General features: G+C 38.4%; 2 protein-coding genes across 3 annotated transcripts; both read left to right on the top strand.

Annotated features, from left to right (window-relative positions):
• Positions 1-10,909: 10,909 nt before the first annotated feature.
• Positions 10,910-13,276, top strand: evx2 (even-skipped homeobox 2). The gene is made up of 3 exons (XM_016535220.1): positions 10,910-11,318; positions 11,871-12,103; positions 12,668-13,276. Exons 1-3 carry the CDS (start codon positions 10,910-10,912, stop codon positions 13,274-13,276), a joined length of 1,251 nt encoding a protein of 416 aa, XP_016390706.1.
• Positions 13,277-20,815: 7,539 nt separating this feature from the next.
• On the top strand, positions 20,816-31,312 carry LOC107725829 (protein lunapark-A-like). 2 transcript variants are annotated; one of them, XM_016535228.1, is made up of 13 exons: positions 20,816-20,949; positions 22,089-22,186; positions 23,123-23,164; positions 24,166-24,353; positions 24,512-24,570; positions 24,730-24,770; positions 25,828-25,911; positions 25,994-26,045; positions 26,633-26,818; positions 28,159-28,264; positions 29,309-29,379; positions 29,610-29,765; positions 30,969-31,312. In XM_016535228.1, exons 2-13 carry the CDS (start codon positions 22,160-22,162, stop codon positions 31,130-31,132), a joined length of 1,176 nt encoding a protein of 391 aa, XP_016390714.1. In that variant the 5' UTR covers positions 20,816-20,949; positions 22,089-22,159; the 3' UTR covers positions 31,133-31,312. The 2 variants fall into 2 exon arrangements, with proteins under 2 accessions (XP_016390714.1, XP_016390715.1); XM_016535229.1 differs by lacking the exon at positions 20,816-20,949 and adding an exon at positions 21,609-21,668.
• The last annotated feature ends 33,421 nt before the right edge of the window (positions 31,313-64,733 follow it).

Below are 64,733 nucleotides of genomic sequence, written 5' to 3'. Positions count from 1 at the left end.
TAATGCATCTAATTTGTGCATAAATGGCTATGTTAAATAAAGTTTACTAGCCACAGCAAATCAAGTACCTGCACGCCGTTGTTGTTGTCTCGTCTCCCCTCAGACACGCTGCAATGGCGATCCTTGCATGCAATTCTCAAAACACCCACAAGATGGCGGCGTTTATCAGTGAATCTGATATTACAAAACCGATATCCGATTATGGTAAAATGCTTAAATATCGGGAAAAATATTGGTAAATCGATATATCGGTCGATCTCTACTGCTGATGTTTCAAGAATCTTCGGGGGAAGTAGGATACAGGGTGTTCAACACCATGAGCATCCTCCTGGATCAGAACAGCTCAAGCACCAGAAGTGCAGGCATCCACTTCTATCTTAAATGGGAGTTCAAAATTAGGTGCATCCAGCACAGGAGCGTTACACAGAAGATTTTTTGCTGTTTCAAAAGCTTTGTCACATTCACAGCTCCACTTGTTCTGAGTAAATCTGTGGGGGCTTCAACTAATTGATGAATAGTTCTTGCAGAAGCCCCGGTGGTAACCCAACATACCCAGGAACCGTCGAAGTTCACGTTTATTGTAGGGCTTTGGAAAGTTCAGAATGGCTTCTACCTTAGCTTATGCTGGCTTTACAAAACCATGGTCCACCTTTTTTCCCAGGTAGGTCACTGTGCCCTTTCCTACCTCACACACAAGGTTCAAGGTTAGTAAAGCACATGCTAGTCTGTCAAAAACCATCTCTAGTGTTTTAACGTGGTCTTCCCACGACTTAGTATATACAACAATATCATTGAGGTATTCATCACAGTTAGCTACATCTCCAAACACAATATGCATCAGCCTTTGAAAGGTGGCTGGTGCATTTCGCATCCCAAAGGTGAGAACAGAATATTGTAGGAAGTAGTCTGCTGTGGCAAATGCAGATATTTCTGAGGCACGGGCAGTCAATGCCACTTGCCAGTAGCCTTTCAGTAAGTCCAGTTTTGTGACAAACATTGCTGATCCTACTCTATCCACACAATCCTCCATATGGGGAGTGGAAAAGAGTCCGATTTCGTTACCAAATTGACTTTTGCGGAAATCTGTGCAGAAACGAAAAGTGCCATCTGCCTTTGGGACTAGCAAACGGGGAAATCCAAGGACATTGACTGTGTTGAGCCAGGCCATGCTGTAGCACAGGGATAGGCAATGTCGGTCCTGGAGTGCCAATGACCTGCAGAGTTTAGTTCCAACTCTAATCAAGCACACCTAAACAAGCTAATCAAGGTCTTCAGAATTACTAGGGCTACAGGCAGGTGCGTTTTTTTTTTTCAGGGTTGGAACTAAACTCTGCAGGACATCGGCACTCCATCACCGACATTGCCTATCCCTGCTGTAGCATATACTCAACTTCAGTTTTCTTTAAATTACGCTTAGTTGGATTAACAGTGTGTCCAAATACGAGATCCGCAGGACTAAAACCAAGGGACTCCTGCTCCGTTTGCTCTGGCAAACATTAAAAATGGCAAAGCTTCAGCCCAGTCTTTCCCACTAGAGCAGGGGTGGCGAACGTCGGTCCTGGAGAGCCTCAGCCCTGCAGAGTTTTGCTTCAACCCTAATCAAACACACCTGAACAAGCTAATCAAGGCCTGAAGGGTTACTAGAAAGCTACAGGCAGGTGAGTTTTAATTAGGGTTGGAGCTGTACTCTGCAGGGCTGCAGTTCTCCAGGACCGGAGTTCGCCACCGCTGCACTAGAGAGACAGTAGGTATACAACATCGTTTTAAGCATTTGGTGGAATCTTTCCACAGCGCCCTGCGATTATGGGTGATATGCACTTGAGAGTACATGCTTAATTCCAAGGTGAGCTAATGTCTGAGTGAACAGTCTCGATTTGAAGTTTGTGCCCTGATCAGTTTGCAAGACTCTAGGCAAGCCATAGGTGGTACAGAACTTAATCAGCTCTCGGATAATTACCAGAGCCTTAATAGAGCGCAAGAAGATAGCTTCAGGGAAGCATGTGGCTGTACACATAATGGTTAAGATGTACTCGTGTCCTGATTTTGACTTGGGTAGCGAACCTACGCAGTCGATCAACAAACACTCAAATGGTTCTCGCATAACAGGTATGGGCTGTAAAGGAACAACAGGAACTTCTGGTTTGGTTTACCAACTAACTGGCAAGCAGCACACAAGCGGCAGAATTTAGATACATCTGATTTCAACCCAGGCCAGAAAAAGTAACAAGACATACATCGGAATGTCTTTGTGACTCCCAAATGGCCGGAGAGCGCATGTTCATGAGTAATTTTCAATACCTGCTCTCTATACGATTGAGGCAGAACAATCTAACCTCGTTAAGGACAGTATGGGCTTTTGGCCTCCACCTCCGCATTAAAACTTGATTATCCCAGAAATACACTACTTTATCATTAGATTGTCTCTTGAGACCCACAGTAGACTCAATGCACCTGGCTAACGAGGGGTCTGTTTTCTGAGCAGCCGCTAATTGTTCTCTGCCTACTCCTAAAACAGAATTTTGTTTCGGTGCTGTCTTTACCTTACCATTTTCCTTTACATCAGCCTTTTCTGACATTAAGTCTCAATCACTTGAATTGTCCAGAAAGGTTTCAGAGAGTTCAACTACATCTCTGAATTTTCTCGTCTGGAAACTGCGCACTCAGGAAAGACAGTAGGGAAGCATTGTGCAAGTCTCGAACAATTACTTGCGTTCAGTTCACTAATTACCACTGGTTGTGGGAGAACATCTCCACCAGCGAGATTGTTTCCCAGGATAACATCTACCCCTTCGACAGATAAATGCAAACAAACCCCAAATCTTACAGGACCTGTAACCAAAACTCACTTTAAATACAGGTCGTGTAGGAGGAGGCTGAGGTATTGCATACCGATACCTCGTATCAAAACATCGACACCCGTGTAATTAGACAGCGAAGGCAACAGTTCTTCCCGAATAAGTGACTGGACTGATCCAGAGTCTCTCAGAATCTTTACTGATTTCCTTCAGAGTCAGATGAAAGAGACACTTTGCCATCCAGTGAAAATGGCTGATACCCACGAGTAGCAGTAGTGGCATTATCAACGTCATGTAACATGTTAACCAAAGCTACACTTTTGGGTCATGATGCAGCAACTTTTTGTTTCCAAACCTTACAATCAGAAATGAGGTGGTTTGGGTCGAGACAGAAGAAGCAAACTCGCTTATCATTACTTTTCTTGATTTAGATGGGGTTTCGGTGAGTTAGATGGGGTTCCGGTCTTAGCACGAGAAAAGACACATGTATTTTCTCGAGCTGAGCTCTCATCAGTTAAAGGCAATACATTACGCCTCACACCAGTGAACACATTCCTATGAATTAGCGCAAATTCGTCAGCTAACATGGCCACATCCATAAATGTCACTTTTTGGTCATTTAAATGCATCACAACACTTTCGGGAACACAATTCTTGAACTCTTCAAGCAAAATTAACTCATGAAGATGCTCAAGAGTTAAGCATCTTAATGAGTAACGTTTCATGCTCTTCTTGCTTGATCCAGAGATCTAGCTCTTTCATTTTAATTACTAGATTAAATTGGTATAAGATGGATTGAGAAGACTCCATCACAGCTACAGTAGGAAGGCCCTCGACTGACACAGCTCCCAATGCCATGTCAGGCTAAACCTCCTCCTCCATGACAGAGAATTCTGGTAAAATCCCAGTTTCCACAAGCCTATCACACAACACTTTCTTAATAGTTTTCTTTTTGCCTCCCTAGGGACATTAATATTTAAAAAGTCAGATATCAACAATAAATAAACTTTTCTACAACATTCAAAAACGTATGTGGTAAAATGGAGAGTGAATGCAATCAAATCCAACTCCATCTACCACAGTTTCCTCACCCACCCAAAAAAAAAAACTGCCAAACAGCACAAAATAAGGAGACTTACCTCGAATTCAATTAAATTCAAGTCAAGTTTATTCGTATAGCGCTTTTCACGATACAAATCGTTGCAAAGCAACTTTACAGCAAATTAAGTTTCTACAATATTTAGTGGTAGCTTATTAAATAGGTGCATTACCGCCACCTTCTGCTCCGGAGTGTGGAACAGAGTTTTATATTCTATTTATCATTCCCGTCTCTCTAATAAAATTAAAAAATACTTTACTATTTATTTAACTTGACCATTTTATTAAAACCTTAAAATGTAATTCTTGAATTCCATTTGTCCTTATTTCTTCTATAATTTCTCCTCTTTCTTGTTCGTAGTTTCTACATTCAAGAAATACATGAGCTATTGTTTCATCAACATAACATTGTTCACATAACACATTTTGATGTTTCCCTATTATTTTAAGTGTGCTATTTAAATTTGAGTGCCCTAACAATATTCTGTTATAGATAACCTCTTCTTTCCTTGACTTACCTATACACTTTATATTTTGATTTACTTTGTTTATTAAACTGCACAGAAATCTACCCTTTTCCCCATTATTCCACTTAATTTGCCATTCTTCAATCACTTTACTCCAGATTAAAACCTTAATCTCTGATTTACTTAATGGAACTTGTATCTCTATCGTTTCTCTCTGTAAAGCTTGCTTTGCTAATTTATCCACTTCTTCATTTCCCCTTATTCCTATGTGTGCTGGGACCCATATAAAACTGATTGATGTATCATTTTGAACAATTCTTGAATGTATTTGTAGGATACTAAAGAGAATATCCTGGTGATTAGATTTAAAAGATCTCAAACTCTTTAATACCTAAACTGAGTCAGAACAAATTAAAACATTCTCAGGTTTGTGTTCCTCAACCCACTGCAAAGCCAAGAGTATTCCTATCATTTCTACAGTATAAACTGCCAAATGATTTGAAGTTCGCTTTATCCCACTGATTTCCACTGTCTTGAGGTAAAAAAGCAGCCCCAATTGTCTGATGTTCTGGATCCTTTGAGCCATCTGTGTATACTTGTATATGCCAAGGATTTTGGACTCTGATATATATTAAAAATGCAGATGACAAGTCAACTCCTCTTTCTGTTTTTTTAACCTCCAACATATGCAAATCTACTTGAGGTGATACATAAACCCATGGTTCATATTCCTGAATAACAACTGTTGAGCTCATCTTGATGTTATTTCCTTGCATTTCTTCTGCATATATTTTACTACTCCAGACAATCAGCTTTGTGAAGGTGCAAGCTTATATGGGGTGCAGATAATGAACGTTACAGGTGTGGCTGATTAGAACTCAGGTGTAAATTATGGGATCATTTTCATTTTTGGGTGAACAATTACTTTAAATTCTGTTGATTTTATATGAAAATAAATATGATGTACAACACACCCAAAGTTCCAGTTATTTAATTTCTCCCAACTATGCGTTTTCTATCCATTTTTAGTTTGATAACGTTTTTTGGATCTACGCACCGCCAAGTGTAGGCCCTATGTATCTTTTTTTAAATTGGACTTGTGTCTGGCACTACGCTTTTTCAGTTTCTTCTTAGTTTGATAAAGACACATATATTATATATTTAGAAATATAACAATAATCACATATCCAACACAGAGATCTTACTGTCAGTGTTTGGGAATATTCATGCATAATTTAAACACATGATCACATGATATCAGATATAAAAAATAAAACATTTTAAAAGAGAAGGCTACATCACGGTTGTTTAAACCAATGAGCTGTGTTGTCAGCAAGTCGTTTCCCATCGGGCTTTTGGTCAGCGCAGTCGGTGGAGAGCAACTGCGCCCAACTGCACAATCCGACACAGCCGCCTCACCATCGCGAGAGTTTTTTTGCACACGTCAGCGTGACATCAGAGCAAGTCGGACGTAACTCGGACACTTTTTTAACCGGCATGCATCTCGCGGTGATCGGTTCTGCGCAGATTTTGCTAATCTCAAACAAGCCTAAGGCTACTGTCCCTAGGGATTTTTGGCATACATCAGCATGACATCAGAGCAAGTCGTACCAGCATGCATTTCATGGTGATCGGTTCTGCGCAAATTTTGCTCATCTCAAACGAGCGCAGCTCAGGAAAAGATGGACGCATTTTGAGGCTGCACTTTTGGGACAGAATTCGCGCCACTGTGACGCACTCGGTCTTCAAAAGCATGCCTTCAAAGGATGCAGCCTCTGAATTTAGACATATCTGAATAGTTTCTTTATTTATTTCCAACGACAGAACTTGCGACCATAGTCTGCTAACGATGCTTTTGGGAAAGGAGCTTAGGATTTTTCGTAATTTTGTTTATTTATTTTATTATTGTTGTTGTTGTTTTTGTTTTTATGGGCATTTTTGCAAGCCAGCTTCAAGTACTACTTAAGAGTTGCATTCTGAAGTGCTGAAATGTCAATCACTCCGCCTATAGCTTTTGCATAACGGTATAAATATTTGTTTTATTTGTTTATAGGGAGAGTCTTTTATTTGATATCTAATAATAATCAATCTAATTCACTAGCTATATAAATATATTTTTGTTATTATTTTGTGCTTTGTTCATCTAGGCCTAATTGCAGTTTCCAATGTTTCATTTTCTGTGATTCATCTGTGGATGGAGGCACAAGCTTCTAGAATCATTGAAGACGTGGAGTTTGTGATCTGACAATGAAAAGCATAATAAGTAGGCCTAAAAAGATTCATAATTATAGCTACGGAGCTCGCATTAAAGAAGTGAATGCTGACGTTTAAGCGGTGATCTGCTCTTTACGCCTCAAAAGAAATGGCATTATCCATGGGTCTCTGGCATCCATGGCTTGAGCATGGGTCTCAGAGGAAGTGCTGTTGATCAGGAGGAAGACGTCACGGGAAGACGTTTTGGCAAGCCAAGATATGTTTAATACATGTGCAGTTTCTTGTGTAGCAGCTAGTCATTGATATGTTTCCCCCTATTTCTATCAGCCTGTAAATTCCCTCTGAATTATATTCTATAAAATTGTTAATGCCAGACTATGTCAACACAAATCTATACACGTGAATATTATTAATCAGTGTACTTAAAACTATAGAACAATAAATGAATAAGTATTTATTTATGCACTGATAAAACATTAATAAAATAAAAGTAAATATAGTATTTATAAATGTTGATTAGCTGATTGGCATGTCACCATATTCTAATTTGTTGAGATAGTGTATTGGTGGGTTTTTGTTAAATGTGAGCCAAAATCATCACAATTAAAAGAACCAAAGACTTAAACTACTTCAGTCTGTGTGCATTGAATTTATTTAATACACGAGTTTCACAATTTGAGTTGAATTACTGAAATAAATGAACTTTTCCACGACATTCTAATTTATTGAGATGCACCTGTATTACAATGATAACTGTATTAAATGTAGGTGTAATTTTGCAGTTGTCCCGCAGGTGGCTGCACGTGTCTGTCTGTGTCCTTACAAGCGCACTCTAGGATCATTCCATGAGCACTCATCTACGACGATTTTCAAGTTTCTACGATCTACTTAGGCTTAAAATTCTTTTGTGAAATGCAGCCCTGATTTTGCCCAAGAGCGTGGCCTGTTTAAGTCAGGGGTTCTCAAACCTCTCCATGAAGTAGCCCCAGCACTGCACGTTTTGTATGTCTCCCTATATCTGACACACCCACTTCAGGTCTTGCAGTCTCCACTAATGAGCTGATGAGTTGAATCAGGTGTGATAGATGAGGGAGACATACAAAATGTGCAGGGCAGGGGGTACTCCAGGACAGGTTTGAGAACCACTGGTTTAAGTCAATGTCATGCTAATAGAACACTAAGGTCGAGAGTTGTAGTTCCCGCCACACAAGATTGCGATGCTGTTTGCTGTTTCCGACTATATGGTTTTTGGGAAACACTGAATTGTTGAACAATGTTGGTAACAAATAAACTTGCAACTGGCATGTAGCATAAAGATTTGACCATAGTCGCATTAAGATTTGTCTTCAGTAGCCTAGAGGATTCTGTGCTTCCAACTTTGTTGCAGCAGCAGCTTCAGGGGAGGCATTTTCTATTCCAAAATGACAGTATGACATGTATTCTACAAAGCAAAGTCCACTATTTACAGAGTCAGGTGTGGAGGACAGATTTGTAATTTCATAAGCGTACAGCCTACTGTAAAATGGTAAACAGATTCATGATCATTTCTATATGGACCCCGAGAGCAGAGGCCTTGTGTTGGAACGTACTCATCATTTTACAATTTCGATAAGTAACTTTTAAGTTTTACACATATACTATGAATGAATTACATAATCTGATTTTACCTAATATGACTTGCATATGTGACTACATAGCATCAAAGCTATTTTCTCAAGACAGAGGAGAAATAATTGTAATTAAACTGCTGGGGACTTTTTGAGACATTAGTAGGCTACTCTAGTCTAAATGTTGTTGTTGTTTTTACCTGAAAGGTTACTTTGAAACGATGTATATTGTGAAAAGTGGATAAATAAATCAAATGGACTTGGCTTGAAAACTGTTGCAACAGAATTGAAAGCATGCACGTAAATGTCATGTATTCCAATGTATCCCATGTCATTCCAAAGCTGTATTATGCAACACAAAATATATTTTGAAGAGTCAGTGAGGTCCAGTGTTGTTTTGAATCACACTGACTTTTATTATATAGGCCTATTACAATATATATCTTATTTCGTATTCCACAGACGAACGAAATGCATATGTATGAAAGATGTGTTGACACAATTAGTCATTTTTAGGTGAACAATCTATTGAAGAGTCCTCACAGACATGACGGGATTAGTCAGTCCCGTTAATCATAAAGAGGCGATCAAATATTCTGGCCTTTATTTAGTTGCAATTCATTATGCTTAGCAGGCCAATATATAAAATTTGAAATTCTTGTCTGTCATGTAAATTCAGGCCGCAACTTGCGAAGCCTACAAGTATAGTTTTAACAAAAACAAAAACTTCTTTGTTTTCTAAAATAGTTTACAGTAGCTTTAAAATAGCAATAAACAAAATACATAAATATCGTTTATGTTTCCTTAACTGCTAGAGCAAACGGAGAGATGCCTTCCAGTTATTGTAGTCCAATGCTGCTGTTTATTTGCAAAGTACACATTGGCGCTTTGGGGAAACTTGTAGAAGAAAATACGAAAACTAAGGCTTATATGCACTGGCGATTTAGTTTCTACCAAACACTTTTCAATTTTTGTAGACTTAATGTTTTACAGTAGTACAATATAGTTTATTTTGTGTCCTTTTTGCTGATTTAATTTGTCTGTCATTGGATTGCACCGATATCACAATTAATAAATGATCAATACAATAAATGAACACATGGGTTGATGTGAAAGAACAGCGGTTAATAAACTATTTGAACTATGGGAAGGTGTCGGTTGAGTTGAACAGTCACAGAATTCAAGTTGTGTTATCTGCGGAAAAACTGGCGAGGGCGCCAAAGAACGCAAAACAGTTTAGTGCGCGTCTCGGTCTCTCTCTCTCTCTCTCCTTGAAGTGGGTAACTTAACCTAGCCTTAAAGAGCCCCCACGTTAACACCTGATTTGAGAACGCAGATTATAGGCTCAGCATCAAATATTAAAACATATTTTTGATTACCTATTTTACAGCGTTTGAGAAATGCACTAAAATGTCTATAGTCGACATATTGTGAGAGACGGTATTGAGTGAAATATTTATTCTCGTCCTTTTGCATATTAGATTTCTTTGGCGTAGGCTATGTGTGATCAACGATCTAGTTTGGCACTGATCTTAACTGCAATCCCTATACAGTAATCAAATCTGCATGCTATAATTACGTAGCAATAAACAGTAAAGATGACATCAGTTCATATCCAAATGTGAATAGCCAGAGAAACGAATTAAAAGGTTATTTTCTCGCCTTATTACATACTTTTGGTTCAGTCTTTTATACCATGATTTTTAAATATAAATTTAATAAACGAAATTTGTCATTGACCGTCATTAGTAAGTTTAACTATTGGCTATGTGATGAAATGAGGATGCCATCAGTTGACGAAAATAACGCATTTCGTGATTTCAGCTGTAGGTTAAGATACATAAATCAAGAAAGGTGTTAGAAGACGCCTGCAAGAAAATAGTAAACAATTCTACCAAAGAATAATTCAAAAATATCTAATAATATAGATGAGCTTTTGCAAACGTCTGAAGTCATAGGCTTTATATCTCCAGCAAATTTAAGAAAACCGCGGCGTTTAAAAAAAAAGTCACTAAATTTAATATCCATGTCGTTATTTTGTTACGAACAACCATATTCGCAACTGGGTCTTCTAATTGGATGCAAAAATCTTTAACTAATGCCTCTCATTCGAAAACGTCTGTGTGAAATAATCGACGGAGAAAGAAAAAAGAATCAGCTCAGAGAGAGGGAGTGGGAGAGCCAGAACAGAAGGAAGGAACAATAGAGAATCAAAGCATAATGATATTCCTAAATGACGAGGGAAATGTTGCCGCGCTCATTTTATTAATCAGACTGTCAATTTCACCCCAGAGGCCAACCCCAGGAGCCATCTAAAACAGACTCGGATCAGAAGCTGCTCTCCTCACTTCTCCTCTCTCTCTCCACCTGGATATACGCGTCTGGCCGATCAAGGGCCGACTCTATCAACCGATGACAGTCTCTCTCCTATTTATTTGCTTATAAACCTGTTACAATAAATGATCATTCGAACCGCGTCACGCGCACCTTTAACGACGAAGGCGCAAACCACTTTTTGATGAATGACTTTCTGGACCAGAGAGGATGCGCGGGTCATTTTGAGCAGTCATTCGTTGCCCGCACTGGCATTCCTCTGTTTTTTTGCTTCCAGCTCATAAAGGTGTTATATTATTTAGAGGCGGTAGCTGAGCTGAATGCGGATTAGATCCGCCACCAGTCATCGGAGCACCAGCCCTGGGACTTTGGATTTTTTCTGCACGACTTCGTGATGGAGAGGATAAGAAAAGAAATGATTCTGATGGAAAGGGGACTACACAGTCCAGTGGCAGGAAAGAGGCTCTCCAACCTCTCTGACTCGGCCGGTAACGCGGTGCTTGAGGCCCTGGAAAATTCTCAGCACGCAGGTCGCCTCAGCCCGAGAATAACTTCCGCCTCGCTGCATGGCAGTCTCGGGGATATTCCCACCAAAGGCAAGTTCGAAATCGACAGCTTATTCGGAAACCACCACAGCGACAATACCTCCTCCACAGAGGTATCGTCCTCCGAAAGCAGGAAGAAAATAAACCTGTATCCTGAAGTTTCTCCTGACTCCGATATGAACAGCGATGTGGAAGTGGGTTGCCCGTCTCATCGCTCACCGGGCAGCATCAGCCAACAGAAGGAAAACAATAGCAGAGGTAAACAAATTACATGGAAACTCTGATCGAGTCGTCAAACGCTAATTTGAGTGGGCATCACAAAGTTTTAAATTTAGCCCTAAATGGCACTTGATTTACTATTATTTTTGTCATTTACATTTTTTATGTTATGTTATATATTTTAAGGTAGCATTTTTTCTCAAGTCTCTCAGAGTGCTGGCACGTCTTTTACCGTTGCCTTTAACGAATTAAATGATCTGAGGTTGCATTATGTGTGCTGCATACATTTTTCAGTGTTAAAATTATGGAATCGGTGGATACCTTTGTCTTTAATTGTTGATACTCTGTGGCTTTCATTTTTGGTTTAAAATCATTTCGCACTGCATCTAGATTTTCTGACAAATAAAGTTAAATATAAACCTAACAAGTTTCACTTGAATTGTATTTATGCATTTATAAATGCAATCACAGATATTATTTTATGTGCTTGTATATTTTATTTTATTGTACAAATTAACGTGATAAACGACAAATACCCATGTTTAAAATATTTATACATTTGTCTTTTATTTCTTTCATTATCCGATTTAGGTTTTTCGGACAGTAATTCAGGAACCTCCAATACAAGTTCATTGTCGAATATGAACGGTTCCTTCAGTAACTCCAACAGTTCGAGCGCGGACCAGGTGAGGAGATACCGGACTGCGTTTACCCGAGAACAAATTGGAAGATTGGAGAAAGAATTTTACAGGGAAAACTACGTCTCAAGACCCAGGAGGTGTGAACTGGCCGCTTCATTAAACTTACCCGAAACAACAATAAAGGTATTGGTCTGATTTGGTTTACCTTTTTTTCCAGAGAAGGCAGAATATGTTTCTTATAATTTATAATGTTCATAAAATGTTTAGCTAATATTACCCTTTTACAGCCACCAGCACAGTATAGATTACACAAACACGCAATTTTATATGCCCCCAAAAATAATGCATTCTCTTAAATACTGTTTACAGATAACATGTAGTCTGTACACACGAATGTGGGTTGTATTAAACATACGTAATGTGTAAAAAAACAAAAAAAAAACAATCTATTATTTTATTTTGTCTGATGCAAAAACCTGCCTATTTCCATCTGTGCTCACGTAACATATTAACCATAGAAACCTTTCCAAGGGGGTCCATTTAGAAAATTATCGGTCGATTCGAAAATGACACAAATACTCCTCTGATCATAAAGTTTTACCTAATCGCTCAGCAAAAATAAATGCACAGGTCTTGAGGTTGTTTGGCCAGTTAAACTGTAGTGTTTAATTGTTTTGTTCTCGCTTCTCGCCACTGTTCACCTGATCCTTAATTGTTACCTGTGTATATTTCTGTGGATGCGTGTAGGTGTGGTTTCAGAATCGACGAATGAAGGACAAGCGGCAGCGGCTTGCCATGTCCTGGCCACATCCCGCCGATCCCAGCTTCTACACCTATATGATGACGCACGCGGCCGCCACCGGAAGTCTGCCTTACCCTTTTCATTCCCACATGCCACTTCACTATTACCCCCATGTCGGTGTCACGGCAGCAGCTGCTGCGGCAGCCGCCTCTGGAGCCGCTTCTTCACCATTTGCTACCTCTATACGTCCCCTTGATACTTTCCGTGCGCTTTCTCATCCATATTCGCGCCCAGAGCTGTTGTGTAGTTTCCGGCATCCAGGACTATACCAGTCACCGGCAGGTTTGAACAGCTCCGCGGCTGCAGCAGCGGCGGCGGCGGCGGCCGCTGCAGCAGTCAGTGCGCCTTCAGTTACCGGGCCGTGCTCATGTCTCAGCTGCCACAGCAGTCAGGCCGCCAGCGCACTGGGCTCCAGGAGCACCAGCTCTGATTTCACCTGCACAGCGACAGGGCAGAGGTCCGAGAGCGGATTTTTGCCATACTCGGCAGCAGTTCTCAGTAAAACTGCGGTGTCCTCACCGGACCATAGAGAAGAAAGCGCGCTCAATAGATAGTACTGCATACACTCTTTCATTTGAAGCACATGTAATTATTATTATTATTATTATTATTTCTAATTTAAGGGACATCATTTCCATTCCAGTAAGGCCTATAACGCCCAGAATTATATATAAAAATATATTTAAAATACACTGTTATGGACATCGAAGGCCTTTTAAACATGTTACAACACAGTATTAAAACGATATAGAATGAGCAAAACGGTAATTGATTTTTAAATACGAGTAGTTTATTATTATTATTATTATTATAGTAATTATTTAATTTAGTCTTATTATCATTTATTAAAAAATGTATGCAAATATTATTTTCGATTAGATTGGACCACATCGTGCAGTAAAGAGAATATACACTGGTTGTGCCACTTAAGCATTGGTTAAGGGACCAAAGCGTAAGATGATGCTATTCTGAAAGTGCTGCTCGAGGGACTCTCCCTGATCTGACCCCAAACTTCAGACAAATTGCTCATGCATTTCTGTCTGCATACATATTTTTTGTCACTGGGCGGAATTCTGCCTTGCATAAAACCACATTTTTAAAAAAGCAAAATAGCACTTGTACAGATCAAATAGTGAGATATTTTGTCATAACACGCATAGTCACGTTTAAAATGTATTAAACCATTTTTTTTTTACTTTCATTTGAAATTATTGAACGGCACAAATAGCCTACCCCTTCTTACATTTTTTGTTATTATTATTTATTTTTATTATTCTTATTTATTTATGTGACTGGCTGGATGTTTATTTAATGTTAGGATTACACAATTGTTTTAGGTACTCAATTAATCTGACATTAGTTCACCAGACCAGAACAATTTAAAAGCGAAGGAATATCAGGCCTCAAATCATGTAGCAAGCCAAAATGATCACTCATTGTATATAAAGCATATTGCATTTGCTGTTTACCGTTTCAAATGAAAGAAGATGTTTCTGAGTTGTTGCGCGGGGCTGGTTGCCGTCTGTTCAATAAATGACAATACTAAAATCCCAGTGTTTTGCTCCTCTCCCAAGGGTTGCCGTGAAACACAACTCTGTACATTACGTCTCTGTATTTTACATATTGCCGACTGTATGAATTTTCATATTTTCACTTGAGAAAAATGTGCAATATAAAAATGTATATTATGTTATTTATTGATGGTGTTGTTCTTGGAAAATAAATATTTAAAAAGCAATTTTTAATATCGTTATCATTGTGCACGTTGCAAATAGCTAATTATTAACTGAAAGCAAGTTCAAATCAAATATAATATGTGGCCTATAACGTTTTTGTCCACTGTTTTACCATCTTTTTATTACTTAAATTTCTGAATTAGTTTTTTTTTTTTGTTCAGTCTAATTCTAAACAATAATAAACACACGTAGGCTAAATTAAATGTATTGTAAGTAGCCTACATTTTAAAAATGTGATTTTAAATCAACGGAGGTCTTTTCATCTTCTTTTTAAAGATCAATATTTCAATGAAAAAAAGGCAATAGTGTGTGAAGCGTTCCTGCTCTGTTAACACATTTTTTTCTCCTTGGTGAGAAAGTGAGTCTGGCATTAATTAAAACGACACTAAAACTATAGGGAATATGGAGTCTGCGATCACGGGTCATTCCGGCCCTATAATTTACCATTATTTTTACATTACCTCTAAATGATACAAGCTGATACTGTCGTTAATTGCAGCCTGGTTAAATATATACCGGAATATTCCCGGGGGACTTTGAGATAAGTTGCTTTCTTTTTGAACGTCCCCATTAAAGAAATGCGATTAGAGGCGCAGCAAGAGTGTGATGTATCGCCTTGTTTCGTTATGCTCTTTACCAAGGCGAGGGTTACAACCCATACAACAAAGGCATTGAGATAGATGGAGAGGCAAACTGGAGAAGACAGAGGGCAGAAAAACACTGGCCACAATAACGCCATCAGTTTTGTATCCAATGTGCAAAGACTGAAAAAAGAATTCATCATAAAATGCAGCAAACTGTCTGTCACCTTAGCCGAATTGCTTTTGACAAGAAAATAAATCTGCGGCTTGTTTAATATATTTTATTTTTTCTTTATTTCGGTGCTAATAGAAAAACCAAATTAAATGTCCACCACCAAGATAGAAATGCAAAGATCGATGATCCCCCCGCTACTGTCCAATCACGCCCATTTAATTGACTGTATTTTCTGGGTAATTGAACTGCTTGTTGTAAATTGAAGATTTTATAGAAACGACATAAAAACTACATCTACTGACATTCACCGCATCTTTGACATTGATTATCTGATCAGCGCGTGGCATGCTAACCTCCAATTCTTCATTACACACTGTTTATGAGCTGTTGCAGAACAACTCGCTTGTTCCACTGTGATTGATTGCCTTATTAACGCGTGTTCTTGTAAGTGTGACCGAACTGATTACGATGCATATGTTTAGAATAATGTTTCATTTAGCTGACTGCGAGTAATGCGAGGTGACAGCTGCTGCGGGGAGGACAAAATCCGAACTACAGGGAGCACGTGGGGGCAAAAGACTGTTGTTTTAAGGTGGAACTTCACAAACACGTCTGGCGAGAAGAAAACGGTGCACTCAACGGAACACCTGCACTAAAATTTCAGTGAAATGATACCATAGCTATATTAATAGGTCCACGCAAGAATTATGCTATAAAGACAGGTTTTAGTTTTTAATCAGATAAACAGAAGACTTTGGTAAATGTCTACAGATTTCATTATTCTCGGGGAAGTCTAAGCAGGGTGATCCCGAACCCATGCAGTTGTTGCAGAGATGGAACTAAAACCCTCACAGTTCGACGTGCTAACGACTACACCGCCCTATAAATTAGATTTGGATGATACTGCGTTATAGATCGCCATATATGCTGCCATAATTTGGTTTTGGGTAAATGGACTGCGTAAAAAAAAAAATGGTGAACGTGATTGAAACCGGAAAATACACCAAACAATGGCGTGCATTGAGTTCATTACACTGAGTCAATGGCCGTCTTTTAAACAGCTAGGCAACAAAGCTTTATTATTTGCTTTGTTTTTTGTTGACAGCATTAAAGAATACCGAGGGAACAGAAGGGAAAAGGTTAGTGGTAACAGAAGCACCGGCTGTGATGAGGAGATTTATGCATCAAATGAAACTACCCTTGTTTGTCTCAAATGAACGCTTCTGTTCAAATGTTGCTTTCATATATTATGTGACATTAATTTAACTATAGCTCATTAAGGCAGAATGAAATGGTTAAATTAACTTATCAACCCATAATGATGATGAATGGGGTAGTAATTCAGATACAAGCATGGGCAATTTGCAAGTCTGCACATTTTGATAGTTCTCAAATAACATTTGGAATAGCAGGTCATCCCCTCAATCAATTGCATAAGCACGTTAAGTCGGAGCGACTCTCCCTCAAAAAAGAAAATGTTTTTCATGCATATGTATTAAAACATGTTCGCAATTATCCTTGAAAATTGCCTTCACTTGCTTTAATGGCTGAGCTGTCTGTTTGCTATAAGCTGCCAATGAGAAGGTCTGGTTTGCAGGAGAAAATGGGGGTCAAAACATGATACTAAAATAACACGTTAATTATATCACATTTTGCCAATGTATATTTTCAGAATGCTCACTTTGAGTGTGAAACATGTCAACACCAGTACTCGTTCTGTCGAACAAGAACAACGTGCATTTATGGCAAGTAGCTGCACCTATACCTCATATGGTTAATGTCACCTGGCACATTCTGGGACATATCTGAATGCATCTGATGTGCAGAAAAAGCTCACGCCAATTGCCTTCCGTTTCCCGTTAAAATCTGACAGCAGTGCAAGTAGGAAACACTTGCAATTTACAGTCAGCGCATAATAGTGGAAACCCATTCATTCCGTATTACTTGAATTAATTTACCATAAATTATAACCCTTTGTCCGACTGACGATAATTTCCAGAGAAGTAGTGAATGAGTTTCATTTTAACAGCATAGCCTATGATACACTGCGCACCATTTCACCGCCAAACAGACCTATACTGACGACCATCATTACAACAACGTGATGAGTTCAACGTCCAGGCGCCATAAAGATAACCACATTTCTGTCGCAATAATAACGGAGGATTGTTTTTAATCAGATTCAGTGAAATTAACTGCGAGTTGTGGAAAGTTCTTGCGGGCGACTTGATCATGCAACTGCTGTCGGGGTCAGGTTAAACAGTAGCGTGCAAATCTGGCAGAGGCGCGCGGCACGAGGTTCGAATGGCTACTTGCGAATCATTTATCCTACCTAAAATGTCATCACAATTTTTCAAATGTATCGATTTCTAAGAAATATTATAATTATTGTACACTGGCACGTCATTATATTAAACATGTAGTGATTTTGTTGCACTGTAATGTTCCTGACAGCTGTTACTCTGTGAGAAGTGCAGCAGCTTTGCGCGCTAATTCGTGAGCAGTCTGTCAGTCTCGCCGTTAGTTTCCATATTACTGAAACAGAGAGTGCAGTCTCTTGCTTTAAATGAGTCCCATTGACAGTGGTCAATGATATGTATACTCACATAGCACACGAATAATTACAATTTATGAAAATTTTTGAAGATTTCCAGAGGATATTTTTGTTTCAAAGTAAAATGACCAAATTCTTTATATTACACAATTTTAATCAATACTCAAACTGAAAACAAACAGACCCCGTATAAGAACAAATATTGATATTGAATCTGAGATGTCTAGATCAGCTCTAATTAGTCACAGCAAATAAAGAAGGCATTACAAAGTGTATGGGTTGAGTAAAACTACAAAGCAAACTGTATGTTTGAACTCAGTAATAAGCAATAGAAAACAGAGTCCCATTGCCTATACAATGCAATACAATACAATATACTTCTGAATGCATGCAGTGTGCATCTTTCAAGACAAACTGTGTGTGTGTGTGTGTGTGTGTGTGTTTAATCTGCTATCAGTGTGTTTAATTTGCTAAACTATTTAATTATATTGAATGAAGAGGATCTCTTAATGAAGATGCTGCAGCTCATTTACAATGACATTATTTAGTATTAAATACCATTCAGCAATGATTTTAGAAACAAATGGACATAAGAAAAGTGTCATAATAAAAAGATAATGCATGCTCTCAGTCTGCCTTTAATGTGTCTTTTATAGATTTTATGTTATGTGGGGACAAATGGCGGGCAACACAACAACCCCACAACCTATGCATGTACAAATACACAAGCCAATAAGATATCAGTTTTGGCTCCACAATGCCAGTATATCTTATAGGGATAGTTCAAATTCTGTCATTTACGCACCCTCATGTCATCCCAAACATGTATGACTTTCTTTCTTCTGCAAAACACAAAATAAGGTATTTTGAAGACTTTTGGCAACCAAACAGTTTTTGATTTCAATTGACTTTCTTTTGTCTGGGGGGAAAAAAAAAATCTTAATATCTTAAAATATCTGCTCCGTGTCATAATAAGCAAGGTCTTGTTTTTAGATCTTAGTCCAGAGTGGTCACCACCAACACTGAGAACATATGTACTTCTGGTCCAGTGACATAGAGACATATTGTACAACTGGTTCTTATGGAAGATGCATTATTGCGAAGATGCATTATTGCTTTACGACCATATACAAGCTAAATTTGTTACTTTATGATGAAGTACACAGTGCACTGGATTCAATCTACTCACACTGTGTTGTGAGAGTTATACATTTATAAGTGTAGTTGCTGTCCGTGGTGCTGATCTTCATTATTCCTGCTGAGGCAGTATGGTCGTTCTAGCACTTATGCTAGATCTAGATTTCATGCTGAATGCCCCATCCTCTCTCCATTTCAGAGCTATCAGACTCCAAATATAGAGCACCAACCATAAGAAGCATTGGCAGTTTTCTCACAAAATATTTGCTGTGCTTTTTAACAGTCTTGCAGTGGTCTCATATAGCAATATAATGTCCAAATAACGCTAATATGCACCTTTTTTTATTTTGAATCAAAATTTCAGATCACTACTTTTCAAAGTGCTGAAAAGGATAATGTAGCTTTTGAGATATTTATTTCATGCCAGATTAATTTAAGACATTCATTTAGCTGAATTAATTACAAATACTGGGATACTGTAAAAATGACTAAATACAGACAATTACAGATATAGAATGTTTTCTAAACCATACACACACACACACACACACACACACACACATACACATATATATCACTCAAATGGCATAAAACAAAATGTAAATAAAAAATGTATTATTATTATTATTATTATTATTATTCAGCAGTAAAGTATACACATTCTACCTCTCTTTAATCATGGCAAATAATACATTCCTGTTGTATGTTCCTGTTTTTGTCAACTCTGGGCAACTGAGAAAAATAATAACCTAAAAATGTGCTTCATTGACTTTTCAGTTAAAAATATTACCTATTTAACATCACTGAAATAACCAAAAAGCATTAGGTTACACCAACAAAACTAAATTTAAGGGTTAGGTAGAAAATAAATAAATAAATAAAAATAAAGTAAATAAATAAAAATGTGCCTCACGCGTTAAGATTAATTGATATTTAACCACAATTAACCTAAACAGGCCTATATTACGTTACATCCCCAAAACTACAAATAGCATATGACCTATGCTCTGCTTCTCTACAAGGACATCAAATGTTCTCCTCGTCATGTTATACTGCACCTAAACAAAGACAGCCATCACTATTATATACTCAAATTCAAGTGATTTTGAGTGAATTTTGGTGTTGGAATTAATGGAACGGACAAACCTAATATAGGATTTTTTTTGAGCTACATAAAAAATAACCAAAAGTGCACATCACACATTTACACTGTAGGCTACATTTCACTACCCAATGCAGACCTTTCAAGTTCTACTTTTCTTTAGAAAGTAGGCCTGCTCTTAAAAATTTTCATAAGCCATAAGTCATAATAAAGTAGTGACTTACTGAACAGCTATCCAGTGACCGTTTTTGTTGTATGTGAACACAAAAACAGGGGTTTCCTCTTTGCCAGGACTGTAACATGCCTTTAAACAATAATCAGAATAATAAATTGATATGTAAACTGTACTTTCCAATTATCTTAATCCGAATAAACTGATGTAATGTATGGCAGAAAGCATATGTTGACTTCTCAAGTAGCCTATACATTACTTCTGCTGAAATATTAGCAATGTGTATGTTTCCACTTCAGTCAATAGCATAAAAGTGTTACTGATTGGACATTCATTCACTCATTAATGTTTTTAAATTGATTATACTATTATTTCAATTTCATTATTTTAAATAGGCTAAAAGTTGTATAGAATAAAGCTTTTAATTCATTTTTACACAACTTTTGTTTACAAATACAGTAACAGCAAGATCGTCACATCCGTAAACATAATTTGTATTATCTATTATAGTATTATTTATAGTATTATATGTATTTTTGCAATAAACCATTTGTTTCCGTGGTGACGTGAACGCTAAGGAAGAACGGCGCGACGTTCGTTCTATTTTCCCGCGCTTTGAGAGAGAGAGAAAGTGCTTGATCACGTGACAGAGCGGTGAAGGAAGGAGGTCCGACTCCGTGCCGCGTGGGCTTGTGGGAGCAGTTTGATGACATAGACCGTTGAAGTAGAGGAATAATAAGGCAAGTCTCGTCTGGATATCTTATTCACGGGTAAGGCATCCTAAATTATGTTTTGTTATGACCGCGTTCAGCGTGTTTATGCAGAAGAAAGCTGCGTAACAGCGCGCTGCATGAAAGAGAGCACAACATTTCGTCTAATAATGGCCGCTGTATCAGCTGACAGCAACGAGTCTAAGGTGATGCTTTTTAAATCTGCATATACAAATTAAAGGAGTCCTGCTATTGTAGTTTTAGGAAATATCATCAGTCGTCGAGTTTATTCTTTAATAACACATTTAAAGCGCAATGTTTCAGCTAACAGAACGAAACTAGAAACAGAGATAGTAAAAACTGAACGAGTTACAAGTATATCTGTTTTAAAGGGTAATTTTTAAAGCTTCACAGTCAACCTGATTTTCCTGAGATATAAGAGCTTGATTTTGTTTTCTGTTCTTAAAACGCATTAGTCTTAAGTTGAACGGGTGAGGCTGAATGAAGTTATAAATAAAGTGACTTTCATTGCTGCTCCTCGCAGTTCTCCCACCACAGTCCACCCTGTTTCATTCACTCTCAAACCAGTCTGTGTGGTTGAAGGGCCCTCTGTCTGAGCTCTTGAGGACTCTGTGGTTTAAAATAGAGGAGTGTCTTGTTACTTTTCAGAGCCTCCAGATTTGGTGTGAGCTGTGGTGATATTTGATATCACTGATCTGATGCATCTAAGCCTGCATGAGCCACACTTTCTTAATGTCACTGCAACAGAAAACGAAGAGGTATTTGATGTGAAGAAAGATGACACGGATACACTCTTGAAAATAAGTTTGTGTGGTTTGAAATGACTAAGCTGTAGATACACTGTTGAAAATTAAGACATGCTGCTAGTTAATGTGGTTGTCTACACCTGTGGTTCCTCTGCTAGGACACCTGTGTGAACTTGAGAAGCGACTTCATACATCCACTAAAAATCAAATGGATTAGAAAATGAATTTGGTTTTGAGGAAAAACTCATGTGGCGTTTGTTTGAAGATATACACACTTCTAACAAGTGTGACTTAAGCATTTAAATACTGTAAATGAAAGCCTGCAGAGGTTATAATCAATGTTATCTCAAGTGGAAAAACATCTATCGTGATCTTGTTTGTTACTTAAATATTGTTATTGCTGAAAGAAACTGTTGTCTTTATTGTGAGCAGGTGTCTGGCTTCGGCGTGGAGTAACAAGAGTAACAGAGCCCAGGCTTAGAGAGAAAGACTGCCCTCACAAGATGGGGGGTGTGGTGTCTCGGTGGAGGGTAAATGTGCTTTAGTCACTGACTCAAAGATGTACACTTAGGCTGCATCCAATATTAATGTTAAGGTCTGCAATTTGATTTGAATGTGGTTTGATCGAAATGCCACACAGATATATGGTGTGGTGTTGTCTTTCTTGACTGCTACAAAGCTTTAAAGGAACCGTTCACCCAAAAATTATAACTAGCTGAAATTGTACTCACCCTCAGGCCGTCCAAGATGTAGATGAGTTTGTTTCTTCATCAGATTTGTAGAAATGTAGCATTCCATCACTTGCTCACCAATGGGCCCTCTGCAGTGAATGGGTGCCGTCAGAATGAGAGTCCAAACAGCTGAAAAACATCACAATAATTCACAAATAATCCAAGTAATCTTGTGAAGGGAAAAACTGCATGTTTGTAAGAAACAAATCTATTATGTTAAGGTGTTTTAACTTTAAACTGTCGCTTGTAGCCAAAATAGAAGTCCACAATCCATAATAACGCTTCCTCCAGTGAAAATGTCCATCAAAATCACATCTTGCATCAAAATACACTGTCATATTTGTATAACTGTTCTGGACTGTGTTTGGTGCTTGATCTTCACAAGAAGTTATTATCAGCTGTTTGGACTCTCGTTCTGACGGCACCCATTCACTGCAGAGGATCCATTGGTGAGCAAGTGATGTAATGCTAATCTTGGATGGCATGATGGTTAGTAAATTTACAGCAAATTTTAATTTTTGGGTGAATTATTCTTTCAAAGGTCTCACTATTAAAAGTGTGATTTGATATTTAATGAGTTGATATAACATGCTGAGGTACACCGAAATCTAAATAGAGAAACTTCACAATTTTTGTACTTTTTGTACCTCCTACCAATTTCAGCTGTGCAAAGATTGCTTTATTCTTGGTGAGAGCTTGCTTTATTGTTGCCAACTGTACTGTATCCATCCACAGGCAAAGCCAACCACTGTGGAGGTCTTGGAGGGTCTTGATAAGGTATAAAACTGCACAAGCCTTTCAACCATTTCCTGACATCACCCATTCAGTCTATTATACTTTCCTGACATTGATGGTGTCCTTATGCAGTTAGGCCATGGGAATACTTGAACTGGTCTTAATTACAGTGCAGGTATATTTACACTTTTTTTTTTTTTTTGAAGGTGACTTGTTTTTTTTTATTTTTAGGTTCAGTTGTGGCTCATAGAATAACACAAGGTTACAGACAGACACACAAGTCTGCCACAGTACAGGCACTGTGTAACTGGCATTAGATATTTTAGGATGGGGGCAATCTAGTAACACCTCATTAAGAGAGCTCTGTTCAATTGCCATATCTTCGAGCTTGGCTGAGTATTGTACAAATAACTTGTTTGTACGTTTACTGTTCAGAAGCCAAAGACATGAGATTTAAACACGTTTGACCTGATTCGTATCATGACAAGATTAGATTGGTGCGCAGTTAAGTTAAATTTTTGCAGGTTCTGATCAGAGCCAGTCTCTCAAGTTCTGCTTTAGGTATTTAGGTCATGGAGATTTGATTCAAGTTTTGACAACACAACTTTTCCAATACGTTTCCTATTCAATACTAGGTACAATTTTAAAGACAAACACATAACTTGCTTTTTCTTGTTGTAATTTTGATAAAAATGTAATTAAATATGAATGATACTCCATATCGGAGCAGTTTTTATCCTGCTATTTGAATGCAACTTACTAATAAAAAAAAAAAAGAAATGGAAAAATCTATTTCTTTCACTTTTTTACGCCCTTATTTTCTCTTAATATCTTCCTTTCCTAGCTTTTATTGTTTTGAACTATGACTGAAAACTTGTATAACAGGCACTTCTGATGTTCATTGCCATCTTATGATTAATCGCTTGTTTGTTTGTTTTTTAAACAAAAAAAAAGTCGCTTTAGATAAAAGCATCTGCCAAATGAATAAATGTAATCCCTGCCCTTGTGGAGTTTTATGGAGTGTTTTAATTGATCTCCCTCAGGATATCCAGGCCCTTGAGGAATACAGAGAGAAGAACCAGAAGCAGCTGAAGTTATGGGTTTACAGACTGCTGTTGTACTCAGCCCTGCTGTACTTGATAGCCTGTACAGTCATCTACGTGTGGTACATCCCAGAGCAGATGATTGGAAAATTAATTGTGGCATCACCATTCTTGATATTTCCTCTGTTGTAAGTACTTTCAGTCTTTGAATTCAGACCAGTAGAAGGATAGTCAAATGTATGCATTTGGTTTTGATTCAGTGTACATTTTCTAGATATTTGATGTGTATGAATATCAAAAATACCATGGTGATGACTTTAGAAATGAGTTTTTTTCCTGTCTGCAGAGTTTGGCTGCTGAGGAAACTGCTGATTATTTTATACAAGAGACGAACGGAGACAAACAGTAAGAATTTCCTTGCGAACAGTAAACGGCAGCGAAATCTGGATTTGAACTTGATTTTATATTTGTTCTCATTATGAGGTCAGTCTACTATGTAGACCCAGTAGTGTTGATCATATCTACGCATTCATTTTTCTGTTCTTTTTATTTTTTGCATCTTAGATGAAAAATTAGAAGAGCTGACAGCAGACAAAAAGAAAATAGTGAGTAATCAGTAGCAGTGTCTTTCTTTGAATGTCACTTCCTGGTGTGAAGTTCATTTTGGCCTACTTTGCATCTGTTTTCTGATATTTGTCTTATATGGTAGGATCTTTTAATATGAGCAACTTTCACCTAGTCAGGGTGCTTCCCTCTTCCCCTGTGAGCTGGTTAGCCCTATGCTAATGTTAGCACAACAACGTCCTGTTTTCCTTTCATCATATTGTGCCCCTCTGCTGTCAGTGAGAGAAAGAGATAATTTCTGCTTCTAATAAATAATCTGAAATCAATGAAGACCGCGGGTAATTGGCAAAGAGACTTTACTTGGTAAAGTGCTTGGGTAACGACTTGTCTTTAAATTAATAGTGTTTAGTGATGGGAGGAAATCAATCTGAGAAATTGCTTGTCATCCACTGTCATGTCTAATAACTTTCAATAATTACAGCTGATGGATTTTCACACTCCCCATTATCGCAGTAGGGCTTGTAATTATTCTATTCATTAAAGTTAAATAATTAGCACTATTTGCTCTTTCCCTGAAATTAAGTTTTAAAATAAAACTAAACAGAAGACGGTGAGAAAACGGGTTGAGTTTTTGTTTTTAAACCCAAATATATGCAGCAGGTCTAGCTCCTTCATTTGACTTGGACAGATGCATTCAAATCAATCTGAGAAATTGCTTGTCATCCACTGTCATGTCTAATAACTTTCAATAATTACAGCTGATGGATTTTCACACTCCCCATTATCGCAGTAGGGCTTGTAATTATTCTATTCATTAAAGTTAAATAATTAGCACTATTTGCTCTTTCCCTGAAATTAAGTTTTAAAATAAAACTAAACAGAAGACGGTGAGAAAACGGGTTGAGTTTCTTTGTTTTTAAACCCAAATATAAGCAGCAGGTCTAGCTCCTTCATTTGACTTGGACAGATGCATTCTTTATAAATCGAAAAGGTTTTTGAAATTCCTAACAATATATGTTTTCAGTATTTGATGTTAGTCAGTTGGCATCACCGTTTGATGTAATTGTGATTACGTGATCGTAATGTTTTCTCAAACAGCTTGAACAGGTCATGGAAACTGAAACCTACAAAAATGCCAAGCTTATTCTGGAACGGTTTGACCCAGACTCTAAGAAAAAGCTTGTAAGTACCTTAATATTAAATCTACAAATTAATCTATTACATATGTGCAAATATTCATGCTTTTGTTTCGTTTTCTCTGAAGGAGTTAGAGGCTCAACCCATTGGCCCACCTGCAACTCCAAGGCCAGGCCAAGGTATTCCCCCTATAAAATTAACATGAACTCACAGCTGAACCATGTACATGTCATTCTTATTAATATATGAAAGTGAAAGTGACATGTGGCCAAGTATGGTGACCCATACTTGGAATTAGTGCTCTGCATTTAACCCATCCAAAGGGTTCGGTGCCTTGCTCAAGGGCACCTCAGTCGTGGTATTGAAGGTGGGAGAGAGCGCTGTACATTCACTCCCCCCACCTACAATCCCTGCCGGTACGAGACTCAAGACTTACACACACACACACACACACACACACACACATTTTCATTCATCAGAATGTAATAACTACTTGTAATAATGTTTAATACATTTTCTTACTGATGAAAGAAAAGCCACATGGGCAGGGAAAGTAGTTTTAACCAGCAACATGTGAGTTGAGTTTTAAACGGTAGGTTTCTGTGTTATAATTTAGGAATGGTGGTAGAAACAAAATGATTTGACTCATTTTTCCTGTTTCTAGATCACTTTATTTGTGACTAAATTATGTTAGCGACCCCAAATGTAGACTTCAGCTTATCAGGTTTCATATTTCATTGTCAGAATCATGTCATTTTCTTCTCAGAGCTGCGTCAGCGGCATGTGTCCCCTCGTCCTGCTGGACTTCCACCTCCTGTCCCTGCCCCTGCAGTCCCCCCTACTCCACTGTCTGCCCCGGGAGGGCCGCCTGAAAAAGGTCGGTCTACCTCAACCCCACATGGTCTGATCAGGAGGCCTGGGACCCCGGCTGGCACGCCTGGCCCAGCGATGGGTGAGTCTCATGTCCCTCACTAAACATCTGATTGACTTTGCTTGTCATAGATGGGCTGTTAGTGGTGTTTCATCACAGATCTGTATTCATTTCCTTTGTTGTTAAAGGAACCCTACCCCTTTTTTTAAACGCCTGAATATCATACTTTGTACGTTCAATTTTTGCAGTACATGAACTATTCACCGCATTTGGATTTTCTTAATAGCTGAATGACCTGCTCCATTTACCAAACCAAGGTTTTTATATAAACAAACAAAACTATGAGAAAATGTGCTGTAAGTTTTACCTCATTTGAAGAGTAATGTGGAGTCTGAATTGCATCAGAAATAAGCAGTCAAGAAGACCTTGAGGAAACCAGTGTTGTTATGGTTCATTAAAACTATTAAAATTAAAAATGTTGCCTTGGCAACTAATTTAATTTAAGTAGTAAAATTACTAAAACTAAAATTAAAATTACATTTGAAAATGTAAAAATGCTAATTCCAAAAATGTATAAATGCTATATTAATATATAAATAATACTAAAATAAGAGCTCTTTCGGTCTGTTTTTATAAAAATATTTTTGCTAACTGATATAAAGTGAAATGAAAAGGTAAACCAAAATTTTTGCCTTGCCAACTAACTGCAAGTTAAAGAATTAAAATGACCAAAGCTGAAATAAAATTAAAACTACATAGAAATATAAAAAAACTAAAATGACAAATGCACATAAAATTACTAAAATTAAAATGTAAAATTAAAGCTAAAAATATAAAAGTAAATGCTAATTCAAAATATTAATAAATGCTATATCTGTGTATATCTAATGCTAAAATAACACGGGAGCAGTCGCGGTCTGTGTTTTAACTGTATCTTATGAATGGAGAGCACTCTTTTTTTTTTTCTTTTTTTTTTTTTTAATCCCTGGTCGATTACAAACATCTGCTAGCAGTGACTGACAGGTGACACAGGCCCCGCTGTGTTAGTCGTGCAAGTTTTGCTCTATGCAAACAGTTCTGGGTTCTGTTCAAGCAAACACCTTTAGGAAGAAATTGGAAGTGAAAAGCACCTTGGTCCACTGCGGCGTCTCCATATGCCAGTAAATGAGTAAGCAGCAGGGATGCCTGACTATGCCAAGTCTGGCAGAAATGACCAGTCTTCTCGCTATGATCGCTCTTGATGTTAAATTATATTAATTATGAGTGTGGATCACAGCGGGCATGAGGAGGGAGGTCCATATCAGTGTCGTTATTAAAAGCTGTCCCCCTTATCATTCATCATCGGCCATGCAGCACTGAGCCACAGATGCCATCACACTTCTGCAGAGTGTGCTGACACGTGTGTGTGTGTGTGTTCGCAGGAATGCACCCTCCAGGTCCTCCGCTGGCCAGACCCGTCCTCCCCAGAGAGCGAGGTGCCATGGACAGGGTCATTGAGTACCTAGTGGGTGATGGACCTCAGAACAGGTGAATGGTCTATTGTGAAATCATGATTTATATCTTTACACTGAGCAAAATCAAGGTGTGATATGATTTCTGAAAAAGAAAGATCACCATGTAATACAGAGAAGTTCAACTTCAGTTCAGCCAAGCTCAGAGAATAAATATCAGTTTGGCTGTATTACATTTTAAATAAATTTAAAAACAAAAAAAATTAGATAAGAAAACCTGAAAATTTTGGAATGCATTTCAGCTTCTGTAATGAGATACATTTGCATGTAAAACATTTTTTCACAGTTTTTCTTTATCAGGGTTGGATTATAAAAGACATATTATTGCTCAGTGATGTGAAATGTTGTGTATCTCTCCCTACCCATTCTGTGCTACACACATGAATAATATACTGCATTTCCTAACTTGAGAAAACATGCACTGGTACTTGCCAAAGCGATCACATTTTCATTTTTACTGCATTTTTACTCACCCCAAACTTTCTAAATTTTTCATGCAAGATTTGTAATCTCATTACAAATCTTGCAAATCTTAAGTAATGTAATTTAACTTCACATGACTGTTTCGCACCCTCTCTCTGACTCTAATCATGTGCTTGTGGTGTCGTCATAACCCTGGTTTCTGAACCAGCTGTTCTGCAGTTTAGTTTGAGTAAATGGTCTGGGTGGATGGGGATGAAGCTTTGAAGGCTAAGCTAGGTTTATCAGACTAGTAACATCTGTTAAAGGGGTCATATGATGCTTTTTTAAAGATCATTGGGGTAGATATGTGGGGGCGTGTTAGAATGAGCCGTTTTAGGGGGGCGTGGCAGAGTCTTAACTTTGATAAAGAATATCTCTTTGGTTTTGAGACTTTAGTCTTTGCAACTTCAGGGATCTTATCTATGCACAATCAGCTTGTAACACTCCAAAGAGAAAGGAAAACTTGAAATCGCATCATATGACCCCTTTAAGAGTGTGAATATGGTTTTAATGCCATGTGGTTTCTTTCGTCCTTAGACTTAACCAACACAATGATTTAAGCTTTTCCGGTTAAATAATTTCTCTCTTTTTATTGCAGATACGCTCTGATATGCCAGCAGTGTTTGTCTCATAATGGCATGGCTTTAAAGGAGGAGTTTGAATATATTGGTAAGATTGAGAGGGAAATTCAGCACTTTAAGCAACGTTTAACTGTTCAGTATGTCACTGAGCTCTTTAAATCAGAAGAGGACTTTTTTTGAATGTAAACAAGTGTGAATGCACCGTCTCTCTGATGCATTCACAGATCATTATTAATGTGCTACATGTTTATTTTCATATTCATATGTCTGAGGATCATTCAGATGAGAGGAGTTTGTTTTTTATCATTTGTGTTTTAGCATTCAGATGTGCCTACTGTTATTTCCTGAACCCGGCCCGGAAGACACGTCCCCAGGCCCCGCGTCTCCCAGAATTCACTGCAGAAACCAAGATGAGCCAAGACCCCCCTGCTGTTGCCATGGAGACAGACCTGTCTAGCTCTCCACCTGCCCCAGGTACCAGATCTCCACCAGAGTTCACCTGAGCAGCAGGAGGAGACGATGTTTAGATGCTCCTGATATTCTGAGTAGTGTGAGGGCTTGTGCGCAGTATTAATGGAGGATTTTTGAAGGGGTGGGTTTGTTTACTGCAGGTTTATTGTGAGTGTGAGATGAGACGTGTGTGTGAGTCCCTGCTGCTCATGCCCTCTGAGAGGACATTTGCTGATGTGCTGAGAGCAGATCTGTGAGGTGATTAAAGGCTTTAGGGTCTTATATTCCCCCCCACTGTGCTGCCTAGTTAGTAGGGCTTTACCCTGTGTCTGTACCTGCTGCTCACACACACACACTTTTTTGCTCTTTCTTCTGTTATGATGTGCTCAGCCAATATCAAGTGATGACTGATGATACATCGAGTGTGTGCTCTGTTTAAATTATGCATCTTCATTTTTGGAATTAATTTTTTTTTAGAAATGTAAAATTTTCTTTTGAATTTTTTTTTCTGTTTTAGTCTGGTTGCTGGTTTGTAATGAATAGTTTTGTCATTTTATGAATGGTATTTTTAGTATTGTAATTTTGCACTTTGTACATTCTGGAAACTCTGGCCTTTATTTATGATTTAATAATTGGCTGACTGTCTATAGTCCCTTATTCTACATTATTCAAATGTTTGAGGTCAGTAAGGGTTTTATTTTTATTTTTATTTTTTTTTGTGGTCTTGTTTTGAGCAAATAAATGCAAAAAAATAGTGTAATTTAATTTTACATGACTGTTTACCACCTTCTCTCTGATCTCTCTGACTCTCATCATTTGCTAATGGTTGTCATCATAACCAGTTTCTGATCGAGCTCTTTTGCAGTTTAGTTTGAGTAAATGGTCTGGGTGGATGTGGATGAAGCTGAGTTGTGACTGTTAGGTTAAGCTAGGTTTACGTAGATCATTTTAAAACGAAAGAAAATCAAACTTATATGTGTAGCGCTTTTCACAGTACACACGGATACAAAGCAGCTTTATAGAAAGTCATACTGTTATGTCTATAATGCCTTGTTTTAACTTTGAGCACTTTTATGGTATTAATGGTGGTATAAATAATGATGCACCAAATTTAGATCTAGCAATGTTGTATTTTTTGCATCAAATTCCAATTACATGCCAATTATATATCTTTTCGCAGTGAAATAGAAATCTTGCTAACAAGCACTTGTTTTGTTTGTTCATTAGAGGGTAAAGCAGCCAGTCCAGGGCATGTGAAAGCAGAACCTGGAGAGCAGCAAGCAGAAGAGAGCCTCTCAGAAGAGAAGAAGCCAGGAGATGCCGATCAGCAGACCGGCCTCCCTGACAAATCAGACGGCGAGCATGATGTGTCCGCCATGGAAGTGGAATAGAGTGAGAGAGAATTTGCCAATATAAACCTGTCTGTTCATCTTGCGTGTGTATGTGTGTGGGTTTGATTTTCATATTCTTTACCTTTAGTTTATTTGTTTCCTTTTAATATCTACACATTATAATTGCAGTGTTATTTCCTAGATTAGTAAGTCTATGAAATAGTTCAGTGGTCAAAGGGATTGTTGTGAGGGCTTTTTTTTACTTTTTCTTTGCCACTGATATAACTGAGCTTAAAAATGTCAGTTTCTTTTCTTTTTTTAAATCTGTTATTTTCTGGGCTTGAGAGTGAAGGTGTCATGGTTCTGCAGGTAGAGATGTGTAGTTATTGGTCGTAGCTAGTGTTATTTGTGTCGAGAGATTGCCGGTCAGTGGATATGCCACTTGAATGGTTAAGTGACCCTGCTCAAGTGAGCGTGAGAGAGCATCTGTGTGCTCGGCTGAAATAGGCTGTTAGAGCTGTTAGCGGCCTGCGGCATCGCCTTGCTCGTGGTCCACCCGCTCTGACACGGAGAGACATTGAGCAGAATGTGTTAAAACACAGTCCATTTTCATTAGGGAGCCTATTTTAGCTTGTGATCATTTTATTGAAATAGTTCAGTGGTCAAAGGGATTGTTGTGAGGGCTTTTTTTTTTTTTCTTTGTAAAACTACCAATTAGAGCTGTGAATATTCAATAATTAGTTACATTGCGGAGTTTAATATTCATACATTGTGTCTTTGTTTACAATAGAACCTGTATGTAGAAGTTAAACTTTGCAGAAGTTTCAGCACATAACTCTTTGTTATTCTCTTATTTGGCAAGACAAGCAGCTATTGACATACGTTTCATTTCATTCTTCATATAAGCACTGTTTTGTGACAATGTATTTAATATTCTTATTTACAATAATGCAAAAATGTCCTGTTCAAAAGTATATTTATAATATTTATATCCTCTCAGTGCCTGTTATTGAAGTGTCGCATACATTAGGTGCTGTGCCACGAGAGATAGCTCCCATGTTTACATGTCCGTTCAGGTACTGCCATAGGAATGTCTGGCTATTTATTACGGCATAAAAACAGCCCTTCAGTGTTCTCAGCCTTATGTGCCTTTATGTTTGACCTGCTTCAATATTGAGAAAAAGCAGATGTATTGTCTAATGATTATCAAGCATCGAATTATGTGCGAAAATACAGTGCTGTTTTATGTTGTCTACAAGGTTTGAGAAATAAAGTTTTTAAAACAGCTGAGCTTGATTACTTGACCCTCTTCATTTGCAACAAGAGCGCTATCTCTGCCCCTTGACACACACATGTTCCCGCTGCCGCTTTCTCTCAGGTCAGTCTCTCACATTTGTCTTTGGGATTTTATAATGCATGTTTACAGATACGTGACCCCCTGAGCACAGCAATGCATCACTGTCAGCGGGACAGTGGCACCTGATTCCCATACACTGCGCCTCTCTCTGACCTCTGACAGCACCCTGGCGCTCCAGAAAAAATAACCCGTCAATAGGACATTTGAACCTTTTCCAGCAAATATGATGTAGATCAAGTGTTGGTGAATTACTCGTGAGGTGGGCGCTCAGTAGCCCACCCCAGACGTGGAGCGTTTCATTTCGAAGTCAAACTCCTCACTACATCACGCTGCGAGAGATGACATTTATTTTGTTTGACATCTTTGGTAGCGCGCTGTCAGTAAAATCATTTTGTGTGTTTTGAATTCCCATCCATTTAAAGAGTTTGCGAGCTCGGCGCTCAAATACGCTTTTTCATGTTTGTGGCACAATCGCTTTTTTATTGAGGATTTCTCTCAGATCGATGGAGTGATTAGATAGGAATCCATCTTGATAGTCACCTCACTTTCTCTCATAGAAAGATTCACATTTCCAGTAGTACAAACTCATTTTTTTGTCATGCCATCTCTTCCCTACTTGATACATCTGTTCAGTTAAGTATAATACACAGCATAGTCATATGGATGTTGCGTGAAATTAAGAAAGGAAATGCATTGTTTCAGAACAACAGCAACAAGGTTTTAAAGAGATTCACCTTATCCACCTTATTTTTTTAACGTAAGAACGGGTGCAACCATTTCATCCATTTCCAGTTATTTTTAGTTGTGCAAAAAATGCAGCTTGATATTGCAAACTGGTATTTCTTATATCCTTGTTGTAATTGTAAAGGTTTGTAGCACAAATAGTTTTGCTATTTACTGCACTTTGTTATTCTTCTTGTTATTTACCTACAGTGCTGGGTAGTAATTGATTACATGTAATCTGGATTATGTAATCAATTGTAAAAAAAAAAAAATTGTAATTAAATATTACATTTTAAAAATGCTCATAATCAGATTACAGTTACTTTTTTATGGATTACATGATTATTACACACAATGGCAGTAAAATCATTCATAATTTGATTCTCCCTAATTCTCTCTCTTTTAAAATGGCCTTTCTAAAAATCCTACTGTGTGTCATACCATTTAGCTTTGACTATATTCACAAATGCCATGCAAATAAACTTGCAAACCATGCTTCTGAATTTGGGTGAAAAAAGCACCTCTCAAGTGATTAAACCACGTATGAAACAAATAATTATTCTAGTTACTGAACTTCAATAGCTGTGAAAAACTTTGTTGTCATCATATCCAGTGACCTTTAGTAACTCTTGATTCTGTTAAAAGGGTCATCGGATGCCCATTTTCCACAAGTTGATATGATTCTTTAGGGTCTTAATGAAAAGTCTGTAATATAGTTTGGTTAAAATTTCTCAATGGTAGTGTAAAAACACCTTTTTTTACCCTGTCAAATAGAGCTCTTTTCAGAGCAAGCCATTTTGTAGCATTTTCCTTTAAATGTTAATGAGCTCTGCTGCCCCCGCCCCTCTCTTCCGAACTGTTTACTTTAGCTGCATTCATCGTGAAACTTGCTAATTAGCACATTATTAGGAAAGGCCATTTGCAAAGATTCATTAAAAAACCTTATCTCCACGTCTTCTGTAGGGCGAAGCTGGATCACGAATGATTCGCGCAAACATAGAAGCATTTAGGCAGATCAGGGGCGCATTCCCTTCAAAACGTAGTCCACTGCGTCTTCAGCGGCTCAGATGTCGGGAGTAAATGACGACTGCTATGTTCATTATTACATCCAACAACACCTCAGTCGCTTGTTAGGAGTCATTCTTGTCTACATCTGCTCCGGCGGTGAAACAATGGCGGACTGATGACAGCTCACTCAGGGCGGGTCTAAGGTAAGACGCCAGTCCAGTCTGTGCTGAAACGCTCTACTGTCAATCAAACTATCGTGGGAGGGGCATCTGAGATCGGCTCGATTTGAGAAAGGGGAAAAGATTTGAGTAAAAAAAAAACACTGGGTGGATTTTATCATTATAGGGTGGTTGTGTACACACACTGCCAACATACATTTCAGTTCAAACAACTTGTAAAAGTGCATGTAGCATCCTATGACCCCTTTAAGGAAGTTAAAAATTTAAATAGTTTGGTAACACATTCACATGTTTAGAGTTCTCTGATATCAGTTAATGGCCACACTGACATGCAGGTAAACAAATAAAATATTTTTTTAGTGTTCAAGAGTTTAAATTATTTTTATTTGACTTTTTTTTTTTAAATGTAATTAATTATTAGCTATTATTACCCACTGCAGTTCGTATATTGGGCCCATTTTGTGTATTAATGCATTTTTTGATGTTGATATAAAAAAATGGAATATATTTTCTTTCTCTTTGCATTTTTATATCGATATGGTATATTCAATTGTACGTTTAAAATGAGTTCTATTAAAAAAAAGTAAACTAAAAAGTGTTTACCCTAAAGGTTAGGTTACCTAAAACGAGTAACCTAAATTAGTTACTAACAACATTTTTCATCATGTAATCAGTAACGCACTACATTTTGTAATTAATCTTCCCAAGCTCTGTTTACCTATAGTGGCTAATGAATCGGAAGTCTCACACATTCACAGAAAATACCTTACTTCTATTTTAGTCCACTCTCTTTTCATCTTAGGCCTACTTTATACCACAGCTGGCAGATGTTATATAGAGAATCCCTATATAGGTGGAGAGAAAAGATAGCGAAGGATGCATATTTTCTGCTCTCCTTCATACAGCCCGTTTGTCCACTCTGGAAGGAGATTCCATCTGTTTTCTGCCATCAGCGACCTACTAATTGAAGGATGACAAACGAGCCGCTGGTTTGCTGAGCAAAGGTAATTCCGACCCGGTCCTGTCGGGCCAAACCGGCATGTGTGGATTCTCGGAGTACTACCCTCTCGGACTCAAACTGCACATCTCTCGACTCCGATTTATACTGATCTTTTATTTATTCCCTGAAAATATGGCAGATAAGAAACATAAGTGTTCTTGATATTGTGTTTTGTCATATCGAGCAGCCAAAGATTGAAATCCTAAGAAACAATTTTCTGTTGAAATGAAAGAGCTTGGCCTCGTGAACCCTGGAGGAAAATAACCCCGCTGTTCCAGGCAGAATATATATAACAGAGGAACTGAATAAGTTAAATAGACAAGAGCACGAGCCATGTCACTTTTCCATTTACTGCCCTTTGGGGTGAGCGCGTCAAAAATCCTCTTAAAAGAAGACTTGTTATGTGTCTCCTCGCGGACGCCTAATATGATGCCTGAATGGTGCATTGTGATAAAAAAAAACTAAGTGTAGGTTGGAGTTGGGCTCGTTGCAATTCACACCCTTGCAGTTTTGAAGAATGATACGGACCATAATGAGTTGAATGTCACAAAAGCAATTAACATGTCCCGGTATTAGAGTTCACTGTGGGATGATGACAACTGTATCATTATCAAAGTCATCATACCCCCGTATAGGCGTGAGGGACACATTAAAATCAAATTAAAGAATCGCATCCGGTGCGAATGACGAGGCGCTCCACAAGCAGTTGAATTCTGGCAATTAGCTTTTGGCTCTGTGATTCTTAAATGCCACAAGACAAAGTTGAGTGGCGTGAATTCATTTCACGAAAAGGTCATGAGGTGCCAAAAATATGTTGATTTGAATGGAATTACCATTTAAATCACAAAACACATTTAGGCGGGCCGATTCCCCCTCCATCCCCTGCGCACTGGAGCCTGCCGTAAATTGTTAGACAGGAACAATAAGCTTCTCTGGAGCAGAAAAGTCATTAAACCTGGCTGTAGCTCAAATGGAGACTCTTCTAAAACGTTTTTAGAAGCATCATGGAGCAGAGAAATGCCAGGCCTATCATCGCTCTGCATGTTCTTCAGCATTTTTCACCTCTGAAAGGGCACATCTTTTACTTTAGCGCTGACACTTGCAATCTTTCACGGTCATAGATGCGCAGTCTATGAGTGCTTTAACATACCATTATATATTTAGAGATGACTGACGCTGTCGATTCACGTGTAAAAGTAGCTTGACCTTTCCGTTCTGATAAAACAGTGGGTGCTTGTCCTGTCCTGACCAATGTGGGAAATTTAGGCCCTTCCAAATTTGCATCTGGCCCCCAATTATGAGTAGTTCCAGCCTTGATTCAGAAAAAAAGACAATTTTGAAGACACTGAAGTGCAGCAAATATAGGCCTGGCTTCACAGACAGGGTTTAGACTATAAGCCAGGATTAGGCCATAGTTTAATTAGGACATTTAAGTAATTTTTCATAAATGTGCCTTAGAAAACACATTACTGGTACGCATCTTGAGCCAAAACAAAGGCACTGATATATTTTAAGATCAGTCAGTGCAAGTTTCTTTCAGTTGACACAGCTCAGACTTACATTTTAGTATAGGCTTAAGCCTTGTCTGTGAAACCGGGGGTTATAGTCGTTTAATCACACCTTACTTTTTATCTGCAAAATGCAAGATAATGCAAGAAATGATCTTGAATGTTGTCCTCAAATACTGAGTGCTATTAGGAATGAAATATTTGGTATATTTATATATAGGCGGGTAGGTTCTTACAGAAGACTTACTGAAGGACTTGCATCATGTTTTTTCTGTTCAAAATAGGGTTCATAACAAAAACAAACAAAAAAATAATTTGATTAAAACAAGATTGCAGAACTGTTGAACAGCCGATTTAAGAGGAGGAACTAAAATGATACGGCAGTTTGTAGTCTATAGCGGTCTCATAGTGCGAGTTAAAATACTGCCTGACCTTCATATAATTTAGCCCTCATGCGAGATCCATCCCATAACATCTGACACATGGATTTACAGCGAGTTGATGTTTTAGGTGATCGTCCATTGGAAATCGATGTAACGGCAAACAGACTTACCAAAACCCACTGATTCCCACAAGTGCTCGATAATTATGGTAATTACATAGCTTTCACGTGAAGCAATCTGCAATACAGTGCCTTCAGAAGAGAGCGACTGCATCCCATGACCCTTTCACCAGTGATATACGGTCTGTTTTTACTCAGAAAGAGAGACGCCGTCCAAGCCGACGGGGGCGAGAGGGGGGCCCGGCCGCCCGGAGTTCATGCCGGCGTAGCTAGCATGTACCCGTGGCTCTAGCTCATGTGGAAATCATACAAAGTATCCTGCAGCCTCATTTTATGGGCTCATCCATTACCGCTCTGTCATTGTTAATTGTCTTCTTTTTACCTCTGCAGGATTCTCCAAATTGGTGCTATCGAATGTGACAGGGGGAAGAGCATTAACCATCTGACAAGATGATATCTGCGTTCAATTTCCTTTTCTGCGCTGATATATACCTGCAGCACATCATTTTCCTCTCTGTCATAAAGATAGCAATAAATCAGAGGTGCTTATGGAGGCACAGCAGAAAACAGGGCCGCCGGATTTGTGTCCCCAGCGCTGGCTATTAGGACGCCATTACCGCCACGTTCTGCTCCTTCAAACAAAAATGATCAAGCTTAATGCCGCTGAGATTAGGGAGATTAAGAGGGAAAGAGAGAACGGCCTCGACCGTCTCCTCCAAACAATCTGCGCTAAACTCGATAAAAGAAACGCCGTCTTCTCTCTTCTCCTCTCATTGACACTATTATCCATCTGTTTGGATGAAATTGCTGTATCATAGTATAAATCTGAGGTACAAGTGACACATCCTCGAAAATAAAAGGGAACATTAACTGCTCTATCTTCCCCAGGCCCTGGGATCTGCCGGCTGTAAGCTCACTCAAGTGTGGTGGCAGTTATGCTGGGTTTTACTGGACTACAGACAATTATCCTTTACTCCGCTCCTCTCCCAAGACAAACTGCCAGGGCTTCATCTGAAATGATTGCAAATAGATCTTGCAAAATGTCTGTTGCTAGATTGCTGCCATAGATTATTTCACTTAAATGGATAGAAGTTCAAATAAAAACAAGAAAGCAAATCTACAGATCAATCACAATATTTTGAGTGCTGAACTGTAAAGCATCAGGTTGTTCTAAGTGTATATGTGTTTTGCCATGGTTTGGGAACAAAATTGATGGGAACAAAATGTTAGATCTCACAAGACCCCCTTTAAGGGACAGTTTCAAAGAGGAAAAAGTAGTTTGTAAAATTAAAAGTTCATTCAAAAAAAAAAATGATGCATTGTATTTACTTAACTTTTTTTTTTTTTACGTCAACACAGTTCCACGTAACTGGGTTATGTTGCATTTAATTCACATTATTTATTATTTCCCGTTTAGATAATTCGTTTATTTAATGAATGTGATTATAGAATTTTTTTTTACAAATGTTATCTAACAAGAACAACTTTCACAAATCTTTACGCTGTATTTTTTTTTTTATTGTTAGCCATAAGATGGTTTTGTTACATCCATGGCATGCCCAAAGTAGTTGTTTCTAATTACTAAAACAACTTTAATTCTTGTTAGCAGATCCTCAACCCAAGCACGTACTTTACACTTTACCACAAATCCCCCAAAAACAGAAACTCTTTTAAATACAAACATAAAAAAAACATTAAACATTAACAAGTCTCCCAATTTTATCATCTTGATTAAAAAAAAATGTGTGAAATATCATTTCATTTCAACATTTGCTCTCCCTATCCAGCCCTGTGTAAAGGGCTTATGGGAAGGAGAAATCCTGTTCCTAGTTACACAACTAAAATCATTTAGTCTACTCAGCTCAAATGAATTAAGTAAAGTGGTTGAAAAGTATTGTGTTGGATGAACTACATTTACTTAAGTAAACTGAACAAGCATCAAATGTTATTTTTGGCCTACTTAATTGAAACACGTTCTTTCAAAATGCAAATATTGAGTTCAAATATTAAGTCAGTTTATGCAACTGTTTGAATGAGATACCTAATACAATGGTGTTAAATTAAATTTATTTTTTAAAATAAACTGAACAGTTTCCTAAAATATTTTTTTTTGAGGGAACTGCAAAAACAAATTTTGAAGGAGTTCTTCACTTGTTGCTAAATAAACGCTACAACTACCACAAGGTAGCGTTTGTGTTTGACGAATCGGTCGACAAGAAATTATGCTGCGTTAACGTGTTCCTGAGAGGTTCAGATTTACGAGTTCAACGAGAGTTCCGAATGAATTCACAAATGAATCGAATCGATTTTAATCGGTTCTTTTTCAATAATCCCGTCAACGTTCTGAACTGGTTCGTGATTCATTCTGAATCATTCGTTTTCTTACTCAGTCAAACGGTTATGCGATGCTTTTACACACAATAAAAAAAGCTGTGGATGAAGTGCATTTACAATCAACTGAATCCTAATATGAGTTCATGTCGGTTTGCCATCGACGAAGAAGGCAATGAGAACCTGCACTGGCAGCTAGTCATCAACTACCACCACAGGTAAGCTACCGTTTTTTTTATTTTATTTTTTTACAGTGTTTCTGTTGTACTAATTTTTGTAGTTTCTTGTTTTCTAACCAAATTGCTAGGCCTACTGCGAATTACTACTCTCATTTGGGGGCCTCAGTAAACTTCCAGGGGGTTGCAAAAAGTCATTATAATTTACAGTTTCATTATTTTTAAATAGTTGAACAACTAAATTAAAAACAACAACGTTTTCAGGCAATATTACTTTTGTATGAACAAATTATGTTTATTTTTTCTATATCTCTCTTCCAATATATTTAGTTACATTTACTTGTAAAAGTTATAGGCTTGTTGTGCATAAAAAGGTAGTGTGTTTAAGTTAAGTTATTAAGAATGTATGCATTGACAAATTTAAAATCTGGATATCTTCTGCAGCATCAAGAAAACTGCTTTGTTTTGTTTCCATTTCATGAAAAGGAAAATAACCTTTGCATTGACTGCACAGAATAAGAAAGAAACCCTTGTCCTGTTTTTCTGGACACTTCCATTTGAGAGCATCATTTTCAGTGCATGTACAGCTGAGTACAAGCCCAAAGTGCTGTTCATCAATTGTATTAAAACTGTGCTGGAAGTCTGTACAAGATCCTGCTGCATATTGCAGGAGTATTTACAGGAGTATTTACTGTTTGGATGTTCTGTCTTTCAAGATTTCTTTCTTTAAAACTTTTCTATTGTTTTCCAAACCTGGACTGAAGAAAGAATACCATCTGTACTCTTCAGTATTCCTTACACCGTGGTTCCTATATAAACACAAAAATATAGTCTAGACAGTTTTCTTTAGTGAAGACAGTGACATATACAGTTATGTAGGTAAGAATCTATTACCGGATTTCAGTCACACACACACACACACACATAAACATAAACATAAACACACAGACTGTGATGGTGGTGGTGAATATTGGGCCTTGTAGAAACACAACTAGCTCAAACCATGAGAGCAAATTGCAGCTCTGAGCTCCGATTCAGCATAAGTCTCATGTACATTTATTGTATTTGTTCTAGATGCCTAAAACAGCCATGCATGACTCCATCCATCTCCGTTTGTAGAGCAATAGATTTGCACAAGATGAGATAAAGATATGCAAAAAAACTATTTGACACAAACATGCGGAAATTGTGCTGAATTGTAACAATGACTAAATTGTAGCACTGCTTGACTGGTTTTCATTTCCTAAATATAGGAATTACATCTGTTCATGGCTCTTCATCAAAAGTTTGACATGCCTTGTGTTTTTCATTTCTTTCTACTGGATGCTGAGATGTATTGTGCCAAGACGATAATCTCTCTTAATTTTTTAGGGTGGTGTGAGGTTAATCCAGAGATGAATGACTGGCACATGATTGAGGGTAAAGAGGAGTGTTTTCACTCCTGTGGGTGTTAGAACTTGTCTCTGACTGTGCAGTACTGATCCTCTGCTTTCAATTAGGACTCTCATCTGCATATTCACCTTAATATTCAGGGTACATAAGCATTCTGTAGCATTCTTTAGACTGAGAGTAAATGTGGGGGCATATCCATCAGTTTCCTGCCCGTGTAAGCACTGACACTGACTGGTTCTGCATACTAACCCCACAAAGATACAATTTTACACTGAATAAAAACATTTCATAAGGTGTTGCAAGGAACAGTTCAGCCAAAACTTGAAAATCATCATGAAAACCCAAAGGTCAGTTACTCCAAACCCATGGCTTTCTGCATTTCTTGTAACGCTAAAATAGAGTGACCAAAAACACTATAAAACGGTTGCTGTTTGTCATGTTCAAATGAGATTTGAGAGCTACTGTACAGCAGACGGGGACATTTTCAGTGCCTCGTGGCATAAATTTCAGTCTGCTCTTCGTACAAAGCTATTGTATTTGCTATAGAAGACTTGTGTTATGTTATAAAACACACGTACAATTGGATTTGATTCTTCAGTTCCATGGATTTGATCCAACATCACAAGTGAGGAACAAATAGAGATTTATAAAGGCAAAATCTGATGTTAAAATGTTCTACGCCAACTGAAGAGCGTGCGCACATATATAGCAGTAATTAAAATAATCCAACATTGTTTATGAAAATGTAAAGATAAAGAGACATCAGAATATGCATTAATATTATTAAATGCACTAATAAGCAACTGCATTGTGATAATTACAGCACTGAAATTAATTCATTAATTATATATGATTTCCTGTAAAAAAATATAAATAATATATGGTAATATACTGTATGTGTGTATATATATATATATATATATATATATATAAAACGTAGGAACATTTTTGGTGCTTATGGACGTTCGTTTTAGAAATCACTCATACAGTAGGAACCTTTCAGAAATTGTCATTCACATTTAGGATCATTCCGTGCACATCTTTATAAATGAGTTCCTTGGACTGTAGTGGATGGTTTTATCATAGTGCTTCTATAGTGCTTTTGTGTTGCATTTTCATCTTGCAGTCTTGACAACCCCTATCACTAGTTGAATGGGAATGAGCTGCATGAACATTCTTCAAAATTTCTCCTTTTGTGCTCAGCAGAAGTAAGTTAGTCACATGGGTTTGAAACAACATGAGGGTGAGCAATGATGACAGAATTGTTTCGTATGAGCAAACTATTCCTTGAAAACCACCACAAAATACTTAAGCTGTTTGGTCCTTTGCTAAATAAAGTAATTTTCCATGTGCCAGCACATCTGCTATATTCCTTCATTTGAGGAATGCTTGCATACAGCTCATAATGTTTTGTTGTTAGATTCACTTTTATGTTTTTTTCACCAACAAAAATGCTGGGGTGTCTGAAAGCAGTCTGTAAGTCATCATTACTGCTGAGCTGGGCATGGACCACTGCTCTGGGTGAAGAGGGAGCTGATGAACTGAGACCACAACACAACTCCTCAATGCTGCGCTCATTTCACCTCTTATACGATCAGTTATCCACAAGGCCAGTGCTCAGGTAACCGGCGCCTAGTAAAAACACTACGCGCCCATCACTTGTGGCCTTGACATGTAATGTGGCAGCACAAAGAGCCATCTTCACTGTAAAAATGAGCTAACCGCTCAAAAGACACAATGGAAGTCTAAAACATCTTCTTTTATTGTGGGCTAAACATCTCCCTTGGGCCTGGCACTTCGGTGTTATGAGAAATCGGAGGCAGTGGAAGCCATTGTCCCGCAGTTATAGTTCATTATTAAAGTGGTGCTCCGACTGAAGAGGAAACATATGCCAGTCACAGTCATCTAATTAGCTCAATAATCCTTCAATGGGCACAGGCTAAATACTGTAGTCCTGGAGGAGGTAAACATTCGCTACTGTAACACTAATGGCACAGAATATCCGCCAGGTACTGCTTTACAGGCTTATTCCCTATGGCCCGGCATAATTAATAGCTTTATAGTCTTCAAGGCCATAATGCTCATCAGTTATTAATTAGAAATTCATTTTACTGAATAAATAACGCTGATGATTGATGATGAAAGTTGTAATTAGGCTCTGTGAGAGAGTCTCGTGGGAGAAGTCTCGCAGAGAAACACAATCACAGTCGAGGAGTTCCAGTACGCTGGACCAGACACAAGGGGAGTTCACAACCGTGCCGAGCCGTTCTGTCGAGACAAGGCTAAACGCCACAAATGAGACTTTGATAAATCCGAACCAAGCTTATCAGGGTTTCTGATGTAGTCCACTCTGCCATGAATTAATAATGTTTTAATCAAAAACAAAGATGCGGCCATAACCCTATACTAGACCTGAAACTGTAGTTCTGAGTATGACAATTCTTAAAACGGTAATAATACAGATAGTAATGATAACTGTAGTTCTGAGTTTGACGATTCTTAAAACGGTAATAATACAGATAGTAATGATAACTGTAGTTCTGAGCATGACGATAAATGGTAATAATAATAGTTTTATGTAGACAGTTATGGATTTATAGCTTTTGAATATATGAGAAAAATAATGCTACAAACGAGACTTTGATAAATCTGAACCATGTTCATCAGGGTTTCACTGACAGTGTACTCTGCAATTAATTAATGATGTTTTATTCAAAAACAGAGATGCTACTATAATCTTAATCTGAAACTGTAGTTCTGAGTGTGAGGATTCTTAAAACAGTAATAATATTGATATTAATGGTAATAATATAATAATCGTTTCATATGGACAGTTACAGATCTATAAATTTTAAATATATAAGATAAAATAACACTAAAATGAGACTTTCATAAATCTGAACCACATTTGTCAGGGTTTCTCTGATGTGGTCTACATTGCAATGTATTTTTCTGCATTAATGATGTTTTCCTTCAAAAAACAACGATATGGTCATTAGTAGATCTGAAACTGTATTTCTGAGTATGACAATTCTTAAAACTGTAATAATATCGATATTAATGATAAATAGTAATAATATACAGTAATAATCGATCCATATAGACAGTTATGAATCTATAGGTTTTGAATATATAGGAAAAATAACATCACAAATAAGATCGGAACCACATTTGTGAGGGTTTCTCTGATGTAGCCTACTCTTTGATGAATTGTTCTGCATGATGTTTCTGTCGTAAACAAAAATGTGATCGTAACCTTAGTAGATCTGAAACTGTAGTTCTGACTGTGACGGTTCCTAAAACGGTAACATTTAAAGTCGTTTAATGCAGAGCGTTATGGATCTATTGCTTCTAAATATATCAGAGAAAAGACTACAGACACTGATTAAACATGACGATAAATGGTAATAATAATAGTTTTATGTAGACAGTTATGGATTTATAGCTTTTGAATATATGAGAAAAATAATGCTACAAACGAGACTTTGATAAATCTGAACCATGTTCATCAGGGTTTCACTGACAGTGTACTCTGCAATTAATTAATGATGTTTTATTCAAAAACAGAGATGCTACTATAATCTTAATCTGAAACTGTAGTTCTGAGTGTGAGGATTCTTAAAACAGTAATAATATAGATATTAATGGTAATAATATAATAATCGTTTCATATGGACAGTTACAGATCTATAAATTTTAAATATATAAGAATGCAGCCGGTCCCTCGGAGCATTGCAAGAAAAATATCTGTCAATATGCTCCTATTATGATCTCTTGATCTGTGGCAATAAAAACTTTAAGCGTCAGCCCTTATCGGAGAATAATGGATCGGACTATTCAATATCAAGTACTGTTGTGATTTAGGATTTTTCACAGTATTGTTTTGTCGGAGAGAACCTTGGTGGAATGCTGTGGGCCTCATTAGTTTGACTGACTTGCGGAGGAGCACGATCATCTGTGACATCACAGGGTTCCATAGTAAGTAGCGTCTGATGGGCCGGTCTCGTCGCTGCCTTTCTCGCATGTCACAGACCGCCTGCTTGCTTCTGCCCCAGCAGACCACTGCGCCACTCTCGACGCCCTATTAGCAATTTATAATGGTGATCAAAAAGTAGTCAGCAGCGAATCAAGACAACTGTCTCCACGCCGCGCTAATTGGCCTGTGTTCCTTTCTGATAAATGGCTTGTGACTAGCATGAGGTCCCTTGGATTTCGTTGCCTCTAATGGCCCACGGTAACTAGATTTACCAACAGATACCAGGTCAAAGAACAGGGATGGGGTGCAAAAAATGTTAATTAATATCAATAATAGCCAATTATGAGTTTGACAGAGGGATCTGTGCATTTGCTCTGATGACTCTGGGCCAGGGTTGAAGGGAAACACTGCGAAATTAGCATAACAGTATATGCCCACTCCACGGAGGAGCCCAGCAAACATCTGCTGTGTTAGAAATTCAAATCCGCTCCCTGTTAGCGGTGCTGGATGTAGCTGCATAATCAGCCATTCTTCTTAGGCCATTTTGACGGCGCTAACAATGCCCTGGTGACCGGGGGCCCCTCCCCTCTGGGCCCTCCAATCAGATCGGCCCCATGCAGACCAGGCTGTAACCGCGACAACAGAGGAGTCAAAGAGCACTTCGGGGACTGGCTTTGTGCAGCAGACACTAATCCTTTTCACAATGATGTTTTCCTTCAAAAAACAACGATATGGTCATTAGTAGATCTGAAACTGTATTTCTGAGTATGACAATTCTTAAAACTGTAATAATATAGATATTAATGATAAATAGTAATAATATACAGTAATAATCGATCCATATAGACAGTTATGGATCTATAGGTTTTTAATATATAGGAAAAATAACATAACAAATAAGATCGGAACTGCATTTGTCAGGGTTTCTCTGATGTAGCCTACTCTTTGATTAATTGTTCTGCATGATGTTTCTGTCGTAAACAAAAATGTGATCATAACCTTAGTAGATCTGAAACTGTAGTTCTGACTGTGACGGTTCCTAAAACGGTAACATTTAAAGTCATTTAATGCTGAGCATTATGGATCTATAGTAAATGACATATTAATTGACAGGCTTTTCTGTAGAGCCTCTGCTGACTAAACACTTCTGCCCTCTTTTTGTGTAATTAATCACTAGAGCTGGATTATGCATTATTAAACTGTGCGTTCAGTGTCAGCGGTGGATAAATAAAGGAGTCCAATATCACAAGCGGAGTTCTTCAGTGTGAGCAAAGTGCCGTATATTTATTATTAGTCTTGTAAACCGCAGAGAGCCTGTGACCGCATTATCCGATGCGCTCCACATGCATATCAACATTTTACTCACAAAGCCAAATATTGTTCTGTTTTCGAAACGTCTGGTTAATCTATTGTAACGCAGCAGCAGTGTGACCGTATTGACCAAACTGGACCATATGACAAGCGGTGTACATGTCAGAGTCTAGGAGGAATGGTAGGTCCCCAAGGAGTGCCTTTAAAGAGCTGATAGAGCGGCCCAGCTGTGGGAAACCTGCTCCTCCACACCCTCACATGCACGGCTTCGCTCGGAGGGCCAGCAGACCACTAACGCTGGAGCATGCTGATCTGTTAAGGGGGACCTGAAGACCTGTTTTTGATGGAACGGCAATATTGTGTTTAACCCAAACCAATATCTTGAACTGCTTCAGTATAAACAATTCATTCGTAATGATCTATTTTTGCATATATGCTAATTTCAAAACACTATATATATATATATATTCAAGTCAATTTTATTTGTATAACACTTTTCACTATACACATTGTTTCAAAGCAGCTTTACAGAATATCATGATGTTATTGTTTATAATATATTAAAATGTGCATACCTTACATTAGCATTAGTGAAAATATAGTTCATATTTTGCAATGATACACTGTAAACAATCAAGCAGCTAAGATCTGATATATAAAATATATTGCTCATGTGAGTATACTGAATGTATGCAGGTAAAGTTTGATGTACTTATATACATATAGAGCTGTGCGATAATATAGCTTACATTTTATGACGATATAATCAAGCAGTTGAGACTTGCTAAACACACTTTGTGATCATACTGTATATGCATTTTAATAAAGTTGGATAAACTTCAACGCCTTTTAGTCAAAAGTGGTGGAGAATAAAAAATTCCCTCTACTTTGCTACGTAGAGAGAATATGCATTGTTTTGTAAACCCATCTACTATGTTCTTGTATAATTTGGGACAGTGGAAGGTTGCCTTTAAAACTTTCTACTTTATTATGTCAGGGAGAAGTTGAGTTGAATTTACTTTGATATGGAAAGCAATGTTGCCAAATATACTTTCTGAATAAAGTGGAAATAAATTACCTTGATATACGTGTGATCCAGTTTAAGAGTATTTTGGGTTTTTGAATACATTGTGCCAGAAACTAAGCTCAAGATTTGAAAGATTTGCATCAATATATTCTCAAAATAGGAAATATGAAGAGGATTTTTTTTTTTTTTTTTTTTTTTTCAATATATCATGAAAACAACGCTTTTGATCCTCAGGTAGCTCAGGAAAGCATCACTTTTTAACCCCTGAATGAATGATACTTTAAATCCTGCAGTTTATTGAGAAGAGTTGTGTTATTACTTTTGTAAGCCATCAGACATATTTTCACTAATGGACAATAAAATATTATAAATTCTAAAATAATATTATTATAAAATTATGGACAATTCTATCTATCTATCTGTCTGTCTGTCTGTCTGTCTGTCTGTCTGCCTGCCGGCCTGTCTGTCTGCCTGCCTGCCTGCCTGCCTGCCTGCCTGCCTGCCTGCCTGCCTGCCTGCCTGCCTGCCTGCCTGCCTGCCTGCCTGCCTGCCTGCCTGCCTGCCTGCCTGCCTGCCTGCCTGTCTGTCTGTCTGTCTGTCTGCCTGCCTGCCTGCCTTCCTCGTCTGTCTATCTATCTATCTATCTATCTATCTATCTATCTATCTATCTGTCTGTCTGCCTGTCTGTCTATCTCTCTGTCTGTCTGTCTGTCTGTCTATCTCTCTGTCTGTCTGTCTGTCTGTCGGTCTAGCTATCTGTCTGTCTGTCTGTCTATCTCTCTGTCTGTCTGTCTATCTATCTATCTAAAAAGTTACTTTTCCCAATAAGTAGCACAAGTTACTTTGTTTTCCCTTTGATTCATTGACACCTGTCCCTGTGTTGAGAGAAACTGGGAGTGAAGTGAAGAGGTACTTCCTTCAGCCTGATGCTTATTCATTTCTCTGTGAAAGGGCCTTTACAGTTGCCAAAAATATAACTTTTGTGTGTTTTTGTTATTAAGTTGGCATTGAACAACAAATAAGCAAGCCCTTGCTCAGGTTACCAAAAGTAACACAAAAGTAACATAATACATTACTTTCTATAAAAAGTAACTAAAGTAATGTAATTAGTTATTTTGGTTACACTTTATTTCGATAGTCCACTTTAGACATTCTATTAACTATAAGTAACTTCGTAACTACATGTCAACTACATGTCAACTAATTCTCATTAATTTGAATCTACATGTCTACTAACTCTCAGAGTAGACTGTTAGGGTAGGTTTAGGGTTAGTAGAATGTTGACAAAGAAAGTGTTAGAAGATATTAAGCAGACAGTCTACTAATACTGTACTAACTGCTAGTTGACATGTAGTTGCAAAGTTACTTACTGTTAATAGAATGTCTAAAGTGGACTATCGAAATAAAGCGTTACCGTTATTTTTTATGGAGTAACACAATATATATAATAAAAAAAAGATTTATTGATTTTGGTATTTTCTGAAGAATTTTATAACACATAATAAGACTATAGTAACTTACAACCAAATTTGCATCAGTTCAGTTCAGACTTCAGTTTGCGTATGTTACAGAATTGATTTCTAAACCGTTATTTCTTTATCCTTTCCTCTCTCTCTTTGTACCTTCCTTTGTTCAATGAATTCGGCCTCTCCACATTCTAATTAATCTTAATAAAAAGACAGGACGAAAAGAGGTAGGGTGTCCTTTTGCTGTAAGAGTCAGAGGTCATACTTCCTGTCAGAGGTATCGCCCTGTAGTATCAGATCAGTATCACCCTCTCTGACCATTACACTGTGTTTAACTGCCACTACGACTTAAACGCATGCACACACACACACTGGTGTATGTTTGTGTGTGACCTCCTTCCCAGCACACGGAGCGTGTAGTGTGTGAAGGTGGTGTGTCATGTCTGAACAGGGCCAGGAGGTCTCTGTGGTTGTAGCAGCCTGATCTGGGATCAGCCCAGCAGGGGAGAGCTGCTCCATCGAACGGACAAGCCACGGTTCCCCTGGAGGGCAAAGCTGACAACACATATCTGCATATCTACCAGCCCTCTCTCTGTGCTGCCCAAATCACCCTGACACATCTCGTTTATGAAGGACGTTCCAGGCTGCTGCGACCGTTTAGGTCAGTATGAAGAATGTAAAGGTGTAGTTTGTCTAGGGTGATCTGGTGGGGTGAAAGGTCAGCTGAGCTAGTGTAGGGTTTGCATGTCGACTTGTTTTTAGCATCGACTTTGCTGTGTCTGGCATGTCTAATGCAAAGTGTCAGTGGAGAGAACCTCCATGCAGCTGAAATTAAACATGCATATCTCTACTTACAGATTCATGTGGCTTGCATTGTCATAAAAACAGTGCAAAAAAAAAAAGTCATGATTTACTTATAGTTCCTTTGGGACTGTAAGTTTTTTTTAGGGCGCTTCAAACTTTGGCTTGGATGTGAATGCTGAAATTTAGACCATCTCAGATGTCCACAGTGCCAGCATGGTTGCTTTGTAATTTGCTTTGTGAATGCAGGCATTTTGCATTATTTTATTTAAAATTAAAATGTAATATTTACCCATTTTAGGTTATTAGAAAAAGCTAAAGCCATACTGCGACACAGTTTGTGAGCAAAGGGATTTTCATCATGCTGTCATTATTTGTTGAGAATGAAATGAGAGAATTTTAAGATTTTTTTTTATTTATTTACACTTATTGATACTATGGCATTGTCAGTGTTAATGGTTGTGGCTGTTCTGCATATTTGAAGATTTCTTTAGAGGACTAATGTTGTAATTTTATTGAACAGCATTTAATAAATAATGCATGTTGAATTGACACTTCTTTATTTGTTAGGTTGGTTGAACGTAAACACCAAATGTAAGTTTGTAAAAATCAATTAAACTCTAAAAAGTCCTTAAAAAAAAAAATCTGTTTCTGGTCAACTAAATTTAAAAATGTAAGTTTGATTAACTTAATATGTCATGTTGATTGAAAATACACACAACTTGAATTTATTAGGTTCGTAAAACTAATTGACCTTCAAGTTGATTAAACTCAAAACTGTCCTGAAGCTGGTTGCCGTAAACTGTCATGTTTTCACAGCTTGTTTTTTTTTTTACAGTGTACAGTATATATAAGTGCAACATAAAGGGATTATTGTATGTCTGCCAAGACAATGGGAGTCAAAGGGGTCATACTGTTTTTGACCTCATTGACTTTCGCTGGTATGGACAAAAACAGTTACAACTAAAAGTATGTTCTTTTGCATTTTACAGACTAAAAAAAGTCATACACACTGTAAAAAAGTTGTGGAGTATGTCTTACAAGAAAATACTGAAAAAAAAGTGAAGAAAAAAGTGTCTTCACTTCAATTTATATTGTTACTTGACGTTTCTTTGTAATTGTAAAATTAACTAGCAATTTCTGAGTGAAAATAGTTTCTACACAATTTTTTTCAGTGCAGGTTAGGGACAACACGAGTGAGTAAATAATGACAGAATTGACATTTTTTTTGCTGAACTATGTCTTTAAGTAATAGTACACATCCAACATGAACTAATAAACTAGTGGAATAATTATACATGGGGTCTGTATAACAGAAACGCCACACATCAGCTGTAAATGAGCCAGAGAGGAAAGAAAGATGCTTGTTCTAACACTTTAAGGAAGTTAAATTTATCTGCAAGACGAAGGACTGGGTAAACACAACATTTATCAAATCAAATATTTCCTTTCTCCATCACTGATTAAACAGCACCAGCGCAAAACAACAACAGCAGCGGTTCAGCATATGTCTGTGTGCATTACTGCATTGCACGGCGTCTCCGTGTGGTATAGTTGACTGGCGCCACCATGTTGGCGTGTATGTAGATGACTGCGTGTCTGTTCGGCACGTCGTCGTCCCCATGGCCTCGTGTGTATAAATTTGCTGTCTGCTCTCCGTTTCTCTTTCGTAATTCACTGCATTTGGGTTGTTCGGAAGCCCTCCTCTCTGGTCTCAGAACAATCGGAGTGGATACAATAGCTGTGTGCTGATGGAGCCGTACAACAGCCATCTGCACCAGCAGCTGCTGCCCTGCATCTGTACAATATGCTGCATCGGAAGCCTAATCTGCATAATAACAACAGGGCTTATCCCAGTCTAGTTCATAATCACTACCAATCCATGCGCTTCTCATTCCCGCACTTTAGCTGGTCAGAAAGCCACATGCACGCTCACGTATACACAATACAGCAAAGCAAATGCATATATGAAGAGATATGAGGGACAGGATCAGATCATGTGTGAAGGCTCCCTACCAATCTGTATCAGTGTTGCGGAGTAACTAAAAGTAGTGTTACTATTAGTTGGCATTAGTTACAATTAGTATTAGTATTAACTAATGAATGCAAAAAATAAAATAAAGTGGTGTTTGGCAAGTCATTCATTTTAGTTTTAGTGAAGATAGATAGATAGATAGATAGATAGATAGAAAGTAAGTAAATAAATAAATGGTCAAGTGGTGTTTGGAAAGTCATTGATTTTAGTTTAAAATAAAATAAAATAAAATAAAATAAAATAAACGGTCAAGTGGTGTTTGGAAAGTCACTCATTTTAGTTTTAGATTTAAAAAAAATAAAAAATAAAAAATAAAATAAAATAAAATAAAATAAATTGTCAAGTGATGTTTTGGAAGTCATTCATTTTAAAAAAAAAAAAAAATCACCAATTAGTTTTGAGCTCTTTTTGTAGCTAAATATGTAATGAAATGCAACTGTTATGTTTTTGTCTTTAGGATTTGCTTTGAGTTTTATTTGTTGTAAAACGAATAATGCAACTTTATTAGATGAATCATTTTGGTGAATTAAAACAAATTTTGTGTTACTGGAATTAAACAAAGTCATTAATAATATATAATCTGATCAATATATTTAATCATATTTACAGTTCATTGACCACTTAAATGGCTTCAGTGTAGTATTGTTTTTGTAAATAGTTTGCAGTGTTTACTGTATTTTAGCAACTTCAAATTCTTGTAGCTTGTCAAACTACAGTACAATCCAATAGCTTTGCCAACCCTGATCTGTATTACGTATGTTTTGAGACTCTCTATCCAGAATACGAATCAAACCATCCACCTCCAGTCTCTGTGCTGAAGTTTCATTATGCCCACTGCATCACTCGGATAGAAAGAGTTCATGTGGTGTAATGTAGGGGTGCTGTTTTCCCCCGATGCAACAGATTTATGCTACACTCGATTTCATCTTTTCATGAATACCGTGATCAGGACACTCTGGGTTATCACATTGCATGCGTGTCTCTGTTAGACTGGGCCGTGCTGCCTCTGCATTGTAACAAAACAAACAAAAAAAATAATAATAATAATAACAAAAATAAATAAAATAAAAATAAGAAATGCAAAAAGGTTCTAGTCATTTTCTGCCTGGGCATTACAGGTGCATCATCACAATTAAAAGAGCCAAAGACTTAAACTACTTCAGTCTGCGTGCATTGAATTTATTTAATACACGAGTTTCACAATTTGAGTTGAATTACTGAAATAAATGAACTTTTCCACGACATTCTAATTTATTGAGATGCACCTGTATATGTTAAGGTTACGGGCATTTCCTTTAACTCTAAAACAACACAATGCAATGAGTAATTCAAAATAAGCATCTGTGAAAAATATGGAAAATTAATTCACAGTACATTTGGTCCTGTTTTTACAGACTTTTCTTAGAGAGTATCTGTAGTTTGAATGGCAGCAGAACTCTTCTAAACTGCAGAGCGAACCGTCTTACAACCTAGACTGAGGTTTTTTATACACACCATGATGATCAGGACGCCCCATAGTGCCCAATCAGCCTCTCTTCAAGAACTTGACCTCCTGACTTTATGCATGTTCATCTCATAATTAAACATCATATGCAGGATTATAAATGTTCTGATTTTCGTGAAGTGAATCTGCATGTGCTATGTGTTGCACACAGGGCCTTAACCACCATAGACACATTCAGACATATTCTTCGTTAATCAATTATCAATAGGGTTTTCAGTGGCAAATTTGAAAACCCAATCCATATTCCCAAAGAGAAATAAATGTGACATTAGGGGAAGGAAAACATTTTTTTGATTATTTTACACACAGTTCTGTCCTATTTAGGATGACATAATTAGCAATTATTATTAGCATTCATTGTACTGTATTACTATTAAAGCACAGCCTTAAGAATGAAAAATAAAAAAGACAAAAGCTGTCACAATTTGCTTTTAACAACGGCAATGCAAGAGAACAGTAATTAAAAATAGTCAACATCTTTGTAAATTTTTCCCATCAATAAAATGCAGAGCCACTGATTGTTCAATAGCAGTGCGCAAAATGATTTTGCACTCCAACCTTTGAATAAATGACACAGCGTAATGATCACTCATCATGGTTTTGACTATAAGCCTCTGTGTGTGTTTGTGGAATTCAGACACGCTGTTCATCTGTACTGTGATTGAACTGAAGGATGAAACACCTGCCTGGATCACAGTCACAGACACTGAGTTCTGCACTGAGCCTCATCAAACATGCACCTTCATTTGCATAATTACACAGAGCATCCAAATGACTTCTGGAGTTTGGATCAGTCCTCATTAAAACTGAAGCTCAGCTTTAAGCCAAACAGCTATTAGCACTCAGAAATCGCTTTGTAGCGGGATTTGTTTCAAATCTAGTGAAAGCATGCAACTGGTTATTACTAACTGAGATTATGTGCTTGTAATAGAGTCATTTGACGTTTTCCCCCCTATTTTGTTGAGGCATTTAATTGTAGTAAATTACAAATGTTTTTAAAAATTGATATAATATGTGCACTGACCTATTTAGATGGTTTTCAGGCAATCCTTCTAATGGAAAATAAAGTTTTTTATTTTTTCCATATTAGAAGTAGTTCTCTCATCTGCATGGAAATTCAGTGAGGTGAGTTACTGAATGTGTGCTGTTGTGTGAAATTAATAAATACCTTTGGGTAAAGGGACTCTTAATATATTCCTTTTTTCCTCTTTAATTTAAGCCTCAGTATTAGAGTGGATAATGAACCCTTAGCAGACACTAAATTGATAGAGTAGGAAGTGTGCAATAATATTGATCAACAGCGCGGTCCCTATGGCGTTGCCGCATTTAGAGGCATATGCTTATTGAATTTAAACAATTTAATGTGGTGTGTTTATGAAAATTGTGCTATAGCCTCATGCTGGTATTCCAGAATGGCGTTCACATAAAATCACATTGCATCAGTTTAGTGTGTATAACATGTACTAATACCTTCCTGATGTTATGCTGGAAAAGTTTCTGTTTTTCTGCAGAAAATAGTTTTGACATAAGCTTGAAGCCGTATTAGGCAAAATTGGCTCTCTTTGCTAATATCAAAAAAATAATCACGTATACTTATATTCACAATTTAGATTTATTCACACTTTTAAACAGAATTAAAGACAAACTAAACGTGCAATTCCATGTGGATTTTAACATCATGATTGCGAAGTGATTATGAAAACAGGCTCTCAATGATTGCCGCATGGTCTATGCTTGTATAAACTGTTTGCTCTTCACAGCAATAAAGGCCAGTACTGGGTTTAAATGTTCTAATCTAAGAATACTCCACACAAATGTGCATCTGATCTCTCTGGTGACACCACACACTAATCCCACGTGAGTCCTGCTGGAATCACATGGAGTTTTGCAGGGGTGTTAGGCAGGTGCATTTGTCTCTCGACGACTTGCTGTCTAACCGTGGAAAAGCACAGGTGTGACGTGAGGCTGAGCCAGGTGTTTATTGAGATATTACAATGTGTTGGGTGAGGGGAATGCGTTCGTCAGCTGGAGTTTAAACCTGTCAGTCTCTTTCGAACACGCATCACGACAAACAAAACCTATAGAACCTATTGAGTTGCATACCTTAAAGCATTGCTTCAAATTTCTCCGCAATAATCTCAGTGTAGATCTGGATTTTTATATGCTTCTGCTGGAGTTCTGGCCTAGGGAGGCTGCTGGTTTGAACCCTGTAAAGCTTGTTCCATGAGCTATTACCATTGTGCCCTTGAGCAAAGCACTTAACCCCAGGTTTCTCCAGAGGGGCTGTCCTTGTAATAAACATGCTGTAAGTCACTTTGGATAAAAGCACCAGCTAAATGACTAATTAGCATACACTTTTATTCTTCACATGAAAGGATAACCATTAAAATGCTGCCTTCTTTATCTGATATCATGACTGTGTCTCAAAACCATATTGAGTTTCCTACTTGGAGTTTTTGGGCATCATATATGCTCTAAAAAATAATTAGACCAAATAGGCTTCTACAGCCTGATGCTTTAGAAGAGTTCAACAAATAAATGTATCCTCCAGCTTTTTAGAATGTCACCTCATTAGTGGTACTTTTTAATATCTTTAATTAAAATATTAGAAAAATTGTTCTCAATAAGAAGAGTGTTGATTGTTAAAACTTAGAGAACTCTGAAGAACCTTTGAAGAACCTTCATTTGTAGTGTGCCAGGAGCTCCTGACATCAAGGCTGTTTCAAATTGTTGTGGAATTATATTTTGTTTAATATTTAATAAAGCAATAAGCCCTAAGATGTCACACTCCTCGGGAGGCAAGGAGCGAGGAACGAGGAAACACGGCGATAACTTCAATTCACAGTCTTTAATGATCACATGGACCAACACAAAGATTCCAGGGGCGTGACAGTACTCCCCCCTCCCGGAAGGTGCGTCCTCGCACCGTAAAAACAACATGGGGAGGGGAGTGGGTGGGAACTAGGGAGGAGGCTCAGGAGGAGGACGGACGCCTGGGAGGGGGCCGGCAGACAGATTCCAGGGAGGAGACAGGAGGGACCTGGAGCAGGAAGAGCACGAGGAATCAGGAGCCCTCCCCTCTTTGTTCTGGCACTTATGTCCCGCCATAGTCAGCTCACCCTCAGCCACGATGCAGGGGGCGGAGCTCCTCTCCACGCTCACACAGTCCATGGCTTGTTCCCTCGTGGTGGGCACTGTCGCCGGCTTTCGCACCTGGTCTGACGGGTTGGGCTCAACTTCCGAGGCGATCCTCTGCTCAGTCGCTTGGCTTTGCTCTGGCTCGCGACGGGAAATGGCTCTCCATCATCGGTGGGCTCAGGCTGATGCTCCGTACCGCGGGGAGATGGTGGGCTGGGCTCTGGGTCCAGAGTGGATCCGGCGAGATCCTCCACGGGGCAGATGGTGAGTGGCGACCCGTTTCTCGCCAGAGTCTACTCCACAAAGGCGGCGAATTCCTCCTGAGAACCATCTTCGGACGACAACACTGAGAAAAAAACGGAAAACAAACGGAGGGGAAAACACGGAACTTACTGTTTTGGTCGGTCCTTCTGTCACACTCCTCGGGAGGCAAGGAGCGAGGAACGAGGAAACACGGAGATAACTTCAATTCACAGTCTTTAATGATCACATGGAGAACGTAGGAGACACTGGAACACAAGGAATGACATTTGAGGACCGACAAACACTAACTGAAAGGACTGGGGCTTTTAAACACTGGGTGATTGGGAAAACACAGGTGCAAGGAATGACTAATTAAAGGGAACACGGCACACCTTGGGAGGGAAAACACAACACAAAGAGTCCAGGGGCGTGACATAAGAAGCCATAACTTACTGTGAATTTAGAACATCTAAGGCACTCTACCAATTGATTTGTGTGATTTGGGACCTTGGTCATTTTAAAACCCTGGCTACAGCCCTGATGGTGCTACCCTGGCTAAGGACTCCTTTAAAGAGTATATCAGATCAATTACTTAAAGTTTCATTTCAGTTACTATGCTGTATAGGTGTCAGTGCAGGCAGTAGGTTAGCTAAGTTAAAGGGTTAGTTCACCCAAAAATGAAAATTAGCCCAGAAATTACTCACCCTCAAGTCCTCATAGGTGTATATGACTTTCTTCTTTCAGACGAATCCAGTCGGAGTTATATAAAAAATTGTCTTTGATCTTTCAAGCTGTTTAATGGCAGTCAGCGGGTGTTACAGCGCATCAGTCCAAAAGAAGTTAAATAAAAAGCGCCCATCCATAAAAAAGCTGCGGGGGGTGAACAGAGTCCTCCTGTAGCGAATCGATGTGTTTTTGTAAGAAAAATAACCATATTTAAAGCGTAATAATCACTTGAATCTAGTTTGCGCTCACTGTTGTAAACGGAAGCAGTTCCGGGCGGATGACGTGTGAGGTCAGCTTTGCACATGCGCCGCTCAGAAGTGACGAATGCGGAAACGCAGGGGAGAGATCAAAATAAAACAATGGTCACTAATTAGAAGTACAAAACGAGGATCAATTTGTAAAGAAAAATGTTGGAGGATTTCGATTTAAGCCAAGAGGAGACTGGTTTTCCATTGCTAAAGTAAGGTAACTTTGCTTCCTTTGCTCCTGTTAACAAACGTTGGTTTTCACGAGACTCATCGGCGCATGCGCAGCGCTGACCTCCATACGTCATCCTCCCGGAGCTGCTTCCGTATACAACTGTTGGCGCAAGCTACATTAAAGTGATTATTACGTTTTGAATATGGATATTTTTCTTACAAAAAAGCCTCGATTCGCTACAGGAGGCCTTTGTTCACCCCCCGGGAGCCGTGTGAGACACTTTTTTTTTATGAATGGGCCATTTTTATTTAACTTATTTTGGACTGATGCACTGTAACACCCACTGACTGCCATTAAGCAGCTTGAAAGATCAAAGACAATTTTTAATATAACTCCGACTGGATTCATCTGAAAGAAGAAAGTCATATACACCTAGGATGACTTGAGGGTGAGTAATTTATGGACTAATTTTCATTTTTCGGTGAACTAACCCTTTAACTAGGTTTTGAGGCTATGATGCATCTAGAACCAGTTCACAGTTCAACAGGCCAGAGGACTTGGAGTTTTCATAATTTTGTTGTGCAAGAACACATTCTACACCCGTAAGCATTAAAACAGTGTTCAAATTGTGTGGTTCCATCAAGCCGAGAGCCAGCCGTCCTTCATGACATCATCCTCTCACACGATGCCTGCTCAATCTTAACATCCTGAGCTGAGACAAAGCCAAAACAGCAGTCTGTCTCCTTCAGCACATAAAAGACTGGAGATTTACTGCAAGTGTTTTTTTTTATCCTGCTTTCGATGTTACTCTGATCTGATAAAAGACTCTCCAGCTACAGGCTAAAAGCTTCCCTTTGAGGTTCTTATTTTAATGCTGAGAGGGAGCCATTTTGACTAGCTCTGTAACCCTCTGTGATTAGCCAAGCGTGAGCGTGGAATCAAGGCTCAGATCTCGCTCTCTCAAGCTAAAGGAACACTGAATGAACAAATATCTAAATGATGGTAGTTTTATTCAGAGTTAATGGATGAAGAGAATTGAACCTTACACAGGTGTAAACGCCTCTGAGCTCTGAGCTCGGTCCCTGAATTACGGTGAAGCTTAGTCTGAGAGTGAGTCCTATTTTCCTGTCTTTTTTAAAAGGAAACACATCAGGGTATTGGCCCACTGCATGCATTCCTAGGAGATGTGATTAACAGAGAATGCCTCCATGTTCTACCATCAAGTTTTCAGTAATAAATTAGGCACAGATTTCAGATGGCTGGACTTGCCTGTCCAATGGCTCATCACGGTGAGAGCAGAATGAACACTATGTGGAACATTGATCCTTAGAATCAAATGGCATTTTTTAAGCCTTTGTGTGAAATTATGGCATGCATCTTGTCTTTGTTGTTTACTCTATAGCTTATTCTGATCAGATCAGACCTGCAGGCTTATCTGGTAGGGATCTAATGCTGCTGTATGTTTTCCTTAGGGTTAGATACTTCTACACACTCTTTACTCTTTCAATGATTATTTGGTGGTGGCAAAAAGTATGGGACACTTAAAAATGTATGAAATTCATTGCATTATTACGAAATGTCAAAACAAGTGTCATCTGCAAGCAAATTCTGCAGAAGTTTTTCTCCTATTTGAATAACTTTTAATCACTTGTGTTTTGGTGATTTTAGTGAATGTATGTAGTCAGTTCTTCTCACGTTTACACAGGTTTCCTATCAGAGTAATCAGAGGTGTAAAGAAACACATTAATATCCACTAGTGTTGAATAAATAAATAAACTGTCACAATAATAGTTTTTCTTTTATCTTTTCAAATGTAAGTTGCTTTTGTGAAATGTATTATTTGAAAAATCTGCTTGTGCTATTTCCAATCTAGGCTCAGTGCAAAAAACATGCCTCTACCTACATTTTTGCAAAAACGCCAAAAACATACCTGTACATACAATTCACTGCAGCAGCAATGAACAATATTGGCAGTAAAACACCAACAACCTACATTAATTTTCATTTGTAAACTAATACATTTTGACATTTGCATCACAATAATAAGGTCCATATTTTAGAATTTTCTGTGGTAAACCTACTCAGTACCTCAACTGGTACAGAAATTAACTTCTGTAATGCACTCAATGCACTTAATTGACACTTAATGAACACTTATATGGTTTGTGGAAAACGACAATTCCTCGTGGACTGGGAGAGATTTGGGCCGGAAGAGCAGACTTGGGTTCCCATTCACCACATCCTGGACAAGAATCTTATCAGTGACTTTCATTGTCTCCACTTGACTCAAGCTGTTGGGAACGTCAGAAGCCATCGTAAAAGAGGGGGTTCTGTAATGTTCTGCCTGAGATTCCCCGGGTTCACCACTGGATGCCGCAATTTCAACCCCAGATCACTTCTCCTTTGTTAGAGACTTGTAACACTCACACCTGTATTAAGTCACTCCTAATAGCCAACCTTATTTAAAGGCCTCACTGCCTATTGTACTTGTTTTAGTCCTGATGTCTGCTTGAGCATGTTGCTGTCAAGGAATTGTGATTAGAGATTTTTCTGACTTCTGTTGTGTCATTTTGGATTGTACCTTTTCCACTTTTTTGTGGACTATTGTGTCTTGGATTTGTCTCTGGCCTGACATTTCAATCGGGCACTGTATGATGAAATCAAGGATGAATTGACAGCCCAGGACTCTGCGACAGACCTAGAATCCCTGATTGAAATGGCCATTCGACTAGACAATCGACTTTGAGAGAGACGTAGGAAGCACATGGAAACTTCTGGAAATGTCCCCAGTCAACATTCCTTTGAACTCCCCCTGTCTCCTGACCTCCCTGCCTCATATGTGACATGCTCTGAGGACCCTATGCAGCTGGGTCGATCACGGCTCTCCCAATCCGAGTGAGACTGCAGGATGAAGGAGAGATGCTGCCTGTACTGTGGTGAACCTGGCCACTTTCGAGCTCAATCGTCTTGGATTTGTCTCTGGCCTGACATTTCAATCGGGCACTGTATGATGAAATCAAGGATGAATTGACAGCCCAGGACTCTGCGACAGACCTAGAATCCCTGATTGAAATGGCCATTCGACTAGACAATCGACTTTGAGAGAGACGTAGGAAGCACATGGAAACTTCTGGAAATGTCCCCAGTCAACATTCCTTTGAACTCCCCCTGTCTCCTGACCTCCCTGCCTCATATGTGACATGCTCTGAGGACCCTATGCAGCTGGGTCGATCACGGCTCTCCCAATCCGGGTGAGACTGCAGGATGAAGGAGAGATGCTGCCTGTACTGTGGTGAACCTGGCCACTTTCGAGCTCAATCCTTTTGGGAAAAGCCAACTCTCTTCCAGTAAAGAGAGAACTGTGATGAGAGAAGCAACCCCTCCCAACTCGGCGTCTTGTAGGGTTCTCTGGAATACTTATCTTTTATTGAATGATCAGTCACATCCCCTAAAGGCCTTTAAAGTCTCTGGGGCTGCTGGAAACTTTATGGATTTGGAAGTCACCAAACATCTTTGGGTGGCACACGCCAACCTTGATGACCCCCTGACCATTATGGCAATGGAGGAAGACCTCTGGGGTCTGGACAGGTGAGTCTGTGCACCATTCTTTTATACCTCTGGGTTGGGGATCAACTAGAAACTATACAGTTTTATGTAATCAAGGCACCAGACTTCCCTTTAATCCTGGGTTTCCTTTGGCTAGTCCTTCATAATTCCCAGATAGACTGGCCCTCTAGTAACATTCTCAAATGGGGGCCTGAATGTGAAAAGTGTCTCTCTGCTTCATCTCTTGGAATTTCTGTTTCTCCCAGGTCACTTCAGGCTACCTCGGGACTGTTAATGACTACTATACATTTACCCAGAGTTAACATGTGTCCCACCAGACTATGCAGACCTGTTAGAGGTGTTCAGTAAAAAGAAGGCATCATCCTTGCCACCACACAGACCTTACGATTGTGCCATTGACTTGTTGCCTGGAATGTGCCCTCCAAGGGGGAGATTATTTTCCCTTTCAGCACCATAGAGGAAGGCCATGGAAGATTATATCCAGGAGTCCCTGGCATCTGGCTTTATACACCCCTCAATATCACCTGCTAAGAAAGATGGTGGTCTCCGACCTTGTATAGACTACAGGGGTCTCAATAAGATAAACATAAAGAGTCATTATCCTCTTCCATTGATGTCTACTGCCTTCGAGTTGCTTCAGGGGGCTACTATATTTACTAAACTGGACCTTCGCAATGCATATCATCTGCTCCGCATCCGTACTGGTGATGAATGGAAGAGTGCTTTATATATACCCATATTGACCATATACTGGCCATTATGAGTATCAAGTCATGCCGTTTGGTTTGGTAAATGCCCCTACAGTATTTTAGGCTTTGATTAATGATGTGCTAAGAGATTTGTATACTTGGACGATATTCTCATCTTTTTCAAGAACCTCCAGGGACACGTGCAGTTTGTTTGCCTAGTCCTTCAGCAGCTCCTGAGAAACCATCTTTTCATCAAACTGGAGAAGAGTGAGTTTCATGTTCAAGAGGTTTCTTCTTTAGGTTTCATCATATCTATATGTCATATCTAGATGGACCCTGCAAAGACCCAAGCAGTTAGAGATTGGCCTCGACCCAGCTCTGCCAAGCAGGTACAATGTTTTCTTGGCTTTTCCAATTTCTATCGAAAGTTCATTTGAAATTTCAGTGCAATTGCTGCTCCACTTACGGCTCTCACTAGGAAGAATGTTAAGGGTTTCTAGTGGACAGAGGAGGCTCAGCACCCATCCTTACTATCCCAGATCCTGAGCTGCCCTTCATAGTAGAGGTGGATGCACCAGAGGTAGGGGTGGGAACTGTACTTACCCTGCATGCCATAAGAGACAACATATTGCACCTATGTGCTTTCTTTTCATATAAGCTCTCATCTGCTGAAAGAAATTATGACATTGGTAACAGGGAGTTATTAGTGATCAAACTAGCATTGGAAGAATGGAGGCGCTGATTGGAGGGAGCCAAACATGTTGTATGGACAGATCACAAGAACCTAGTCTATATCCAAGAGGCCAAGAGACTCTAGCCAGGCCGATGGCCTTTATTCTTTAATCACTTTGATTGCGTTGACTCCTAAGGACTCCAGATCCCACCCACAAGGTCCCCTGCTACCCCTCCCTGTTCCTGCCCGGCCATGGTCACATATTTCTATGGACTTTGTAACGAGCCTACCACCTTTACAAGGTAACAAAGTGATTTTGGTAGTGGTGGATAGATTTTCAAAGGCTTGCCACCTTATAGCATTACCAAAATGTCCTTCAGCTCCACAAACCGTTGAGATTGTATTGCAGCATGTCTTTAGGTTGCAAGGTTTCTCCCAATATGTGGTCAGACTGTTGTCCTCAGTTTGCGTCCAGGTTCTGGAAGGCCTTCTGCCGGCTGATTGGGGCTACAGCCAGTCTATCATCTGGGTTTCATCACCAGTCTAATGGACAGACAGAAAGAACTACCAGAGATTGAGACAACCATGAGATGTCTGGTATTATTAAAAACCCAACATCCGCGAGCAAACATCTGATATGGGCAGAATTTGCGCACAATACTCTTCGCCATTCCTCAACGGGTATATCGCCTTTTGAGTGTCAATATGGCTATCAACCTCCCTTGTTCTCTGAGCAGGAGTCTGAGGTGGGAGTCCCAGCTGCCCAACATCTGGTTCAACAGTATCTCAGGGTGTGGAGGAAGGCCTGGGCTGCGCTTCTTAAGACTTCACAGCTACAACAGCAATGGGCTAACCGTCGGTGCAGACCAGCACCACCTCTACGTCCAGGGCAGAAAGTCTGGCTTTCGAGCAAAGACCTTCACCTCAAATTTGTGTCACGCTTATTAGATCCAAGGTTCATAGGACCCTTCAAGGTTTTAAGGAAAGTTAATCCTGTTTCCTACCATTTCCTGCTATCTAAGTCTTTGCACATACACCCCACACTGTAAAAAATGACCGTGAATTTAACGGTAAAAGACTGTAAAAATGCTACAGTAAAAACCTGTTAAATGGTTAACGGTAAATTCCCCTACTATATACGGTGAAAAACTGTATTGGACATTACATGTATTGGACATAAATTTTACGGTAGTATACCGTTTTTGGAAGTGGAAAAAGACCGTATAATTTACAGTGAATAACCGTAAATTGACATTCCCAGAATATACCTAAATCTCAATGAACAACATACTCTTAGTGATTTGATTTCGAATGTCTTTGTGTCTAAATATGCTTACCTTAAAGTGTAAGATTCGTTTTTTTGTTTTTTTTGAATAATTGAAAATTGAAATAAAAACTTAATATGAAAATCAAATCAATTATCAAACTTTCTAATTCTTCTGTCTATTTGACCCTTTTTTCTATTTTACTGGATTCATGAATTTGTCAGCAGCTCCTCTAGCTTGCTATTACACATGAAAGAATAAAATAAAGGGGCAAATTTATAACATTTGTATAGCTTGTGACTTTTTCTGCCTTTAACAATAGTGCTATAATTGCCCCGAGAGATCTCCATCACCACAGATAGAGTGAATGTGAGATTTACAGAGACTGATGTGGCTTAATTACCCCTTCTGGTCTCCCACTTTGATTTACCGCCTACACTGCGCTGCAGTAAATGCCCTATTAAGAAGATAACAGTCCATGCAAGACGTCAAAATAAGACATTACATGTTTCAGACTGGTAAAGGTTAAAAGGTGAACTCAGGAACAATCAAGTCAAGCACATATATTTTCATGCTGGTTATAATTCTGCAGAAAATCACTACAGTGCACACTTTCACACTTTCACACGCCTAATGATAAAAAG

This window comes from Sinocyclocheilus rhinocerous, unplaced genomic scaffold (genome assembly GCF_001515625.1).
Source record: "Sinocyclocheilus rhinocerous isolate Xijiao unplaced genomic scaffold, SAMN03320098_v1.1 scaffold1568, whole genome shotgun sequence".
NCBI classification, from domain to species: domain Eukaryota; kingdom Metazoa; phylum Chordata; class Actinopteri; order Cypriniformes; family Cyprinidae; genus Sinocyclocheilus; species Sinocyclocheilus rhinocerous.
This window is presented reverse-complemented; position numbering and strand designations above follow the sequence as displayed.

What these genes read in the sequence shown, in the direction of transcription:
- evx2 (XM_016535220.1), top strand. Translation starts at nt 10,910, where the DNA reads ATGGAGAGGATAAGAAAAGAAATGATTCTGATGGAAAGGGGACTACAC. An exon ending in GAAGGAAAACAATAGCAGAG is followed by an intron (nt 11,319 to 11,870) that starts GTAAACAAATTA and finishes TATCCGATTTAG; the next exon opens with GTTTTTCGGACAGTAATTCA. An exon ending in TACCCGAAACAACAATAAAG is followed by an intron (nt 12,104 to 12,667) that starts GTATTGGTCTGA and finishes GGATGCGTGTAG; the next exon opens with GTGTGGTTTCAGAATCGACG.
- LOC107725829 (XM_016535228.1), top strand. Translation starts at nt 22,160, where the DNA reads ATGGGGGGTGTGGTGTCTCGGTGGAGG. An exon ending in GGAGGAGTTTGAATATATTG is followed by an intron (nt 29,380 to 29,609) that starts GTAAGATTGAGA and finishes TTTGTGTTTTAG; the next exon opens with CATTCAGATGTGCCTACTGT. An exon ending in TAGCTCTCCACCTGCCCCAG is followed by an intron (nt 29,766 to 30,968) that starts GTACCAGATCTC and finishes TTTGTTCATTAG; the next exon opens with AGGGTAAAGCAGCCAGTCCA.